The sequence below is a fragment of the Tamandua tetradactyla genome, chromosome 12 (genome assembly GCF_023851605.1).
Source record: "Tamandua tetradactyla isolate mTamTet1 chromosome 12, mTamTet1.pri, whole genome shotgun sequence".
Taxonomy (NCBI): domain Eukaryota; kingdom Metazoa; phylum Chordata; class Mammalia; order Pilosa; family Myrmecophagidae; genus Tamandua; species Tamandua tetradactyla.
In genome coordinates, this window is record NC_135338.1 from 27,376,320 (window position 1) to 27,447,399 (window position 71,080).

At 46.7% G+C, this 71,080-nt stretch overlaps 1 protein-coding gene and 1 long non-coding RNA gene across 5 annotated transcripts; one reads left to right on the forward strand and one right to left on the reverse strand.

The window, feature by feature from the left end:
* Positions 1-26,334: 26,334 nt before the first annotated feature.
* PLEKHD1 (pleckstrin homology and coiled-coil domain containing D1) lies at positions 26,335-56,309 on the forward strand. 4 transcript variants are annotated; one of them, XM_077122838.1, is made up of 14 exons: positions 26,335-26,533; positions 38,482-38,575; positions 38,941-39,030; positions 39,235-39,311; positions 40,113-40,204; positions 41,201-41,253; positions 49,422-49,516; positions 50,958-51,051; positions 52,564-52,742; positions 53,257-53,389; positions 53,721-53,865; positions 54,305-54,454; positions 54,728-54,900; positions 55,244-56,309. In XM_077122838.1, the coding sequence occupies exons 1-13, from the start codon at positions 26,385-26,387 to the stop codon at positions 54,895-54,897; spliced, it is 1,521 nt and encodes a 506-aa protein (XP_076978953.1). In that variant the 5' UTR covers positions 26,335-26,384; the 3' UTR covers positions 54,898-54,900; positions 55,244-56,309. The 4 variants fall into 4 exon arrangements, with proteins under 4 accessions (XP_076978953.1, XP_076978952.1, XP_076978954.1 ...); XM_077122837.1 differs by having other exon boundaries at positions 54,728-56,309; XM_077122839.1 differs by lacking the exon at positions 26,335-26,533 and adding an exon at positions 33,187-37,796 and having other exon boundaries at positions 54,728-56,309.
* On the reverse strand, positions 44,069-56,158 carry LOC143651923 (uncharacterized). The gene is made up of 3 exons (XR_013160332.1): positions 55,990-56,158; positions 49,241-49,487; positions 44,069-44,219 (listed from the first exon to the last, which is right to left on the reverse strand). It is a non-coding gene; the product is annotated as an uncharacterized LOC143651923 (long non-coding RNA).
* Positions 56,310-71,080: the final 14,771 nt, after the last annotated feature.

Consider the following 71,080-nt stretch of genomic DNA (forward strand, 5'->3'; position numbering starts at 1 on the left):
CTGGCTTTATATATGTATCATACGTGTTTCATCCGTGAGTTAGAAAGATTGAATTGAGTATTAACATGTTTCCTAGAAATCTCTCCTCATGAAGAAAACAATAGACAAAAAGGACATGGTATTATTCTGGCCATCTCTACAGAAACTTCAGAGGGAAGTGCCTGCATCCATCCTTTGCCTTGTCAGGACTGAAATTTTAGGATTGTCAGGACTTGAACAGGATTTGGAAATTTTAGGAAGTTACCATTATTTAGAAAATAGCCCCTTCACCTGCTGCCCTAAGATCAAACGTACATGTGTATGTGTATACATCTATCTCTATCTATTTTTAACCAAAATAGCCAGGAAGTTTAATTTTTAAAAGCTAGAGCTGCGTCCCGCAGTGTAGTATTATAACATAAGAAATAAGAGGCTCTGTGTCTATATTTTCCCTTTGTCTGGAATGCTTTTACTCTACATTCCTCACCTCCTTCAGCTCTTGATCCAGTGTCTGCTTTGATTAAGCCTATTTAAAATTGTAACCTGCCCCACCCCCACCTCAGTTTTTTCTTTTTCTGTAGCTCTGATCACTTTTTTTCTGATAAACTTTTAAGGTAGTATACAATGTATATCTTTATTTTTTGCCCCTTCCCCCACACAGAAATACAAGCACCAAGAAGATAGGTTCTCAAGAAATATCTGTTGTTTGCTAATGAATTGGTCTACCTTGAAGAGGCACTTTTTTAGTTTGCCGAGTGGTGCCTTCCCCAGCTGCTGCCCTGATCCCTCTGCAGAACCAGCCGCTGCTCTTTGGTGTTGCTCAGCCTTTGTCTCACCCTGGGTTGAGGGTTGCTTGGAAGTTAATGAGAAAGTTGGGAGTCAGAAAGGGCATTGAACTAACTGTTCAGGTGGGAAATTAACAGGGTTCAGGTTATTAATTGTGTACTAATTAATATTTCTAAGGTATCATATGGCCGATTTAGGGGATCTGAAAACCTGGATCCCATTATGGTTCAGCTCCTGATTTGTGCTGCAGTGTTAGTCACTGCCCAGTTTTATGGTTTTTAGATGGGATGTGAGTGAGTATTGGTGACCATCAGAGGAGAGAGGCCTGTGGAGAGGGAGGGGATGGGCATTTGAGGAAGTAAGGAAGGCACTTGATTGTTTCCCTATGTGTGCAGTACTCTTGGGAACAGAACTTGGTAACTGTCTTCAGATACTTAAAGGGTTGTCAGGTACAGGAGTGGACAGGCTTCTTTCATATGCTCGAGGGTAGAAGGGGAAGTGGGCTGAGCCCTCCTCTCTACCTCAGTTACTTCTTCATTCATCGGTGTTAACTGCATCTCTGCTTTGGACCAGGCACTGCTGCTAAGTGCTGAGTGTACAAAAGGGAATGAAGTCAGTCCAGCCCTTAAAGAGTTCGCAGTTCAGTGAGGTATTCATGAAAGAAAACTGACAATTATGTATAGTGAGATAAACACTAGGAGACAAGCATGGGGTGCTAGGTGAACATAGTGGGACAAGGTGCCCAGAGTGAGGGTTTCAGGGAGAACATCCAGAGGGAGATGAAGCCCGAGCTGAATTTAAAAGCTGAGCAGAACGAGCTAGGTTAAGAAGTCAGAGAAAGGGTGCGCAGGAGACCTATCCTGGTGGCACCTAAGAAAATGGGCTTTACATGGAAGGTGCCACTTTGGCTGGAGGAAAGGATGCAAGGAGAGGGGAAGGAAGAGTTTGGTGTACAAGGGATGTTGGTTCCCTCAGATGACCTATAAGTTTCTTCCATGTTTAATTGGGTCTAGCCAGGTTATTTGTAGCCGCTGCTTCAATTTCAGCTGGAGTTCATCCCCCCACCCCAAGTGCAGTCCTGACTAGTTCCTGTCACCTGAGAGATGACTCACAGAGGTAGGACCCAGCAATTTCCAGATCCTTACATTCCAGTGGCTCCTCTGACCTCAAGGTGGAGCTTTGTGACTTTCCCTCCCTCGTCCCTGTGTGTTTCTCCTCCCTGGCTAAAAGCCAAGGACTTCCCTCATTCTGCTTCCAGACATTTGTGTTATAGTTATGTACAGAGGATCTGACCTGGGGAGAGGGAGGTGCTCATTCTGCCTTGTATCAATTTGGTTCTCTCCCCAGCACTCCTGTACTCTCTGTTCCCTGAGAACATACCCTAGGACTGAAAATGTCCCCTGCCTCTCTGTCTTACCAGAGCCTCCCCTCCCACTTCTTATTTCCTTCTAACCTTCTGGCCCGCATTTGAATTAGGTCTTTCCCTAGGCTGGGTTGAAGGGAAGGGAGTGGAGGGAGAGGAGTAGAACCCTATGCTATATTCTCTTCTGTCCCTGCCTTTGCCCTGTGTGGTACTTTGAGAAACCTTAAAAGAACCTGCTATTATATCTGGAAAAAACATTCCAGGGAAATGTGATGCTGAGAGTTGGAAGGGCCGCCTTCTGATATATGAAGCCATAGGGTTTCAAAGTAATTTGCCCAAGGTCTTTCCATTGATTAAAGATGGAGCTAACATTGATACCCAAGCCTCTGGTACCTGGTCTGATGAATTGCTAATTCTATTCTAGATGAAGGACCAGCACCCTGGCTCTCCTTTAGATGTTCTGGGAGGGAAAGTGAGATTATACCAATAAATGGCTATGCACTTATTGGCCAAACTGACACCCCCTCAATAAAATTTTATACCTGCTCTAAAAAGGCAAGTCAATGTATATATTTTAATCCACATAATCACCCATGAAAGGGAGTACCAAATACCATCAGTGATTCTGACCAGTGTGCTGCCGACAGCAAAGCCCTTAGATGTCAGGAGTCCGTGTTAGTGCTGGGAAGCGGTGGATAGGCTGACAGGGCAGCACATTCCTCAGACCACCCCCAGAAATACTGCCTTGGCAGCCTTGAATGTGAGCAATTGCTGGACAATAAAACGGCAGAAATCTAGCATAAGGTCAACCTACTGAGAGGAGGGAACAGAGCCCATCTAGTACAAGAGAGTCCAAGTATAGGGAGATCTTGAATGGGGGGACTGCTGGTGTGGCTTCAGGCTGGGCCTCCCCAACAGGCAGGTGTGCCTGCTTGAGATCCTGCTGCTAAGTATGCTCAGATATAGGGCAGATGGTCTTCTGTACCCACACACTCTCCTTTGGCTCTGCCACCCCCCTTTAGTCCTTTGGCTTACTGGTTTGGAACCTCTTGTGGTGCCCTCTGACCCACCTCCCCTCCCATCTTTGGTTCCTCATGAGGGGCAGCCATGCCCTGAGCATGTAAAGGAGCCTAAATCCCATCCCTGGCCTTAGGAAATGCAGCCAAAAAATTAGTAATACAACTTAATAAAAAGGTATGTGAGTGCACAGGTGGTTCAGTGGTAGAATGCTTGCCTTCCATGCGGGAGACCTGGGTTTGATTCCCAGACCATGCACCCAAAAAAAAAGAGAGATGTGTTTTAATTCCCACAAAGAGGAAGGAAGTGGCACCAGAAAAAAACTTCACAAAAGAAGAGTAATTTGAGGTGAATCTTGAAGTAGGACTTGGGGCAAATAAGAAGAAAAGCATTCTAGACTGAGGCAACACAAAAGGAGAAATGATGGAGCAAAATGGCTTCTCAAAATATTACAAGCAACATGGCTGGAGCAGATATTTTGGGGAAGACGATGGGTGAGTCAGAACCATAGGTTGGGGCCAGAATGTGGAGGGTGTGATAGTTCAAGTTGGGAGACAGAGTCAAAGGCATGGAGAGCCAGCAAAGGAAACTAGCATGATCAGCTTTGGGCCTTGAAAAGTTCTCCTGAGTGATATTAGTGAGCATGTATTAGTTGGAGAATCCTACTGCAGGTGGGGCGAGTCATTTGAAAAGGGCCATTGTGGTAGTCCAAGTGAAAGGATTAGATGAAGTAGCTGGGAGTAGAGAAAGGGGCTCGGGCAAGAGAATACTGAGAAGTCCAGTGATTCCACACAGCTAATGGCAAAACCTGAACTTAGATACATCTTAACACTAAAAAGCAAGTAAAATTTGGCCATTTAAAGATTGCTTTCATGTCCATTCTATTTTATAGATGAAAGGAAGCTGAGGGCCTGAGAGGTCAGTCTCCATATAATTGGCTAACCAAAATAGACTGACCCAGGTACTGGGGTAGTGTAGTGAAGCCTGAGTACAGCCTTCTGGGTTCTTCACTTGGGGAATTATCAGGGACAGAGGGGAGGGAGCTGAAGAGCTGATCATGGTACTACGGGAAGAATCACTTTTGTCCAGGTTGCTTTTGTGACTGTCAGGATGTGACTCTAGGAAGATCCTTGTCATCATTTCCTCTCAGGGAATGTTTTCCCACCTATTCCTGGGTTGAGTCAGTTAAGTAAGACCCTTCAGCCTGGCTCACTTTGACTACAGTGCAATATCAGAAAACTGATCCCAGTCAGTCCTCACACATTTCCTTACCATGGACTGGTCAAGTAAAATGGCCATGCTAATATCTGCTTCAAGAAGAAATGGTGGGCGGGCCACGGTGGCTCAGCAGGCAAGAATGCTCGTCTACCATGCCAGAGGACCCGGGTTTGATTCCCGGTGCCTGCCCACATAAAAAAAAAAAGAAGAAGAAATGGTGACTAAGATTGATAAAAGCAACATCATGAACGTGTCTGCTCACTGTTATGAATCTATCACTGAGCACAATTAAGAGGCTGGAATTTTATGGTGCAAGTGCCTCTTTCACAGGAACTTTGAGTCCTATGTAAATGAGAGAAATTACTGGAAAAGGGGAAAGACTAAAAGGTAGGTATAGCATTTTCCTAGACTCCACTTCACATGACAGCATGCTGGAGTGCAGACTCTGGGTTTAGGATTCAGATAATCAAATATCTTGATCCTGCTGCTTTCCTTCATTCAACACACATTACAGAGTCTATTATGTCCCAGGAATTTACTAGACGTGTGACCCTGGGTGGACAACTTTGTTGAAGCTTGTTTTTCCCATCTGGAAAATTATAAAAATAATATGTACCTCATGGTGTTGTTGTAAAAATGAAATGGACTAGTTGTAAATAACATCCTGACAGTATCAGCTCTCCGTCTGAACAAAGCTGAGTACTCGGGAACACTGACCTCTCAGTTCCTGATAAGATTGGGCAGTCCTCCTCTCCACTTGGTCTGGGGAACTGAGTTGGCACCCATCTTATTTTGTCTTCCACAGAACTCTCAGCCAGGCATTCAACACTCCTACCAGCTGGGGCAGAGAACACAATGGAAGCAGAAACAGCTTCTTTCAAGGATGACCTGGCATGATCTGGGTTGGTTAGTTGACCAGGAAGCCACTGAAGTATCTAGCGTTTGTCTCAGGGCAGCCTTTGCACCCAGCCTTAACCACTGCTAGGCTAAGATCTCTTAAAGTCCACTCAGGTCCGGGAGGCAGAGGAAATGGGCAAAGATTTTTCTTTTTTCTATTGGGATCTTCTAAAGGGAGAGAAGCAGAAAGTAACTTATGCTTTGGAGAGACTTGGAACTGAAGCTTTCCCAGGAACTGGGCTCATTCAGCCCTTCTCCTCGAGAAAGACTTCCTTAAGAATAATTCCAGGTATCCTGCCTTTCTCCCTCCTATGGCTCATGAGATCATCACTAGTCCTTCATTGCAAGCATCCAAGCTGGTGCTGACCTGATTAAGCAGAAAAGGAAATAATTTGTTAATTAATAGTGTAAGGTATTGGGAGGTCTAGGAACCAGACCTGAGGAGAAGCTTCCAGGAATGATATCCAAAATCATGTTGCAAAAGTGACATGAAGAAGCTGCTCCTGCCAGAGTGCTTAATGCTGCTGTTTTTGCAGCTGCCAGGAACCCACCTCCCTGTAACTTCACTGCAGCCAGCTCCAGTGCTGCTGTTACATGAGGAACTCAACCTCACACCCACCACTGACCGCGAAAGCAAACCAGATGCCTTTGCCACAACCTTCCACTGAAAAACAGATGCCTATGCTTTCATTCTGCTTCTGCAGTCACTTGCAACTCAAAATCCTGTCCTGGTGTCTCTTACTGGTGAACTCCACACCATAGGCCTATGTCCTAACTCTAAAGTAAGTTTTCTAGCTTCCATCTTGGAAAAGCAGGACCCACAAAGTGAGAAGTTTTCCAAGCATTAGAACATGTGTTTAAAAATGGCTACTTTGCACGCACCCATCTCATCATCTCTCTAGTCTTGTCTTCTTCCACCCAGACACAAGGCTGAGCTCTGGGCCTTGTGTCAGGGCTCAGGCTGAGCTGTTCTGCAGGGGCACATGAGCCATGAAAGAAGCACAAGGACTTTCAGGTGGTCCCTCCAGAAACTCAGCGACACAGTGATGCTGTCAGGGCTCAGAAACCCAAGAGTTGGTTAGGAGAAGGGTGCCAAAGTGGAGAGTAACCATGCCCCTCAGAATCATAAAATGTTAGAACTGGGAAGGCCTTGAGGGGCATCTAGTTGGAGCCACAAACTCAAAAACCTACAGGGAGAAGCCAGGCAGGTAATAAACAAGCAAAGCAGGCTGAGCAAAGGATAATAGAGCATGGTGAGGTCTGTGGAGAATGCTCCTTTAGGCATTAAAATTCAAATTTAAAAAATGGAGATAAAAGTTAGAAAATAGTTGCCTATGAGTGGGGTCAGAGTATGGAATTGACTAGAAAGGGGAATGAGGAACTTTCCTGGGTGATGGAAATGTGCTGTATCTTGCTTTGGGTGGTGGTTCCATGGTGTATACAATTGTATTAGGGTTCTCTAGAGAAACAGAACCAACAGGACGTATCTGTAAATATGAGTTTTATGAAGGTGTCTCACTCACCTGTGGGAAGAGAAGAGTCCAAAATTCATAGGGCAGACTGTGAGGCTGGCAGCTCCACTGAACGGTCTGAATGAGCTCCACAGAAGAGTTTCACTGGCTGAGGAAGCAGTGAAAACGTCTCTCTTCTCCCTTAAACATCTTCAACTGATTGAATTATCTTGTTGGTGAGAGACACACCTTAGTTAATCACAGATGTAATCAGCCACAGGTGCAATCAACAGTCTTCCAGTTTAACAACCAGCCACGAAATATCCTTGCAGCAGTGATCAAGCCAGTGCTTGCCTGACCAGATAACTGGGCATCATCACTCGGCCAAGTTGACATGAGAATCTAACCATCACAGTCCACCCCTTGTAACCTTGGCAGCTATACACATCACCTTGAAACACTTAATTTCCAAATAGAACATGATAACAAACATATGTTTTGCCTAACAATAGTGTGCTTGCACACAACTGGAAATGTACTAAATCTTTCCAGAATAGAGTGCAAGCCCTTAGGAAACATTCATTCATTTTTTTGTTGTTGTTTTTGACATTAGACAGTTGTTTTATATTAAGAAACCATAGCAGAGGTTTTGTTCTATTTCACTTTTATACATTTACCAGAGTTATGTTATTTAACGGATAAAATATAACATACATATTTGTCCAGCCTTTCTTTTAAAGTTTTCCCTTGTTTCAGATGGAGCTTTGACCTATAACTGACCACATATTCTTTTAGAGACGTACATAGGAAAACAGTGCAACTGACAATTTGGCTGTTTGTATTATCTGTAGCCTTTTTTCTTTTTAACTTTTTTTTTTTTAATTTTTTTTATTAATCAAAGAAAAGAAAAGAAATTAACACAACATTTAGAAATCATTCCATTCTACACATGCACTCAGTAATTCTTAGTATCATCACATAGATGTATGATCATCATTTCTTAGTACATTTGCATCGATTTAGGAAAAGAACTAGCAAAACAGCAGAAAAAGATATAGAATGTTAATACAGAGAAGAGAATTAAAATAATAATACTAATAAAAAATATATATAAAAAGGAAAAAGAAAAAAAATAAAAACAAAAGATACAAACACACAAACAAACAAAAAACCATATTTCAGGTGCAGCTTCATTCAGTGTTCCAACCTAGTTACATTACACTTAGGTATTATTGTGCTGTCCATTTTTGAGTTTTTGTATCTAGTCCTGTTGCACAGTCTGTATCCCTTCAGCTCCAATTACCCATTATCTTACCCTGTTTCTAACTCCTGCTGGTCTCTGTTACCAATGATATATTCCAAGCTGATTCTCGAATGTCGGTTCACATCAGTGGGACCATACAGTATTTGTCCTTTAGTTTTGGGCTAAACTCACTCAGCATAATGTTCTCTAGGTCCATCCATGTTGTTACATGCTTCATAAGTTTAGTCTGTCTTAAAGCTGCATAATATTCCATTGTAGGTGTATGCCACAGTTTGTTTAGCCACTCGTCTGTTGATGGACATTTTGGCTGTTTCCATCTCTTTGCAATTGTAGATAATGCTGCTATAAACACTGGTGTGCAAATGTCCGTCTGTGTCTTTGCCCTTAAGTCCTTTGAGTAGATACCTAGCAGTGGTATTGCTGGGTCGTAATCCATTCTGCCATTCTATGTCTTTTGATTGGGAAATTCAGTCCATTAACTTTTAGTGTTATTACTGTTAGGATAATATTTTCCTCTACCATTTTGGCTTTTGTATTATATATATCATATCTGATTTTCCTTCTTTCTACACTTTACTCCATACCTCTCTCTTCTGTCTTTTCGTATCTGGCTCTAGAGCTCCCTTTAGTATTTCTTGCAGAGCTGGTCTCTTGGTCACAAATTCTCTCAGTGACTTTTTGTCTATAAATGTTTTAATTTCTCCTTCATTTTTGAGGGACAATTTTGCTGGATATAGGAGTCTTGGTTGGCAGTTTTTCTCTTTTAGTAATTTAAATATATCATCCCACTGTCTTCTAGCTTCCATGGTTTCTGCTGAGAAATCTACACATAGTCTTATTGGGTTTCCCTTGTATGTGACAGATTGTTTTTCTCTTGCTGCTTTCAAGATCCTCTCTTTCTCTTTGACCTCTGACATTCTAACTAGTAAATGTCTTGGAGAACGCCTATTTGGGTCTATTCTCTTTGGGGTGCGCTGCACTTCTTGGATCTGTAATTTTAGGTCTTTCATAAGAGTTGGGAAATTTTCAGTGATAATTTCTTCCATTAGTTTTTCTCCTCCTTTTCCCTTCTCTTCTCCTTCTGGGACACCCACAACACGTATATTTGTGCACTTCATATTGTCATTCAGTTCCCTGATTCCCTGCTCAAGTTTTTCCATTCTTTTCCCTATAGTTTCTGTTTCTTTTTGGAATTCAGATGTTCCATCCTCCAGTTCACTAATTGTAGCTTCTGTCTCTTTAGATCTACCATTGTAGATATCCATTGTTTTTTCCATTCTTTCTTCTTTGTCCTTCACTCCCATAAGTTCTGTGATTTGTTTTTTCAGATTTTCTATTTCTTCTTTTTGTTCAGCCCATGTCTTCTTCATGTCCTCCCTCAATTTATTGATTTGGTTTTTGAAGAGTTTTTCCATTTCTGTTCGTATATTCAGCATTAGTTGTCTCAGCTCCTGTATCTCATTTGAACTATTGGTTTGTTCCTTTGACTGGGCCATATCTTCAATTTTCCGAGCATCATCCATTATTTTCTGCTGGTGTCTGGGCATTTGATCAGATTTCCCTGGGTGTGGGACCCAGCTGGTTGAAAGGTTTTTCTGTGGAATCTCTGGGCTCTGTTTTTCTTTTCCTGCCCAGTAGGTGGTGCTCGTGGCGGTCGTCTGTCTGCGGAGCAGTCGGCCCGGAAAACCGCGCGTGGAGGCGGGGGTCGCTGGCCGCCGCGGCTTGGGGGAGTGCCGGTCCAAATTGCCCAGCTGGCCCGAGATGCCAAGCGTGACGGGAGGGCCCCGCTATCCAACGTTCCCAGTCAGACCGGGGAGCCACATGCGTGGAGGGGACCCCAGTCGCCAGCCACCCCGGCCAGGAAAACGTGCGCCCCTCGGGTATCTCACCGCAGTGGATTCTCCCTGCCCGTTCAGCCGTTCCAGAATGGGGTACGCTGTCTTTTTGGTCTCTGTCGTGACTCCGGGAGCTGTTTCGTATTGTTTCTCTTTCTTTAGTTGCTTTTCTGGAGGAGGAACTAAGACCCGCGCGTCTTACTAAGCTGCCATCTTCTCCGGAAGTCTCTTTTTAACTTTTATTGTATAATATAGCATATATACAAAGCAAAGTAAGAAAAAAGTAATAGTTTTCAAAACACTCTTCAACAAGTAAAGGACAGATCCCAAAGTCTGTCATGGGCTGCAAGACCATTATCTCAGATTTTTCCTTCTAGCTGCTCCAGAACATAGGAGGCTAAAAGGAATAAATATTTTTTTATCATCACAATCAACTTTTTTCTTTTTTGTGAAAAATAATACATATACAAAAAAGCAATAAATTTCAAAGCATAGCACAACAATTAGTTGTAAATCAGATTTCACAGTCTGGTATGGGCAACAATTCCACAATTTTAGGTTTTTACTTCTAGCTACTCTAAGATACTGGAGACTAAAAGAAATATCAATTTAATGATTCATCATTCATATTTGTTTCTTAAACCCTACCTTCTCTGTATAACTCCACCATCACCTGTGAGCTTTCTTTTCCACTTTTTAGGTGTATTTGGGCTATGGCCATTCTAACTTTTCCATGTTGGAAGGGGCTATCAATAATATGGGGTAAGGAGATGGAACTAGCTGATATTCTGGAGAGGTTGGCCTCTCTAGGTTTCAGGACTTATCTGGTTCAGGGATCCATATAGAGGTTGTAAGTTTCTCAAACGTTACCCTACTGCATGGAAACTTTGTAGAATCTTATATATTCCCCTAGGTGTTCTTTAGCTGGAATGGTTTTGGTTGGGGTTTGGTAAGTTATGATAGGTAGCAATGTCTAATTGAATTGCATAAAAGTGATCTCCAGAGTAGCCTCTCAACTCTATTTGAACTCTTTCAGCCACTGATACCTTATTTGTTATACTTATTTCCCCCTTTTGGTCAGGATGGCATTGTTGATCCCAGATTCCAAAGCTGGACTCATCCCTGGGAGTCATCTCCCACGCCACTAGGGAGACTTTCACCCCTGGATGTCATGTCCCACATAAAAGGAAGGGCAATGATTTCACTTGCAGAGTTGGGATTAGAGAGAGTGAGGCCACATCTGAGCAACAGAAGAGGTCCTCCAGAAGTAACTCTTAGGCATATCTATAGGTAGGCTAAGCTTCTCCGCTACCTACATAAGCTTCACAAGAGTAAGCTTCAAGATCAAGGGTTTGGCCTTTTTGATTTGGATGCCCCTAATGTTTGATGCAGTATCAGGGATTTTCCTGGTGGTAAAGTTTAATAGTTTCGTATTTTCCCTCCCATCCCTCATTTACCAATACTTTTTGATTATCTGCTTAATATCTTCTAGGATGTGTCCAGGATTACATTAAAATATACAGGATTAAAAGCCCTTATTCTTATTCTGGGCTTCCTGTGTTTTGATTGTTCAAATGAGCTATCCAGACAGGTTGAGTTAGATTACGTGCTATAGAAAATTTAGGTTCTGGACAAAATAAACCTTTCTTCCTTTAGTCTCAAAGAGTTAGGGAGGTTCTAAAATAGAGACAATGTCTTCCTTACCCTGGTGTCTGAATTATCTTAATCCTGACCTGCTCAGCTTTGTTCTTAACTCTAAATACCAGGTTATAGATGTATAAAACAGCCTCTCAAAATCCAGAAATAATAATTACCACTCTGGACTAAATGTGTCTACTATAAGAGCTTACAGTCTAGGCCGCTATTTGCTTGTAAGCATTTTCTAAAGGAGACCATACAATAATTATGCTTTCATTTCTGGCTTATTTTGCCTCACCAAATGTCCCATAGGTTCTTTCACATTGTTGCATGCCTCACGACTTCTCTCCTTTTTGTAGCCACACAATATTTGATCATAAGTATACAGCATCATTAGCCAATCTATTTCTCAGTCAGTGCATTCATTAGGTAATGTGTATAATGCCCAAAGTCCACAGTCATGAGCACTCTCAATTTTAAATAATTTCATTGTTCCCAAGAGAAAAATAACAAATAAACACACCCTCACCAAACAGGAAATCTAAACCACCCCTTAACTCTTGTCCCTTCCCCCCATTATTTACCCCTGGTGTTGCTGTGGTACTGCTGCTGTATTCCTGCTAAACATAGCCCATAGCATGCAATAGCAGTTTTACCCCTGTACCCTGGACTTAAACATTCTTTGTACATGAATCATACCTTTGAAGTAGTTCTTGAAAGAACTTATTTATATTTCTAATGTTAATCAGTGGGACATATAGGTCTATATAACCCCTTTCAATCATGTTCACCTTCAATATGGTAATATTGAATATAGACCCACTAGAGAATCGCCTTCACTTCTATCCCCTTACATTTGAGTTCAACCTCATTAGCTAATCGTTCACTCTAGCTTCTATGTATCTCTAAGACCCCTACATTCTGTACTCCGATTTTACCTTTACCATGGTCATAAAAGTAGAGTCATACATTTTCTATAGTTTTGTGTCTGGCTTATTTCACTCAGTATTATGTTCTTAAGGCTCATCCATCTTGTCACGTACTTCAGACGTCATTTCGTCTTATCTGCTTGGGCAATTGTGAATAATGCTGCTATGGATATTGGTGTGAAAATGTCTGTTTATGTCACTACTTTCAGCTCTACTGGGTATATACCAAGTAGTGCTATTGTTGGGTCAAGGGGCAACTCAATATTTCGTTTCCTAAGAACCACCAAACTGTCTTCCATAGTGGCTGTACCATTTATACATTCCCACCAGTAGTGCATAAGTGTCCCAGTTCCTCCACATCCCTCCAACATTTGTAGTTTTCTATTTGTTGAATAGCAGCTATTCTTATAGGTGTGAGGTGGTATCTCATTGTAGTCTTGATCTGCATTTCCCTTATAGCCAACGAAAATGAACATCTCTTCATGTGCTTTTGAGACATCCATATTTGCATTTCAGAAATATGCCTATTCATATCTTTAGCCCATTTTATAGTTGGATTGTTTGTTCTTTTGTTGTTGAGTTGTATGATTTCTTTATGTATACAGGATATCAGACCTTTGTCTGATGTGTGATTTCCAAATATTTTCTCCCATTGAGTTGCCGCCTCTTCGCCTTTTTGACAAAGTCTTTCAAGGTACAGAAGCATTTGATTTTGAGTAGTTCCCATTTATCTATTTTTTCTTTTGTTGCTCGTGCTTTGGGTATAAAGTTTAGGAAGCTACTTCCTATTACTAGGTCTTGAAAATGTTTCCCTACATTTTTTTCTAGAAGCTTTATGGTACTAGTTCTTATATTTAGGTGTTTGATTCACTGTGAGTTAATTTTTGTATAGGGTAAGGTAAGGGTCCTCTTTCATTTTTTGGCTATTGATATCCAGTTCTCCCATGTCCATTTATTAAAAAGATATTTTGTCCCAGTCCAGTGGATTTGGAGGGCTTCTTAAAAAATCTGTTGACCATGGATTTGATGGTCTATTTCTGCACTATCGATTTGATTCCATTGGTCAATACTTCTATCTTTGTGCCAGTACCATGCTGTTTTGACCACTGTAGCTTTATAATAAGTTTTAAAGTCAGGAAATGTTAATCCTCCCACTTTGTTCCTCTGTTTTAGGATAGTTTTAGCTATTCTGGGTCTCTTTCCCTTCCAGATGAATTTGGTGCGTAGTTTTTCCAAGTCTTCAAAGTAGGTTGTTGGAATGTTAATTGGTACTGCATTGCATCTGTAAATCAATTTGGGTAGACTTGACATCTTAACTATTTTTTTTTTTTTTTTTTTTTTTTTTTTTTTTTTTAAAGGAAAGACAGAGAGAAGGAAGGAAGGATAGAAGGAAGGAAGGAAGGAAGAAAGGGAAACATTTTTAAACATTTTCTTGTTTTATTGTATTCTGTTTCTCCGTTTTTGTTACATGGGCTGGGGCCGGGAATCGAACCGAGGTCCTCCGGCATAGCAGGCAAGCACTTTGCCCGCTGAGCCACCGCGGCCCGCCCTTAACTATTTTTAACCTTCCTGTCCATGAGCAGGGAATGTCTTTCCACCTATTTAGATTTTCTTTGATTTCTTTTAGTAATGTTATGTAGTTTTCTGTATACAAGTCCTTTACATCCCTAGTTAATTTCATTCCTAGGTATTTGATTATTTTAGTTGCTGTTTTGAATGGATTTTTTTCCTTAACTGATTCCTCAGTTAGGTAATTGTTTGTGGATAGAAATGTTACTGATTTTTGCACATTAAATTCATATCCCACCACCTTGCTGAATTTGTTTATTAGCTCAAGTAACTTTGTTGTCGATTTCTCAGGATTTTCTGAGTACAGTATCATATCATCTGAAAATAATGAAAGTTTTACTTCTTCCTTTCTTATTTGGATGCATTTTGTTTCTTTTACTTGCCTGATTGCCCTAGCTAGAACTTTGATTACAATGTTGAATAATAGTGGTGATAGAGGGCATCCTTATCTCGTTCCTGATCTTAGGAGGAAAGCTTTCAGTCTCTCTCCATTGAGTATGATGCTGGCTATCAGTTTTTCATATATGCCCTTTATCATATTGAGGAAGTGAACTAGTTTGCTAGCTGCTGGAATGCAATATACCAGAACTGGAATGGCCTTTAAAAGGGGGAATTTAATAAGTTACTAGTTTACAGTTCTAAAGCTGAGAAAATGTCCCAATTAAAGCAAGTCTATAGAAATGTCCAATCAAAGGCATCCAGGGAGAGATACCTTGGTTCAAGAAGGCCAATGAAGTTCAGGGTTCCTTTCTCAAGTAGAAGGCATATGGCAAACACAGTCAGGGCTTCTCTCTCAGCTGGAAGGGCACATGGTGAGCATGGTGTCATCTGCTAGCTTTCTCTCCTGGCTTCCTGTTTCATGAAGCTCCTTGGGAGGTGTTTTCCTTCTTCATCTCCAAAGCGCTGGCTAGTGGACTCTCTGCTTCATGGTGCTGCAGCATTCTCTGCTCTCTCTGAATCTCCTTCACTCTCCAAAATGTTCCCTCTTTTATAGGACTCCAAAAACTTCTCAAGACCCACCCAAATGAGTGGAGACATGTCATCACCTAATCCAGCTTAACAACCACTCTTGATTAAATCACACCTCCAGGGAGATGATATGATTACAGTTTCAAACATACCACATTGAATAGGGATTATTCTGCCTTTACAGAATGGGATTTTGATTAAAACATGGCTTTTCTAGGGTCCATACATCCTTTCAAACCAGCACAGGAAGTTACCTTTGATTCTGATCTTTTGCAGTATTTTATCAGAAAAGGATGTTGAATTTTGTCCAGTGCTTTTTCAGTATCAATCAAGATGATCGTGTGATTTTTCCCTTTCAGTCTGCTGATGTGCTATATTACATTAATTGATTTTCTTCTGTTGAACCATCCTTGCATTCCTGGTATAAACCCCACTTGGTCATGGTGTATAATTCTTTTAATGTGTTACTGGATTCGATTTGCTAGTATTTTGTTGAAAATTTTTGCATCTATGCGCATTAGGGAGATTGACCTGTAGTTTTCCTTTCTTATAGCATCTTTACCCGGTTTTGGTATTAGAATGATATTAGCTTCATAAAATGAGTTAGGTAGTGTTCCTTTTTCCTCAAATTTTTTGGAAAAGTTTGTGCAGGTTTGGTGTTAGTTCTTTTTGAAATGTTTGATAACATTCCCCTGTGAAGCCATCTGGCCCTGGGCTTTTCTTTGAGGGAGATTTTTGATGGCTGATTGAATCGCTTTACTTGTGATTGGTTTGTTGAGATCTTCTGTTTCTTCCTGAGTCAGTGTAGCTTGTTTTTGCCTCCAGGAATTTGTCCATTTCATTAAGTTGTCTAGGTTGTTGGCATATAGTTGTTCGTAGTATCATCTTATGATTTCTTTTATTTCTTCCAGATCTGGGGTAATGCACCCCTTCTCATATCTGATTTTGGTTATTTGCATACTCTCTCTTTTTGTTCTTTGTCAGCCTTGCTAGTGGCCCATCAATTTTATTGATTTTCTCAAAGAACCAGCTTTTGGTTTTATTAATTCTTTCTATTGTTCTTTTGTTCTCCCATTCATTTAATTCTGCTTTAATCTTTGTTATTTCCCTTCTGTTTGCTTTTGGGTTAGTCTGCTGTTCTTTCTCAAATTCCTCCAAGTGAGCACTTAAGTCCTCGAATTTTGCCCTGTCTTGTTTTTTAATACAGGCATTTAGGGCAATAAATTTCCCTCTCAGCACAGCCTTTGCCACATCCCGTATGTTCTGATATGTCGTATTCTCATTTTCATTCATTTCTAGATAGCTACTGATTTCTCTAGCAATTTCTTCTTTGACCCACTGGTTGTTTAAGAGTGTGTTATTTAATCTCCGTGTATTTGTGAAAGTTCTCATTCTTTGTGGTTATTGATATCCAGCTTCATTCCATTGTGATCAGAGAAAGTGCTTTGAATAATTTCAATACTTTCAAATTTAGAGAGACCTGTTTTCTGTCCCAGCATATGATCTATCCTGGAGAATGTTCCATGAGCACCAGAGAAGAATGTATATCCTGGTATTTTGGGGTGTAATAACTCAAATTACACCCCAAATACACCCAAATTACACCCCAAGGCATATCCTTGCCTGGATATGTCTGTTAGGTCTAATTTATTTATCAAGTTGTTTAACTTCTCTGTTTCCTTATTGATCTTCTGTCTGGTTGTTCTGTCTATAGAGGAGAGTGCTGTATTGATGTCTCCTACTATTATCGTTGAAACATCTTATCACTCCCTTCAGTTTTGCCAATGTCTGTCTCATGTACTTTGGAGTTCCTTGATTGGAAGGATAAACATTTATGATTGTTATTTCTTCTTGGTGAATTGTCCCTTTTATTAATATATATAGTGTCCTTTTTTTTTGTCTCTTATGATGTCTTTACATTTAAAGTCTATTTTGTCCAATATTATTATAGCTACTCCTGCCCTCTTTTGGTTACAACTTATGTGGAACATCTTTTTCCATTATTTTACTTTCAAACTATTTGTATCCTTGTGTCTAAGATGAGTCTCTTGCAAGCAGCATATAGCTGGATTATATTTCTTAATCCATTCTGCCAATCTGTATCTTTTAATTGGCAAGTTTAGTCCGTTGACATTCAAAGTTATTACTGATGAGGCATTTTCTTGAGTCCACCTCTTATCTTTTGGATTTTATTTGTCAGGTTTATATATTATTTTCCCTCTTTCTCTTTTTATCCTTAAATTATACTTTCTGGTACTCTTCAATTCTGTGCCTCCTCCAGGCCTCCCTCTCCTGTCTTTTTTTTTTTTCCAACTGGCAGAAATCCCTTTAGTATTTCTTGTTCAGACAGTCTCTTGTTGACAGATTCTTTCAGGATTTGTTTGTGAAAATTTTAATCTCTTCCTCAGTTTTGAAGGATATTTGGCTGGGTACAGAATTCTTGGCTGGAGGTCTTTCTCTTTCAGGATCTTAAATATATCATATCAGTGCATTCTTGCCTCCAAAGTGCCAGATGAGTCATCTGAACTCATCTTATGTGGTTACCCTTGTATGTAGTAGATTGTTTTTCCCTTGCCATTTTCAGGATTTTCTGCTTCTTATCAATGTTGGACAGACGATAAGTACGTGTCTTGGGGAAGGCCTATTTGGATTTAATCTGTTTGGAGTTCACTGAGCTTCTTTGACTTGCATATTTATGTCCTGTATAAGGGTTGGGAAAATTTCCCCCATTATATCCTCAATTAATCTTTCTAGCCCTTTCCTCTTCTCTTCTCCTCCTGGGACACTGATGATTCTGCTCTTTGTTTTGTTCATCATTTCCCTGAGATACAATTCAGATTTTTCCATCTTCTTTGCAATTTGCTTTTTTGAGTGTTCAAAATCAGTTGTTCTGTCCTCTAGTTCACTTATTCTTTCTTCTGCCCCTTCAAATCAGCTGCTGTATGTACATTCACTCTTAAACTTCGTATTCTATGACAAATAGTAAAACAGAAACAATATAACTTATGTCTCATGATAAGAGGAAAACCAGATATTTGCTAATGTACGAATGCAAATATACTCATAACAAAACAGGGAGGAAATAGTCATACAATCACAGTCCTTGTTTTCTGTAACTGGTCACATGGTCATAGTTCATATTTACCACTGCCTTCTTCTACTACCCATTCCATGTTCTCTTTACCTGCAGCAAGCACTTCAGCTGGCCATCATTCTTTGCCAGGCAGGGTGACCCAGACCTTCATGCCTGAAGTTTCTGGACCATTGGTAGTCTTGCCTGGATTGGATTGTTGCAGTTTTCCATTGGCTTTAATCCCAGGGCATGGTAGTACTAAGAGATGCCCTAGGGGATCTCTGTGTTCTGGGAAAACTCTTCTTTACCTACATTGTGTAGTTGAAGTCCTATTTCCCTTGATAGTCAGGATCAATCATCCCAGACAGAACAATAATCCCCTTTCCTACCTGTTGATTCAGTGGCATGAGAAGCCCAAAGTGGCCAGGTGTCAGACTCAACTTCTAGTTCAGTGGAATTATTGTTGTATCTCTTGGTAGGAGCACTCCTCCTTTTGGAACTAAGACCTGTAGACCAGCAGAGCTTAAGGTTTCAGGGAAAGGAAGCAAAATTTTCCTAGTGGATTACTAAGGGTGATAATGAGTGGTGCCACTCCCATTTCCATCCCTTGATTTCTGGACCTGTGAATCCTGGCTGTCAGAGAAATAGCACCATACAGTGGACACTGATTCAGAGCAAACACAGCCTCCTGGAGAACTCTGCCCCACCCTGCAAGATATTGCCACCTAGTTGGCACCGTAATTGGGTCTTCAAAAGGCCATTCCACTGTTCTATCAACCCATATGCTTCTGGATGATGGGGAACATGGTAAGACCAGAGAATTACATGAGATGTTCCCATTCCCACACTTCATTTTCTGTGAAGTGGATTCCTTGATCAGAAGCAATGCTATGTGGAATACCATGATGATGATTAAGGCATTCTATAAGTCCACAGATTATAGTGTTTGCAGAAGCATTGCATGCAGGGAAGGCAAACCCATATCCAGAGTATGTGTCTATTCCAGTTAGAACAAATCTCCAACCCTTCCATGATGGAAGTGGTCCCATATAATAAACCTGCCACCATGTAGCTTGCTGATCACCTTGGGGAATGGTGCCATATCGGGGGGCTGACTGTGAGGCACTCAGCAGTGGCTGTAGCCAGGACGGCCTTGGTGAATAGAAGTCCATGTTGCTGAGCTCATGCATAACCTCCATCCCTACCACCATCCCACTTTGTTCATGAACCCGTTGGGCAATGGCAGGAGTGGCTGAGGAAAGAGGATGATTTGTATCCATGGGACAGGTCATCTTATCCACTTGATTATTAAAACCTTCCTCTGCTAAGTTACCCTCTAGTGAGCATTCACATGGAACACAAATATCTTGATGTTCTTTGTTCACTCAGAAAGGCCTATCTACATACCTCTTCCCCAGACTTCTTTGTCACCAGTTTTCCAATCATGCTCCTTCTAAGTCCCTGACCATCCAGCCAAACCATTAGCAACAGCCCATGCGTCAGTATACAAACGCACCTCTGGCCAGTTCTCCTTCCAAACAAAATGAACAACCAGGTTCACTGCTTGAAGTTCTGCCCACTGGGAGGATTTCTCCTCACCACTGTCCTTTAAGGACACCCAGAAAGGGGTCATAGTACTGCAGCTGTCCACTTCCGGATGATCCCTCATATCGTGCAGAACCATCTATAAACCAGACCCAAGTCTTCTCTTCTTCAGTCAACTGACTGAAGGAACTCCCCAAAAGGCCATAGCTCTGGTCTGGGAAAGAGAAGGTAATGTGGCAGGAGTGTATTTGGGCCACTTCCTCATATAACTTACTTGTGCCTTCAGGACCTGCTTGAGCCCTATCTCTTATATACCATTTCCATTTTATGATGGAGTGCTGCTGTGCATGCCCAACTTTATGGCTTGGTGGGTCAGACAATACCCAGCTCATGATAGGCAACGCCGGTCTCATGGTTACTTGGTGGCCATGGTTAAGCATTCAGTCTCTATTGAGGTCCAGTAACAGGCTAAAAGCTGTTTCTCAAAGTGAGAGTAGTTATCTGTAGCAGATGGTAAGGCTTTGCTCCAAAATCCTAAGGGTCTGTGTTGTGATTCTCCTATAGGAGCCTGCCAAAGGCTCCAGACAGCATCCCTATTTGCCACTGACACTTCCAGCACCATTAGATCTGCTGGATCATATGGCCCAAGTGGCAGAGCAGCTTGCACAGTAACCTGGAAACTGTCGCAGAGCCTCCTCTTGTTCTGGCCCCCACTCAAAACTAGCAGCTTTTCTGGTCACTCGGTAAATGGGCAGGAGTAGCACACCCAAATAGGGAATATGTTGTCTCCAAAATCCAAAGAGGCCAACAAAAAATTGTGCCTCTTTTTTGGTCATAGAAGGGGCCAGATGCAACAGCTTATCCCTTAGAAAGGATATCATGACATGTGCCACACCACTGGACACCTAGAAATTTCACTGAGGTGGCAGTCTCCTGTATTTTTGTTGGATTTGGGATATCATGATGTCAAATATAATGGACCAGGGTGATGTCTTGTGTGAGGGAGAAATGAGGAAAGTCCCTGTAGACAAGATTGTGACATAGGGCTTGTGTTAGTTAGATTCAGTTGTCAACTTGGCCAGGTGAGCATACCTAGTTTTGTTGCTGCAGACATAAGCCAATGGTACGTGAACCTCATCTCTTGCTAATTACATCTGCAGTCAGCTAGGAGGCATGTCTGCTGCAATGAGTGATATTTGACTTAATTGGTTGGTGCTTAAATGAGAGAACACAAGGTAGCACAGCCTAAGCAGCTTGGCATTCCTCATCTCAGCACTTGCAGCTCAGCCCAGGCCTTTGGAGATGCAGAAAGAAGTCACCCCGGGGAAAGTTGTTGGAACCCAGGGGCCTGGAGTGAAGACCAGCAGAGACCATCCTGTGCCTTCCACGTAAGAAAGAACCTCAGTTGAAAGTTAGCTGCCTTTCCTCTGAAGAACTAACAAAATAAATCCCCTTTTATTAAAAGCCAATCCATCTCTGGTGTGTTGCATTATGGCAGCTAGAAAACTAGAACAGGGCTGGAGAGTTTAAATACCCCTGAGGTAGGACACTAAAGGTACACAACCAGCCTTGCCAGTTGAATGCAAACTGTTTCTGATGGTCCTTACTGACAGCTATTGAGAAAAACGTATTTGCCAGATCAATGCATACCAGGTACCAGGCGATGTGTTGATTTGCTCAAGCAATGATGCCACATCTGGAACAGCAGCTGTAATTGGAGTCACCACATGGTTAAGTTTACGATAATCCACTGTCATCCTCCAAATCCCATCTACGTTTTGCACAGGACAAATAGAAGAGTTGAATGAAGCTATGATAGGAATCACTACCCCTGCATCCTTCAAGTCCTTAAGAGAAGCACTAATCTCTGCAACCTCCCCCTCTCCCCCAAGAATTGCTTCTGATTCACTATTTTGCTAGGTAGGGGCAGTTCTAGTGCCTCCCACTTGGCCTTTCCTACTATAATAGCCCTCACTCCACAAGTCAGAGAACCAATGTAGGGATTCTGCCAGCTGCTGAGTATGCAGATTACAATTATGCATTCTGGAACTGGGGAAATGACCACAGAATGGGTCCCAGGACCCATTGTGAGACGGACCTGAGCTAAAACTCCAACCATCACCTGACCTCCATAAGCCCCTACTATGACTGGTGGACCAGAGTGACATTTTGGGTCTCCTGAAATTAGTGTTACTTCTGAGCCAGTATCTAATAATCCCCAAAATATCATTTCCTTTTCCCCAGTGCACAGTCACCCTGGTGGCTTGGGGAAGGCTGGGAGGAGGGTTAACAGTGTAAATTCTGGGCAGTGTAAAGGGTCCTTTCCCAAAGATACCCGGCCCTCCCCTCACTCAAGGGCTCTGTCTGTAAACTGTCTCAGGTCTGGGAATTAAGGGGCCATGATTCTCTGTTTTTGCAATTCAAGTTAGACTTCTGTTCACTTGACCTAGAATTCTTCTGCTTATACAGCTCAAACAAGAATTTAGTAGACTGCCCATCTATTTTACTTCTGGGTACACCATGATCTACTAGCCAACACACAGTCTCTGCGAGTCAGGTTATTTTGACTGCTGCTTTGTGTCTGCTGTTCTTTATGGTGACCACGCCCACCTTGTCCGTGATGATTAACTGTTGCCACATGGCTTCTGCCAACTCGGGATCCAATCATCCCCATTCTGTTTAAGAATTCCAGCTCTTGAGACTCAGCATCAAGGGATTGAGAAAAACTTCTCGACCAAAAGGGGGAAGAGAGAAATGAGACAAAATAAAGTGTCAGTGGCTGAGAGATTCCAAACAGAGTCAAGAGGCAATCCTGGCGTTTATTGTTACGCATTATATAGATATCCCTTTTTAGTTAAGGTATATTGGAGAGGCTGGAGGGAACTGCCTGAAAATGTAGAGCTGTGTTCCAGTAGCCATGTTTCTTGAAGATGATTGTATAATGATATAGCTTTCACAATGTGACTATGTGATTGTGAAAACCTTGTGTCTGATGCTCCTTTTATCTACGGTATGGACAGATGAATAAAACATATGTATTAAACATAAATAAATAATAGGGGGAACAAATGTTAAAATTGAGTAGATTGAAATGCTAGTGATCAGTGAAAGGGAGATGTATAGGAAAAAAATAGGGGAAACAAAGGCTAAAATACATTGGGTAGATGGAAATACTAGCAGTCAGTAAGAGAGAGGGATAAGGGGTATGGTTATGTATGATCTTTTTTCTTTTTCTTTCTTTTTCTGAATTGATGCAAATGTTCTAAGAAATGATCATGGTGATGAATATACAACTATGTGATGATATTGTAAGTTATTGATTATATACCAAGAATGGAATGATCATATGGTAAGAATGTTCATATTTGTATGTTATGTTTGAAAAAAATTAAAAAATTAAAAAAATAAAAGACTGACAGCTCAATGACAGCAGTTTCCACAGTAATATCTGACCTACAGAGAAGGATGACTACTGAACTCTTCAAGGATGATGGAGCTAGTTTCATCATTTATTTCTCAAGGTTCTGGTGAAAAATGTGTCCTCTGAACATTCTCTGGTTGTGTGAGCAGGTCTTCCTTGATAAATCCACTCTAACATTCCAGTTTCTCTAAGCCTCTGGCTCCCCTCATCTCCATTATACCAGGACAGTTCTGGGATTTTGACCTCAGGTTATATCGGCTGCCTTTTGATCTGTGTTTCAGCCAACCATCCAAACAAACTGTTAGTACCCTTCCTAACCCCTCGAGCTACAACACTGAATGCAGAATCTCTGCTTACTGGGCCCATTTCAATAAATTCAGCTTGATGGAACTTTATATTCCTTCCATCATTATCACACACCCTTAATATCCATTCCCACACATAATTCCCTGATTTCTGTCTATACAGATTGGAAAACTCACGCAGTTCTTTCGGAGTATAGTGTACCGCCTCATGGGTCACACTTTATACCTCACCTTTTGGGGCCTGATAGGACTTTAGTCTAGTTACAGTCTTTGAAGAAAAGAAGGGTGGTAGGAGTGGGTCATGGAAAGAACCAGAAGTGTTTTCAAGCCAGTTACCTCCGGGCTTTCCACTGCAGTTTCAGCTGGTGAAACAGGAATAGTCACTCCAGACAGAAGAGTGAGGGCTATTTCCCCAGGGGAGGTGGTTACAGGGTTAGCAAGCACTGAAGCGTTAATCTTGTTAGGTGGAGGTTGGATGGCAGACTTCTCTGGGGAGACTGGAGGCCAGGAAGCTCTTTCCTCAGGGCAGTCCATTACAGGTCTGTCTAGCAAAAACTCAGCAGATTCCAGGGTGTCCATCTCCCCATCGACGTCATTATCAAGCCATGTATCCCCATCCCAACGCTCTGGATCCCATTGTTTGCGAGTCAAAGCCCTTTGACAACAGATACCCTGCAAGACTGAGATTTTAGTTTAAGTTATAAATCTGCTACTGGCATAGTGAGGCTCTGTGTCTGGTCTTCAGACATCTCAAGTCTGATCACAAGAAGTAAGATTTTCCTTCATGGCAAATGTGGAGACTTTTACATTGTTCATACAGTGCTTAAGTTGCAAATTTGAAACTTTCAGCTCATCCCTTTCCCTCATCAGTATATCCTGCATATCTAACAGCAACCAGCTAACATCTTTATACCTCTTAATTTGACCTGTCCATCAAGATGTCAAAAACACTCTCATCCAGAGCCTTGCATCGTATTAGCATACACCATTAGAATCTAATGGTGATATTTTGCATATCTCTCTTACCAACTCACCCTATGGACTGTCAATGCCATCTTGATTTTTGGAAACAGAGTCATTAGTGCCTCTAAGTCTAATTAGAGGAGAAAACCAATTATAAAAACCCATTTTTAAAATTCTGTTTCTCAAGAACCACCCCACTTTCATTACAAGGCTGTATTAGTCAGGGTTCTCTAGAGAAAACAGAACCAACAGGAGGTGTCTGTAAATATGAATTTTATAAAGGTGTCTCATGCAACCGTGGGAATGGAAGAATCCAAAATCTGTATGGCAGGGCTAATAGCTCCAATGAAGGGTCTGGACAAATGCCACAGGAGAGACTCAAAGACTGAAGAAGCAGTGAAAAAGTCTCTGTTCTCCCTTAAAAGTCTTCAGCTGATTGGATTATCTCATTGGTGGGAGACACGTCTTAGTTGACTGCAGATATAATCAGCCATAGATACAATCAACTGATTGATGATTTAATACTCCAGCCTTCCAGTTTAGCAATCAGCCAGGAATTTTCCTTGCCACAATGGTCAAGCCAGTGCTTGCCTGACCAGACAACTGGGCCTCATTACTAGGCCAAGTTGACACCAGAACCTAACCATCACAACACTCAATAAATATACTTCATTAAAAACACATTAAGATTTGTGCATATTACTGTTAAATTGTTACACTTTTTTTTTTTTTTTTAACTTGAGCAAGTTAAAATATATCTATAAATTGATCTGGCTTTCAAGCACTCATTTGCAAGCTTCTGTTCCAATCTTTCTTGTGTCAAATGTGAGGAATCAGGGACCCTAAAAGAAGTGGTTTTCCCAAGGGCACATGTGAGTTAGGACTGCCCAGAGGTGTGCCTGCCGCTCTCCAGACTGGGGAAAGTGCTGCGCGGTCTCGTGGCCTGGGCATCCATCCTACTGCGCAAACCCAAGTCCTTGCCTTTGGCATGGTGCCCGGCAGCCGTGCTAATTTAGCATTTTCACTTTCACTCGCCGGAAGTGAGGAAGTCCCCTGGGACCGGGAACACGCAAAAGTGAGACAGTTCCCAAGCCCCGACCCGGAGGTGGGGGCCGGGAGTGCATGGAGCAGCCGGCCCCAGGGAGAACGGGCCGGGCGCGCAGATGAATCACATACACTGACTTCACTGACCTTCTGGGATTTGCGCTGACTGCCAAATGGCGACGCAGACAGCTTACAGGCAACGAAATCCGAGCAGGAAGAGGCACGGCGGTGAAAAGTGAAAACTACCTGAGGGACTGGGAGGGGCAGGCAGCGGCCGCCCAGTGATTGAGCCTCCCTGGGAGGACGCTTCAGACACTGATCTAATTCTTACTTGGCAACCTGTCTTGCCCTCTGAGGTACAAGCTCCATTTTACAGGTGAGAAAACCAAGGCTCGCCGCAGTTTCACCGAGCTGCGTAAGGACTGGTTGTCCGTCAACAATCCCTTGCTCCTTACTCTCCCCCGCCCAGAGACGAGTAGGCATCCGCGGGAGTGATTAAAAGCACACATTACAGAGCAGGTGTGTTCACAGTTTCGCTGTAGGCAGTGCACGCGAGAGGGAAACACGGGGGAGGGTTTGGCGCGCGGGGTAAGAGCTGGGAAACGCCGCGGCGGCATCCCCCCGGGGCAGAGCGAGCCGCCGGGCCAGCGGGACGCAGAGAGCCCTGCCCTCCCGTCGGCGCCCGCTCTGATTGGCGCTCCCGGCCGGCCTCCAGCCCGGCTCGCCGGCCCCTCCCAGCCAATCGGGGGCACCAGAATTGGGGCTGCCGCGGGAGGGGGTTGCGTGCGGCCCGCCGGAGGCTGAGCCGCCCTCCCCCCCCTAGATCCCGCCGGGCCCTGCTACCAGCCGGACCCGGGAGCCGTAGGCTGCGTGCCGCGGGACCACTCCCGCGCCCCTCTGGCGCCGCGCTCTTATCGCCGCGCGCCTTAACGCAGCGCCTCCCGGCAGGGGCCGCTCCTTGTCTCGGCTCGCTGAGAACACCCCTCGACGGAGCCCGAGCCGCCCCGGGACGCGCGGCCTCCCCGCAGCCTGCGCGCCGCCGGCCAGCGCTCTCCCGGAGTCCCGCGTCCTGTCCCGGGAGTGGGTGGGTCGGGCCGGGACAGCCTGGCTGAGGCAGAATGTTCACGTCCAAGTCCAATTCAGTGTCGCCCTCGCCGTCCTTGGAGCAGGCCGACTCGGACGCCCTGGACATCAGCACCAAAGTGCAGCTCTATGGGGTGCTGTGGAAGCGGCCCTTCGGGAGGCCATCAGCCAAGTGGTCCCGGCGGTGAGTGCACGCCCCGCGCCCCGAGAGGACCGCCGGGGGAGGGAGCCCGGGCCTAAGGACTCCCTCCTACACCCTTCGGTCTCCGTTCTGCCTCTGCCTTCCTTAGTGACCTTGACCTCGCCCCGTTTCACTTTTGCTGGCTCCTCCCGGCAGACGTGGATCCCCCAGCCTTGGGTGGGGTGGGACCGCAGGCCTGGGAGGGACAGTGTCTGTGTGCGTGTGTGTGAATTCTCTATGGAATGGACCTCCCAAATGGGGAGGTTGGGCTGGTTGGCCTTGGGAGGAGCGCGACTGGGTCAGGTTGGGGCAGACTCCGCCACCGAGGAAGAAGCCCCATCTCTAGGCAAATGTATCCTCTTGGGACCTCCACTGCCAGTTTCTTAGTCTTCACTCCCTCCCCCACCTGCCCCCAGGCCGCGGGTCACCAGAGGACACACTCTAGCTGGGGAGCAGGCTTAGGTTTGGGGTGTCTTACCTAACCCCCTCTGCCCACCCCCTCCCCCAAGACAGCTGAAGGAGCTGGCCCCTGACCCTTCTGAGAAGCTCTGGCCAGGGCAGCAAGGGAGTTCATTAAGGGTCCATGCTTTCTCTTGGGGGAGTGATAATTTGCAACCCCTCCAGCTGTCTCCCGAAATAATAAATAATAATAATCTGGGCCTGAGGGAAAGAGATTCCAGTGCTTCAAGCGGAGGAGCCGGAGCCGCAAAGAGGGGGCAGGGACTGAGGAAGGTGGAGGAGGGGACAGATGGGTCTGGCCAGGAAGGATGGATACTTTTGAGGGGCGGAGGGGAGTGTCAGAGCAGCCCAGAGGCTGTCTTTCAACTCCAGCTTCTCAGCCCCCAACTCAAAGAAGGCTCCCCAGATTTCTTTTGCCACTTTGTGCTTGTACATGAGCCAGGATATATATTGTGCCCTTATACATGGGGGTGGGGGGTGGGGATTCACAGCCTCAAGTCTCCAGGAAGCTTCCAATGCTGGCTTCAGGTAGTGTGGGCCTTTTTCTAGGCAGTTTTTCCCCAAAACCTATCTTAGTTCTGGGGTTTGCCTCCTGGGATGGCCTTGAGAAGGAAGACCTTATCGGTCCCTCCCTAGAGGTGTAGCCCTGCCGGAAAACAAGGGATGGGCCCAGATGAGCTTGGGGCCTCTTCCCACACCGTGTCTTTCTCTTGACAGAAGGGGGCTCAGATGTTCCCAGGACCACAGATCATGTGGATGTGGATGCGGTTGTTCCTAATGTCCTATTTTTGATGAATAATTTAGTATTTCTACAAGATCACAAATCAGATGGAGCTGTGGATAGTGGTGTTTCACATTTACTTAGCTGGTTCTTGTACTATCTTAGTTCCGCTAGGTTTATCTCTGGGATTTGATGAGAAGCAGGGTTCCTGAGTTCCTCCAAAGTGAAGCTTATGTTTGACCCCTCAATGGGCTTGGTTCAGGGTAAAGAGCATGTAGTGAGGAGTTCCCAGTGTTGAGGTATCTGAGCTTCAGCCCCTGACGGCCTGGAGCTGCCCTGTCTCTACTTTGGCCCTTAAGTAGGGATGGTGAGGCTGCTTGCAGATTCAAGTACCATCAGCAGGAATATCCCCACCCACACCCCCTATTTCTCTTCTTCTCAGCTGCTCCAGCACTCCTCCATCAGGTCTGGCAACTGTCCCTGCTATTGCCTCTGGGCTCTGTCATCCAATACTTCACTTACCAGGCATTTTCAAATTATTGGATCTCTAGTAAAAGCTGGGGGTCTGTGACCCCCAGGGTATATCCCCTAGGCCTGCACGCCCTTTGCCGGTACAGTGGAGGTCTGACTTCTCCACCCACAATTGGGTCCAGGGTTGGGAACTGTCCAGAGTGAAAACTACCAGCTAAGAGCACAATGGTGGTGGTGGGGGGGGGGCGAGCCTTAGAGGGCTTTAGCACCCCCAAACACATCCCTTGAGTCTCTATCAATATCCTCAAAGCCACCCAAATAATCATTCGTTTTAAGTCAGAATGGTGTGCATGCTCTGCAAATACAGTGTCAAGCCTCCAAGCAGATTGTCACCCCTATTCTTCTTCCTATATAAGAATTCTGAAGCTGCTACTGTGCACTCTCTCCCTTCCTGGGGCTCAGGAAATAACTAACATCCCATCTACCCACTCTAGGTCTCTGTTCATGTTTCTAGTTCTAGAGACACAACACACACATCCACACACACATACACGTGATTTGAGAGCCAACAAAAGAGGGTCTGAGGGTGGGGAAGATTCTTAAGATGCTAAGCTCAGCCCCTTCTCGCTTCCTGGTAGGTCCCAGTTCCCCATTTGCAAAAGTGGAGTCTCTGGCCTCAGCTAATTATTAGCCATAGGAAGCGACCTGCCACTGCAAAGCCTTGCCATTAGAGCGATCGATGCCCTGGCTGGGACTGCTAAGGGGGATGGCGGGGCAGGGAGGTTGGGGGTGGGGGGGATGCCTGGAAAGGCTCTGGCTCCGTGCTGCATAAATAACGAATGGGCAGGATGGAAGCGGCTGTGGCCGGCTGGGTACTGTATGTACAACCTCTTCGGATCAAGGTGAATGTGCCTCCCCGCCCCAAATCATGCCAGGGTTCTTCTGCTACTGCCCAAGCAGCCCTGCCTTCCTGGTGTGAGAAGATGCCCTCGAACCGAAGGGTCAGCTTATTTTCCCAAAGACAACAAAATGGAAGAGAATTTGTCAAACACATTAAGTAGCATAGGTAAGAGCATCTGGGAGAGATGTCGGGGATGTAAGGTTTACGGCTCTGTCTTGCCCTTAGTCCACGAGCAGTGAGAACGCAGGTGTTGTCGGGGAAGGGCCAAGCAGCTAGAGCCAAGGCGGAAAGGACTGGGCAAGAGCTGAAGTCTCAGCCCTGACCTGTGGCAGCAGTGCGATGGGTCTTGTTGGGCCACCAGGCTCTTTCCTAGTTAATACTTTCTCCAGCTCTCTAGCCCTCCCCAAGCCCCTTCTGAAGATCTGCTCCCCAGGCAGAGCCCTCGCTGAGAAAGACCCAACCAATGCCTTCCTGCACCACAGGCCTCTGTATTCCTTCCTGACCCTCCTGCTCCCAGATGCTCCCAGCCAAAGACCAGCCCAGAGGCAGTTTACTTTTGAGTGACACTGTGGCTAGAGAAAAGGCAGCCTTCTGCTTCAGTGGGCTAAAACTCATGATATCCACTGAGTGCCAAGGGTGCCACGGAGACCATGGCCACATTTCCCAAATCTCAAGCCACATGATCAGATAGGTACCTGTACAGGAGTGGACAGACCAGAGAGAGTCAGGGAGGCTTTCTTCCCAGGAGGTTTGCAGCCCGGGAATTTCCTCTTCAGCTCTGAGCGCCACTTCCCAGAGGTCACCCTGCAACCCTGAGCCTCCCCAAAGGGCCAAGGGGAAGAGCTCAGCATGCCACCTCCACGGCCCCAGGCTCTGCCTCACTCCGGTGACACACTCCTGGTTTTGGTCTCAGTTTCTGGTTCGGATGGCATTCCCTGTAGCTGGCTGTGCGAGGCACCCCTTGAGCACAGCTATAACACTTCTGCTTTTTTCTAGCTGTGGAGGGCATCTGAAGGCCCCTTTTAAAAAACAACTCACCTGTGTCCTTCAGACTGCAGTGCAAGTGGCAGCGTGGGCGGGAGGGTGGGGAGAGTGGCCAGGTGGGAGCCAAGGGGCAGAGATCTCCTGCTAATGTATTTGGGAAGGTGGGGGCGGGCGATAAAGCAGGGAGGCCGTTTCAGCAGGGATGAAGGGCTGGGATTTGGGGGGCCATGTCTCTCCCCTCAGGAAAAAAAGTAATGACCACCATAATTTATTCTGAAAGTTTCATGGTGCCCTTCACACACTGGCTCCCACCTTCCTCTTGTTCCAGAGTTGTGCTCCCAAGCCCACTGATAGGAAGACCCACTGACAGGAAAATGAGGGCACAGAGGAGGGTGGCAGTGCCCGATCTGAACCTCCCCAGGTCATCGCTCTGACCACCACTCCCGCCCCCTCCTGAAGTGGTGGCACTGAGGATACTCTGAGTCCCTGGGCTGAGGAGATGGGCACACAGTCTCTGGATCACACCATCATAACGTACAAATAAAGTAAAATAATAAAATAAAATAATGAAGTAAATTATATAAAATAAAATAAAATATAAAAATAAATTAAGTTACATTAAAAGCATTCATTCCCCGCTTCTCATCCCTGAAGAAGCTGCACTTAGCATGTTTTTGATGTTCTTATTGAAAATGAATCTCACCTGTGTGCTCTGCCCGCCCCCCACCCCCACCCCCAAACAAAAACACTTGCAGCAGTTCAGCTTTCTTATGTCCAGGACTTGAAAAGAATAATTTCTCTGGGGACCAACTGTGGCTGTGGAAAGCGGATTTCGGCTTAGAGGCAGGGGCTCCGAGTTCCAGTCCCAGCTCTGCCAATGCCTGGCTGCATGGCCCAGGCTGAACCACGTCCCCTCGCTGGCCTGCGGTGTGGTGGTGGCTCAAATCTGTGGTTTTAAAACTGCGTGCCATGGGTGGTTCTAGAGGTGCCATGCATCCACCCCGAGGGAGGGGGAAGCAAGTGATGGGGCTCCAAGGCATGATTCCCACCCCCCACTTGGTGCTACTGCATTAATAGCTGTTTTACAGGGCATCTTGGTTTGTCCCGGCTGCTGTGACAAATACCACAGACTGGTTGGCTTAAGCAATGGTCATTTACTGTCTCAGTTCTGGAGGCTGGAAGTCCAAAGTCAGGGTGTCAGCAGGCCACGCTTCCTCTGAAGTCCACAGCATCATGGTGACTTGCCAGTGATCCATAACTCAACCTCTGCCTCCGTTATGTGGCCAGCTGTCTCCTTCTGTCTCCTACTGGCTATGTCCGAATTTCCTCTGCGTATAAATACCCCAGTCATTTTGGATTAAGACCTACTCTGATTCACTTTGGCCTCATCCTACCTACTAACATTTTCAGAGCTCTTATTTACAACTGAGTTCATTCATAGACCCCATGGTTAGGAGTTGAACATGACTTTGTGGAGGACGTAATTCAATAAATAACACATGTTAAGCTTGCCCTTATGATATTAGATGGAGAATTCCCTGGACTTGATGATGTCTCCATGAACTCAAGCACTTCCCAGGTGGGATTCTTGCTGTCCTACCTCCTCAAACCTGATGCCAAAATAGGGAGCATAGACCAAGAAGGGCATTCACTGAGCACACCAGGCCACCCAGAATGGCCAAGAAGGGAGACAGGCTGGAGGCTGTGTCTGCCACTTCAGAAAAGGATGCTTCTGAAAAGCTGTCCTCTAGTGTTACCTGCCCTCAACTCCTCTCCTTCTTCTACCTACCCATTTTCAGTGTCTGAGTGGCTTAGGGATCAGGGAGACTGTGTGCCAAGGCTGCGTGAAGCTCCTGGGAGCTGGTCTTATTCTGGATGCTGGTGCCTGGGGAGGCGAGCCTGCCAGGCTGGATGTTCCGTCTTCCTGCAAGATATAGCCCATGAGTAACTCATGTGTCTGCTGGGCTTTCCTTGGCCCCTTGAGAGGCATGAGATTGATTCCAAGATCTAATCTTGCCTCCAAAGGAAGTTTAAAACCTGTGCCAGAGTTTCTGTTGATCTCAAGAGGCTCTAAACTCTTGTTCCTTTGGTTTATGGACTGATTTGTTGTTCGTGTACACAGTCCTTGTTGCACAATCAGATATGGAACTCAGATCTTTCCTCAGTTTCCCCCAGCTTCTCCTCCCCACCACCACATGCGTACACCAACCACTCACACAAGTTATTTGTGGGTACAGTAGACTGTGCTGAAGGTTTGGGTGGGAGGAGAATTGGAAGAGGGATTTGAATCACAGCAGTGCAAACGACTTCAAATTGTGGGTTAGCTTCCGGTTCCTAAAACCTTCCGGGCACCGTGCCACCCCACTGGGGATGCTGCCTTTTGACCCTGTAGAACCCAGACTCTAGCATCTTCCCTGGATCCTCTTTCCTCTGCTCTCTTCCACTACTTCTCTTCCCCGTGGTCCTCCAAGATTTTCTTAGAATTCCAAATTTCTCACTGTTATGCAAAGCCCCTTCCAGCCCCTACTCCCACACTTGGCCAGGTACTGACAGAGCTCAGCAGAGTGGACCCACCCAGCGTTGAAGGTGGCTGTGGGTCTAAGTAGCATTTTTCCTGTACTCTGCTGGTTCCACTGTGGGGTCAGTATGGAAGTCAAGCTCTGGCTGAACTCTTGTTGCCTTCAGAGTACTGAGGAAGGGAGATGAAGTGAGCGCAGAACTCAGGAAAACCCCTCCTAGGTTCTCTAACTCAATTGGTAGCACCTCTGTCTACCCTGACACCCAAGCTACAGTCCATATCATTGTGTCATCCCAGACTCTTGCTCTTCCTTTTCTTACCTTTGTGTGATTATTCAATCACACCCAGACACCCAAGCTGGAACCCACCTCATGTTTGCCTCCCGATAACTCTAATGTGCTCCTTTGCTTAGCTATGACCCCACTCAGGGCCCCTTCCCTGTGTATAAAACTAGTCTGACCTCACAGGTGCCCTCCTTGAAACCTCCCTGCTCTGGTGTATGCTTCTCTTTCTGATCTTAATCCACCCTCTTCCCTACCCAGCATTGCCCGCCCGTTTTGCACTTATCTGCCAGTAATACCAGACGTTTTGATGACTTTGAACTCACTGTTCTTTGCATTTGCTATTCCCTCTGCCTGGAATGCATCTCCCTCTTCCTCCCATGTCTCTAAGGTAGGGAGTGAACTCCTATTCATTCCTCAAAACCCTGCTCTCTTGTCACCTCCTCTCCAAGAACTCTCTTGGCCAGACCCCTAAACCATTCATTTCTCCCTCCTCTGCACTCTTCCTGTACGTCATGCAAACCTTCAGTGTTGCCGTGTATCCTGGTGCTTGTCAGTTTTCCCTGCTCATCCGCTGACCAGCTGCTGTTATCTGGGGCATATTATTTAATCTCTCTGTGCTCCAGTTTCCTCATCTACCTCATGTGAAGAGTGAATGAGTTAACACACATAATGTTTTTAGAACAGTGCCTGGCACAAGGCAGGAGCTCAATAAATATTATTTATTTTCATTTTTTACATTATTGATTTCTACATTCTGTCTCCTGCCTTAGACTAAAAGCTTTATGAGGTCATAGAATCATCAATACCCAGGGCCCAGCATAGAAGCTGGGCTCTCCTGCCTGTGCTTCCCACGAGCTTGCAATCACTTTGCAGAGATAAGCTCTAGGTAGACAAACAATTCCGGGCCATACGTGATGAAGAGGACCAGGCATTGCAGGGCACAGCAATTGGGAACATGGAATTTGTCAGCAGAGAGAGCTGAGTTTGGGTTCCAACTCTGCCACTTACCAGTTGATTAACCTCTTGGTGCCTCAGTTTTCTCACCAGTGAAACAGAAGAGTCAAACCTTCACCTCTTGGAGTTGTTGTGAGAGATTTAAATAAGATAATGCCAATTAAACACTTACCAAAATGAGTGCCTGGGCCCCTTGTAAATGCTCCTTAATCTAGAATCCTTCAAGGCCAGAGAGAGGAGGCAGCCAGGGGGTCACAGATTCCGTCCCTGACTCATACACTGTCCCGCCCAGTGGGGCAGGCCAGCTGGGTCCTAAAGGCTAGGGCAGGCGAACAAAGCTCCCAGGACTGAGGGTGGACCTGGAAGGAAGTGTGAGCTTCAGACAGGAGGGAGAGGTAGACATAGGAATGCATCGTGTGTTTGGAGGGCAGGGAGCTGGCCAGCTGGGCTGGAGCCAAGAGCTCCCTCCTCCAGGAGCTGTGCGAGCACAAATGGGAAGGAGATCAAGCAAAGCTGCAGCAGACAGGGAACCTCGTAAATAACAACAAGAAGAGTAAAATTATTTACCATGCGTCAGACCATGTTCTAAGCCTTTATGTGAACCAACTCATTTAAGTATCCCTATAGGTACTATGTGAGATCTGGGTACTGTTATTATCCTTAAGTTTCATATGGGGGACCCCAGGCTTAAAGAGATTAGGTGACATGCCCAGGTCACACGGCTGGTAAGGGCAGCATCCTCTAACCCGTGGTTACTTCAGCCTTTATACCTACGGCTCTGCCCATCTGTTTCCCACCCTGGCACTGGCACAAAGAAGGGAGCACACCTCAGGCAGTGTGGCACAGTGAATAGGAGCAGGGACTTTTGTCTGTGCTTCCCAAACCAGCTCTACATCTGTCCTAGCTCTATGGCATTGCACACATTACTAAACTTCTAAGCGTCAGTGTTCTCTGTAAAATGGGGCTTAAGAGCCCTATGCCTCATCACCCAGGGATGTTACATGGATTGGATACTCTGATGCATGTAGAGCACTTAGCTCAGTGGCTAGGAACAGCTCAATACATGGTGATTCTCTCCAGCCCTGGTACCGTTCAGCCAGACTCTGCAGGGCACAGAAGAAGGTTTGTGGTCAGAATGAGAGTCTGGTGATAAATGCACTTTGGAGGATGGGGCAGGAAGAGGAAGGATCCTTCTGCACGGGGATCTTGGGTCCACACCTGCTGAGAGGAAAACAGAATTGTCATTTGGGAGCAGTGAACCATCACTGAGACAATTATAAGCGAAGTCAGTGCTTTGGGGCCCGGAAGTGTGCTTCCCAAACATGCCATTTGATGGATAGTATCCAGCCAAGCAGTGGCCCTCCTCCTCCAGGCCCATGCCAGTTCCCCTCTCCCACTGCCCACAACCGCCCACAGCAGGCCAAGAGCAGCTGGCTCCGGGCCAGGCTCCGCATATAGGACTTGCAAACCTTTCATGATCCTGAAGCCCACAGAGCCCCTCAGCCCCGTGAGGTTTGACCAGCACAGAGCAAAGGCTGTCCTGGACGTGCATCTCCCCTGCCTCTCTCTGAGTTTCCCTTCTGAGGGCAAGAGGGGAAGGAAAGACATGACACTTGGGGACCTCTTCTATATGCCAGGTAAGTGCCAAGGACGTAATTTACACGCCTTCATCCACCTCGTTCTCTTTTGCCCCCTTCTGTGACCATAGCCCCTACTGGACAATCTTTTTTCGACTCAGCAGCCAGGAGGAGCCTTTGGCAATGGAAGTCAAACCTCATCGCTCCTGTTCTAACTCCCGTCAGAGGCTGTCTGTCTTATTTAAAGAAAAAGCCAGCCTATATTCATTAGCCACAAGACTTTCAGCAACTCGCCTCACTTCTCTGCTCTGTTTCTGCAAATGCAGAAAATTCAGGGAGCACGTGCATTGGCGAGTGTTTAAATGCATTAACAGAGGTAGCTGCTTAGAGGCTCCTCGTAAGTGCTAAATAAGCATTAGCTGTATCATTAGAATTGCAGTCACCCCCAGGGCTGCCCTCTGCTCGCTCACTCTCTGCAGCCACTGGCATGCCTTTCTCACCTCAGGCCCTTTGTACCTCTGGCTACTCTGTCTAGAACGTGCACCCCGGCCCTCCCCCCTCCAAATGTCAACTTCCTAACGAGGCCCTCCTTGACTGTCCTCTCCCTAAGCCCCTCCCTCCCTGCTGTGGTTTCCTCCATAGCATTTATCAGCATCTGGCCCATGACTTCTCTCCTTTATTTACTATTCGCCTCCCACGTAAGCTCTAAGGGGACAAGGACTTTCATCTCTCTTGTTCCCAGCCATATCCCCCACACCTAGAGCAGTGCCCGGCCCAGAATGGGAGTTCAGTAATTGTCGAATCAATGAATGAACAATGAATGAATCCTCACAGCAGCCACGAGTTAGTTACACTCCCATTTTACAGAGGTGGACAGGGATACTCCACAACGCTGGGTGTTGCTCCAGGCTGTAGCTTGCGGGAGGATCATCCAACTCTAGAGCCTCTGGCCTCTCCCTGCTCATGTGTCCAGCTGTCAGGTGCCTCCTCCCCTCGGTACCAGGCACAGTGCTTTGCCCTGAGGGGAAGGGGCTTCAGACGGGGCAGGAGGACCGGAAAGTATTTCAGAAGGCATGGAAGCGGAAGAGGGAGGCCCAGAGAGGCAGCCCTGTGTGGCTTGTCTCTTTGCCACTCCCTGTGGGGGATGCTCTCAACCGTGAACATGAATCACTCAGTTTCTCCTGGGTCCTCTGAGAATTGGCAGAGTGGTGAGCACTTTGACTCCCAGTCTCATTTGATCTTTGTAATGACCAGGTAAGGTCGGCGTTATTGCCCCCATTCTACAGGTACAGAGACCTAGGCCCAGCCAGGTCAGGTCCCTTGCCCAAGGCCTCCCAGCTAAGCAATGGCAAGTTCATCAGATGACAAAGCCCGTGCGCGCTTATCTATCCTGTGAAGTTCCTCAGGGGCAGGCAGGGAATGTCTACTGCAGCCCACAGGACTGAGAGGGCATGGCCCCTGCCCTCCAAGAGCCCAGCACCCTCCTATGAGCCAAGATGAGCACACGGGTGTGGCAGTGTGCTATCGGTGCACAGGCAGCAAGTGCAGGAGGAGCTCAGCCATCCGCGTGGACTGGGCTGGTCACCAAGGTGCAAAGTGTTCAGCCAGATTAAGGGTAAGCGGGGAAGGCATTACAGGTAGAAAAACACCATCTATGTTTGCAGAATCTTGCAAAACCTAGTGAGGTGGGAGAGAGCGAGCTTGGTGATTTGCCTGGAGCCCAGAGATGTCCAGGGGTGGAACTGGTGGGAGAGCTAAGAAGGTGGACAGGGGCCTTGGGAAGAGTGGGCAATACCAGGGTGTCGCCTCTGAGAGGAGTCCACATGGCTGCATTTGCCACCAGGCTGGGAAGAGAGAGTCAGTGGAAATAAAGAAAATGGGTTGGCGTGAGGCTTAGAGCGCAGCCGAGGTTCACTTTGTTGGAGGAGGATGGTGGCAGCTGTCAGCAGACCTGAGACTCTCAGCAGCTATGACCTCAAGAATGAGCCTGTGGCTGGTAGAACCTTCCCAGAGCCTCACGGATTTGATAATTTCCGCCAGACACTTTAAGCCCCACACAAAAGGGTGCTGCCAACCAGTGGTGTGCAGATAAAGTTTAACAACCGGCTCATCCTGGGAGGGTGATGAGGGGGGGCAGGAACACAATTTTGTAGCATTTGGTGATTTTCATGATGTAAATTCTCCCACCATGGCTGATACCAAGCTACCAACATGATGTCACAACACCGAGTAGGGAAGAGTCACACTGTTGGCTCTCATGAACCCATCTGAGCCAGCTTCAACAAACCACTGTCTTCAATTCCCCTGTGTACACACACACACACACACACACACACACACACTCAGCTTTCAGAATCTCCAACACATTCTACTTGTATCCCATCACTATAGCAGTGGGTGAGTGGGAGCCCTAGGAGGGAGGAGCTGGCCACCCTGTGTCCCTCAGCCACTGGGCTTGAGGACCATCAGATCCTCCTCTGGGAAAACCTTGGTGTTTTGTCATCGTCAGCCTCATTCATTAGTCCTGGGAGAGTCCAAGTGCTCCACCTGTTGGCATCAAGGATGCCACCTCCCCAACAGCCAGAAAGCACCGCGGTCACAGAAATCCTGAGCCCCAGAAGGAGTCTCTGGGCAGTCTGGGACAAAAGGGAATGCAGGTATCACCGTGTGGGCTGCAGACCTGGCCTGACCCACCTGGTACCCCAATTCCACCTGACTTTCAGCCTTCATGCTTACTTGTGACGAGACCTGTTTTTGAGATCTTGTGTCTTCTTTCCCCCCTTCTACCTCTTGTGGGGCAGACCCTAAGTGACTGGAGGTGGTGGCTCAAGGGGCCAAGGTGCTGGCGGTTCATGGAGGATGGAAGCAGCCACACCTGGAAGCCAGTTGTGACCCTTGCACCTGTGCTGCTGCTGGGGTCAGGGGCAGGGGCGGGTAGGGCTGCTGCAGAGAGAGGCCTTTACCAAGAGTGGTAAAAATGAGTTCCCCATGTGAGCCCAGGGCCCGCAAGCATGGTTATTGAGTTGAGAAACCTCATGCCTTCTCTCTCCTGGTTGCCTCTTCTTCCCCATTCCCCCTGTAGGTTTTTCATCATCAAAGAGAGCTTTCTGCTTTACTACTCTGAGAGTGAGAAAAAGAGCTTTGAAACCAATAAATACTTCAATATACACCCTAAGGTGAGGTGACCCCGCTGCCCCCAGAGCCTCAGGGTGGGTGAGCCCAGTGAGGACAAGGGAAGATGGTACCAGGGGAGGGGAGGGGAGGGTGTGTTGCCTTGCTCTGGTTTAACAGAGTCTGGAGAGGAAATTCTTCTGGGGGTGAAATCCCCTGTCCCCCCATCGTGGGTTGGGCCCCCACTCTCTGTGCCCCAAAGCCTGTCCCTCCTACCAACTCCTCTCCTCTAGGGGTCAGTTCTGACCTCTGCCCATTGGCCCCAGACCTGGCTTCCAGCTTGGGGCCCTTGGCAGAACCTGGCTTCGGCCAGAGGCCCTGAGTGACCTGGACTGGGTGGTTGGGGGTTTCCTGTTTCGGTTCCTCCCAGGGTGTCATCCCCCTGGGGGGCTGCCTGGTGGAGGCCCGGGAAGAGCCCAGCATGCCCTATGCCATGAAGATCTCCCACCAGGACTTCCACGTGAGTAGAGCTCTCTCCTCAGCCTGGGATCCCAGGAATCCCAAAATTCATGGGGGCAACCCCTCCAGGGACCTGGGCGCAAAAGGCTAGGGATGTGGGGCGGGGACAGATGACAGAGCTGGGACTGCGGAGGCGTGGCTGCGGCCCCCATCCTGCAGCGTGGTCCCTGCCTCTCAGGGACGCTTGGGCTCCTCTTTCTGACAGGGGAACATCCTGCTGGCTGCCGAGTCCGAGTTTGAACAGACCCAGTGGCTGGAGATGCTGCAGGAGTCTGGGAAGGTGTAAGTGTTCATGGGCAGGACAGGTCAGCCTGAGGCCTGGAAGGGGGAAGTGGCCCGGGCTGGGCCGACCCTGAACTCCCTGACACTCTGGTGGGATCCTGAGCACCCCAGGAGAAGGCAAGATGGGAAGGGAAATGTCTGGGCCTTCTTGAAGACAGGGCTGTGGGAATGGGCTCGTGTGGGTAAGAGGAGCCAGGCCAGGTTTTTGAGTACCTGCGAGGGTCTTCTAAATGAGATTTGAAAGCCACTGCTTGTCACAGCCGCAGGTGGGAAATAGCACCATTTAAGTCTGACTCCTGGGAGCAAATCCAGCATCACTAGTCAGATTTGGCCATCTCCCCATATCCATCGCACCTCCCCAGGCCTGTAATTAATCCCAGAGAGGACTGAGGCTGGTGCTTTGTAAATTAGAGTCCATGTCTTAGATACCCCTAGCCAAGCACAGCCCATTGGCACAGACCTGCCTATTTGAGCTGGGTCATGCCGTGTGCTAAGTGGTGGAATTGGGTGGTACAGAAAGCAGCCTGGGAAGCGGTCTCTGCCCTGCTCTGAAACGCTGTTGGCCCAGCCTGCAGTAACCCCCTTTGTAGCTCAGCCAGCCTCTCCTTACTATAACTGAGAGAGTGCTGGTGGCAAAGTCAGAGCCGTGGGTGCCAGAATGAATAATGCATCTAGATTCTGGAGGACAAAGGGTGCACAAACACAGAGCATGCACATTTTCTTTCTCCCTTACCCTCCTGTTTTAACGAATTTGTGTTTCTTCCTCTTCTCTCCTCTTTCCCATCTGCTCTCCATCCCTAGGACCTGGAAGAACGCCCAGCTGGGAGAAGCCATGATCAAAAGCCTGGAGGCGCAGGGCCTGCAGTTGGCCAAGGAAAAGCAGGAGTATTTAGGTTGGCTGGAAGGATGGACCGGACGCTGAAGTTCCCTGGTGATAGCACTTCAGGGCCTAGAGGAAACCTGGGCGTGCCTTAGCAGGTTATGAGGAGTCAGAGACCAGCTTGGAGCCTGGAGGGCTTTATGATGCAATTAAATGTCCTTTTGGCCGACATGACAAGAGGCAGGAGAACCTGGTGGTTAAGATCCTGGGTTCTGGACCCAGCTTGTCATTTGTTTGTTAGTTCTGTGTGTCTTTAGGCAGCTCAGTCTCTCTAAGTTTCAATTTCCTCATCCTTAAAACAGAGTAAAAATGGTCTCTATGTCTTAGAGGGGGCATGGGGATTAGGTTAAATGCACATGAGCACTTGTGTCTGGCACGTAAATGGACTTGTTATTGTCCTGCCCTGGGCCTCCGGGCCCCAGACTTGCCCCCTACCAACTCCTCAGCCCACTGTGGACCTGACTACAGGGTCCCAGGCCCCTGTGCCCCTGACTGGCTGGTAAACACACCCTGTTTTGGAGAGAAGAAGGTGAGCCTGAGGTTTGGGCCTGAGCCTGGGGTCCCTAGGCCCCGGCACCTCCTCTCTTCCCCCGCCTCAGATACTTGGGGCCCCAGCATGGTTCTCCTCTCCCCCCAGGGCCCCTCCCTCTCTCACCACCCAGCCAGCAGTGCAGGCAGAAGGTGGGCCAGGCACAAATCCGGAGTAAGAGCAGCCCTGGGGGTGGGGTCGGGTGCAGAGACCCACTTGAGCTCCTAAGGACGAGGCCCAGCCATTGCCCCATGAATGCACAAAGCAGAGATGATGGCGGGAAAGGACGGCACAGCTCAGGGCAGTGCGACAGCTCGTCACCAGGAGCCGGATCCGCCTCTGCCTGGCATGGCTGTGGCAGTGTTGACCTCTGCCTTGGGAAGTGCCGGGGGAGATGGAGGACCCTGCAGGCACCTGACCCACTCAGGACCTTGGCTTTGGAGCCGCTTTTTGTGAGAGTGTGTGTGCTTGCTTTGGCAGACAAACTGATGGAAGAGACTGAAGAACTCTGCCTTCAGAGGGAGCAGAGAGAGGTAGGTGCACTTGAGGCCACCCAGCATTGCTGCCCCTCCCCACCCACCGCCTCCCTGGTTGGACCCTTAACAGCCAAGGTGTACTGGCTTGGGTTTCTAGCATTAGGGAATGATGTAGAGGAGTTGGGCATCCACAGAACTCACTAGAAAATCAGTCAGGGCAGAGTGGGGAAGCCAAGTGAGATACAGTGCTTGGGACATGCTACAGCTTCTTGGCGAAAAGTGTATTTCTCCTTACCAAACTGCACCGCCGTCCCCCCACCCCACCCCACCCAGAGGAAAGTAAAAAGTATGGGCAACAAACTTAAAGAGTAGAAGCCATCCACAGCTTGTATAAGCTGTGTGAGTAGGTAGTGAGCCGCTTGTCAATGGTGGCATTCACAGAGAGGGAATGGATGGCTTCCGTAATCTGGCAGAGGGGCTCTGGCACCGTAAGGGTGATCACAGAATTTCCTTCATTCCCTAAATGTGGACAATACAGGTCCCCAGGGGACCAGGCACTGGCCTGAGGTACCCTGTGGGGTAAAGGAAACCCTTCCCTTCTTGAGGGTGGGGAGCAGGTGAAGTGCACTTCATTTGGAAACTCCGTGCAGCCTTGGGCCCCACCTGTTCTAGGGAATCATCCACCCTGGAGGGCAGAGAAATTAGGGGGATTTCTGAAAAGTGGGGATAATAATAGCACTCATCTTATTAGGGATGTTGTGAAATTTAAGTGAGATGGTACATATGAAGTTCTCGGCATGTAGCGTGTGCTTAATAAATATCTGTGGCTGTCAGTATTACGGTCATGTCATTATTAATGACTATTAATTATGGGCCTGTCCTGCACATGAGCTACCTGGGACCTGAAGCTGCAGGGTGGATTAGCCAAAGGAGCCTACAGAGGGAGGACCTGAAACACTCCACTTTTCTTTGCCCAGTAGCTTTTCCTTGTCCTCTCTTGGGCAAGTCACAGGGCTGGGGCCATCCTTGGCTCAGCCTCAGCTCAGTGCCTCTGATTTATCTCTTGATAACTCCTCATCCCTCCCAGCTCATCCCCAAATCCCCTTTGCACCTAGACATCCCAAGTGCCTGGCACTGCACATGGTGCAGGACGAGTGTTAGGTGCATGTTTGTGGAATGAATCAAGGAAGGAACACTTTTGATTTTTTACAATTTTACATTTTAACTTTAATCCAGTGGGACCACTCTCTCTCATTTTCCTTCTCCAAAATTTTTACCAGATATCCTTGCCCATTTATTCTTCCAGTTGGATTTCAGTCATTTTGTCATTTACTGAAAAAAAAAAAATCTATCGAGCTTGCTTTGGAGTTGCCTGGCTTTAAGGAGCCTTGGCATCCAGGCAGCACCGAGTCTTCTTTCAGGCCAGCAGTTTTGGGTCTCGAGGTCTCATCTAGGTCCTGTAATAGAGTTTTGGCATTTTCCTCATAGAGTTCTTTACATTTTAAGAAGCGAGACTTCTGATGAGCTGTCAGAAGTTAAAGACAAGTAATTCGGACAGCCCGGGAAATGGAGTGACAGACCCAGCCACCTGCGGGGAGAGAGACAGGCGTATCCATCAGAGAGGCTAAATCTGGGGCAGCAGGCGGCTGGAGGAAAATTTAGACACTCTATCTAGGTCTTTAGCCACAAAATGAGGACAGCGGAGAGCCACTGCACACCAGCCCCACTTAAAGCCACAGCACGTGGAAGGAGGGAGGTCTGTGTGCAGGGAACTCCTGGGTTTGGGGTACAAAATATGAGTGCAGCCGGTATCCGCAATGAAGGCTGCTCTGCACAGGCAGGATGGAGAGAGAGTGGTGCCCAGCCCCGCATTCCCTTGTCAGCTGCATGCTGTAGAACTCAGGTTCTACTCCTGGCTTTGCCACTGAGCCATCCTGGCAAGGCTTTTCCTTCCTTAACTTTGCTCATCCATAATATGGTTCCGCCTGCCCCCTCCTGGTCCCAGAAATTGTCTGAGTGTGCCTTGGGTCACATTCAGGCATTTGGTACGCGGCCCAGTGATAAGATGAAGATTCTTCTGATCATCTGATTGGTCCTGAGAGGCCTAAAGGAAGACTCAGGGTCTGGAACCAGTGGACCCCAAGAGTCTCATCTCTCTCACTAACTGTGATGCTTTCTCTATCTGTGATGCTCCAGTAAGAATAAGGCCTGCTGCTCCCGCCTGTCTCCTGGGTTGTAGGTCGGTGAAATAAAAGGCAGGGAGTGCTCCATGGACTGGAAAGCACATGCAGGTGTGGGCTGTGCAATGCACCACCCTGGCTTCCTCCCTAAGGCAGAAGGGCCCTGGATTCTGGGGGCGTGAGCAGGGAGTTCAGGAGGAACAATTCCAGGAGCCAGGTGAACATGCTCTTCCTTGGGCGCAGGTCCCCAGGGCGTCCCTGGCCCCCTGTGGCCTCATCTCCATCAGCCCCGTGGGGAGGACAGCCTCCTGTCTCCTTTCCTTTTCTGGCTCAGTTGTGAGGGCTCAGCCTTGCACGTGAGCACACAGCAAGAAATCAGGAATGCCCAGGGCCACCCTCACAGGGTTCTTGCCACCCAGGCTGCTCCTGGTCAGAACACTCTCTGACTGGGAAAGAATCTCCTGCTTTGGGTGGGAGGCTCTTTGCCTACTTCCCTGATGGGTGTTGGTCCTGACCTGTGATTGGGCAACTCATTACCTCCGGCGGTATCCTTTACATTACTGCTCAGCTGTTTGAAAGCTCTTCCTTTCATTGAGCTGCAATTTGCCTCCCCGTAATTTCCTTCCCTCCTTAAACATTCCTGCAACAAGTCAGGTCCATGAGTCAATTAGAACAAATACGATAGGGTAGAGAAAGGCTTTAGTAGCAACAGTTGTTAACTGGAAACTCAGTCTGTAACGAAGTTCCCGAAAATACTTGTACCTGCTTGGGCGGCACAAACAGGAGATTCTGGCTGCTCCAGCTTCACAAGCTGTGAGTCCACATTCCCAGGTTTCGCCTGGACTTCAGTTCACATCGGAGTCATACCGGTGGAATGAAAGATGGAACAGAAGTGAGCAACCAGGCAACCAGGAAGGGAGTTCTCTCTCTCTCTCTTTTTTCCCTCTTTTAAATATAACTGTTTTTCTCCTATTGATAGAGAACATGCTTTGTAGAAAACTTGGAAAACATGAAGTCTACAAAATTTATCCTTTTTCACAATTGGCGGACAACTACTCTCAACTTTTAGGTGTTTTTCAGTCTTTTTTTCCTTCTGTGTATTGTTATATATTAAATATTTTAATAGGACTCAGTTAGGATCATATCAAGTATTTTATGTCTTGCTTTGTCATTTTATCTTCCTTAACAGTATACCTGCAGCAGGTGTCCATGTCATTCAGCATTCTTCGAAAACATCAGTTTCAGGACTGATGGAATCAGCAATGGCTATGTACTGATTAAGCACATGCAATGTTTTCATTTAATCTTTGATTTTTGCAGGTCTGTATTGTTTCCATTTTTTCACTATCATAAAGTATGCCACTTGTACATACATCTTTGTCTACACTTCTATTTCTTTAGAATATATCCCTATAGATAGAATTCCTGGGTAAAAGGGCAAGAACTTTTAAGACTCCTGATGCCAGATTATATACCAATTTACATTCCCACCAGCACCGTGTGGACATTTCCATGTTTATCCCACTGTCTATATGTGAGTTCCTTTTTTATTTACTAGCTGTGTGACTTTGAGCAAGTTATGTGACCTCTCTGTGTCTCTACTTTTCCCATCTGTAAAATGAAGGGAAAAATAGTACCTACTCTTAGAGTTTTATGAGGATTAAGTGAGTTATATATGTAAAGTGCTTAGAACAGTAAACTCACAGTAAATGTTAGCTAATATTGTCATCATTATCATATACCAAGATCTGTTCCAGAATTTTCTATTCTATTGAGTTGCTGGCCATTCTCAAATAGATACTACACAGTTTTAATTTATAATGCCAGCTAGCATTTACTAGTTTCTAGTAGCCCTCCCAATAACCCCAGGAGGTAGTACTGCCACAATTCAGAGATTTGCCCACAGCCTCTTCTCTCTCAGCACTCCAAATGCTGTTGCTTGAAAGATAGTCAACCTCCCTCCCAACTCTCCTTCATTTACCATTTATATCCAAATGACCCCCAAGCTGATACCTCTAGATCCTTTTATCCTCAGAGCTCCAGCACTTTATATCCAACTGCTGACTTCATATCTCCAGATCTGATGTCTCAAAGATGCCTCAAACTCAACTTGTCTAACACCCAGCTCATGATCTTCCCAGCAGAACTGTTTGTCCTCTTCTAGTACTCCCTATCTTAGGGTACGCAACACCATCCACTGTCTGTGCAGGTCAGAAACCTGGGACTCATGCCTCACCTTTCCTTCCCCCCACCACCCTTTTCCACCCCACCCCACCTCTTGTCGGTATTTGTCCCCCAGGGCTCTAGAGCCTGCTTATTCACTTCGCTCCATTTCACTGCCCTGCTCTGGTTCACACTTCCCTTAGGTGGCTTCCCACCTGAACTCCCTGCATTCCTTCTGTCTCCTTTGCATCCTTTTTCTCCACATTGCAGACAGAATCATTGTTCAAAATGGAAATTGGATCACATTACCCACCCTCTTTCCCTACTTCCTTCTGAAAACCTTCATTGCTTTCTCTTGCTCAGGGATAAAGGCTGAAATCTTTAACATGGTCCAAGGCCTGGCGAAGCATGGTCTCTGCTGCCTGCCTTTCCCCACCCCCCTTCCCCCGCCCCCTCTCCTATAACTCTCACACTAGCTCTGGGCCCAGCCACAAGGGCCTATCTCAGTTCTTACAGGAAATTAGATTAGCACAGGGCCTTTGCACATACTGCTCCTTCTTCCTGGAGTGCTCTTTCCTCTTCCCCCATTCATCTTAGCTCAAGAAATCTCTTCCCGCCCCTGGGGCAGCTTTATATAGAAGCGTGTCCATGCCGGTTTGTAATGATATCGGTTATCAGTTATCTCAGTTTGTAATGATTCTCTAATGTGTGTGAATGTTTTGTTAATATCTGATTACCACGCTAGACTGTAAGCACCGCAAAAGCACAGACATGTTTATTTTTGTTCATCTTCATATTCTCAGTGCATGGCCTGATGGGTGCTTGACATACATTAAGCACTCAATAAATACACGTGGCATATACGAATGGAATTCTAAGATCTCATTGAGGTTCCTATGGGAATTGCACCCGGCATGTGAATTAATTGGGAAGAATCTTTACTATATTGAATCTTCCCAGTTAGGAGCTTAAGTTTCTGCATTTTTTTTTTTGAAGAATATAATTGTTTGTGGAGGATTAGAAATCATGTCCTGTGAAGTATGGTGAATGGAATGGTTTGGCTTGGAGGAGAGGGGACTTGGGAACATAACAGTGGTTTCAAATATTTGCAGGGAAAAGGGATCGGTCTTGTTCTTTGGCCCCAAGGAGAGATGTCAGACCCAATGATGGCAGTCATGAGGAGTCAGAGTCTGGCTTAGATGGACCTGGTGGGATGAAATGGGCTGCCGCCTCCCTTGATGCGCCTCCGGAGCTCAGAGTGGCCAGGAGTTGGCTGCTGTCCCAGGCTTTGCCGTTCCGTTTGGCTAAGAGCGAGGCACCACCTTTCATTTTGGTGACTGGGACATAAAAGCTTCCTGGCTGAGGCGAGGGCTGGGGTGGAGGGTGTGACTGAGGAGGGCAGGAACAGCGGGAGAATGAGGCAGCTGCCGGAGTGAGAGATACTTTGGGCAAAGGACAGAGATGGCTAAAGGGCTTTTGGAGAGACGTTTGACCCGTAAATGAGATGCAGCCCTCCCCTTTGAGCCCCACAAAACGTTCTGAAAAATCTACATCATTCATCAACGCTTTTGTATTTGTAGCTTCCAGAGAGTGACAATGCTGAGCCTGGCAGGGGTTTGAGCTTGCAAGGGAGAATTTTTTTTATCAAGTTAATTCTGGGATAAAATGGGCTGCCTTAAGAGAGGGAGAGGTCCCTGTCTTGAGAGCCATTCAAGACGAGTCTTGGCAGGAAGCCTGAGCAGGGGGTTCGGGCGTCTTCTGAAGACCGAATTATCTTAAAAGTTCCTTGGACCCTAGAAGGCTATGATTTGTGGATTCCCATTCCTCTGATACTTTCTTATAGCAATAAATGCACATTTATTTGTTAGGTAGAAAATAGCATTTTACCTCATAGAGCTGGGACCAGCTGGGGGTGGGGTTGGGGGTGGGTTAGGAATAAGAAAAGCCAAATGCTTGTTTTACCATATGAATTTCAGGTAGATCCGTTTCATTTTCTGGTTCTTGGAGCTGTATTTGGAGCCTGCTGGCATCATGAGATGCCTCAGTATTAAGGAGGGAAGTAATGAGGTTTTTAAATGTTTACTTTCCCTCATTTTTCAATCACAAAAAGATATCCCAGGGCGATAGGAAGTAAAGGGGAATATTTGCAAGGTGAAGTGTTGGTGGACTGGGCTCGCCAGGTACGGAAAAGCCTGAGGGGGATGGTGGGAACCTCTTGCTGGGTTCCGTGAGATCGGTTCTGAAGAGCTGAAGCCTCAGGGCCTGTAAGGGTCAGGCGTCCTTGTGATTTTTAGGTCTAACACCAGGGATGCTTGCAGCCTGCAATTTCCCCAGGCCCTTAAACATCCTTGCCACAGCAGGCAGACACCTCTGGAGACAGGGATTGTACCAGGTTTGTCTCACCTGAGGCCCCAGAGAGATTCATCATCATTGTCAAGATCAAGGGTTACCCACTGAGAATGTGTCCATGTCAGGGTTTTCAAACTTTCTGAAGCTCTGATCTACTCTTTCATTTAAAAGGGGGGTGGGGGAATTATGGGAGTGAAATTTTAATTCCATTTACATGGTGTGTCAGGATAGGCTGGGTGATGCTATCATAACACACACCCCAAAAATCTTAGTGGCTCTTAACAACAAAGGTGCATTTCTCACTCAGCCATACGGATCAGCAGGGGCTCTCATCTCACTCAGGGACCCAGGCACACAGAGCCACCACCATTTACAGCAATGCTGGTTGCCAGGGCAGGGAATAGGGGATATAGTGCACAATGCACTGTCTCTTAAAGGCCCCTGGCTGGAGGTGGCACCACTCTACTCACAGACTAGAGCCCACCCACGGCGGGTGCCAGGAGAATCAGCGCATCGGCAAGCAGCCCTCATGATGACCACACTGGGAAAACTGAGGTTGTTTTGCCACCAGTGAGCCACACTGAAAGGGTTACTAATGATTAGTAAGAAGTTTAGGGATGGAAGTCACGAAGTTTGACATCAGCCTTTCCCCTTTCCTTTGCATTTGATTCCTTTTCTGTACCTCTTCAGAACCCACGGCCGGGTTTCTATCATATTTGAGAACAGAGACGCGCCCCACCCCCACCCCAGGTGAAATGAAAGTGTAATTTGGAGCTAGAAGATGAGAAAGAAAGGGGATCAGGAAATAATACCCTCCCGCAATAAAAAAGGTAGAGGAACAAAGCATTGTGGCTAAAATGCTTCAAGCCGAACTTCATTTGCAAATGTACCCACCAAAACCACCTTCCACTGAACTTCAGGAAAATAGGACCTCTGAAGGCTGGGAACATACTTTGTTTGTGACCAGCACCAGGAAGGGACTGATTTGACCTCCCCCCTCACTTCCCCAGAGCCTGTCCTGGGCTTTCTGGCTCTCCTACACCCTTAGGGCTGAGTATGTGGGAAGTTGCAGCCCCCTGGGCTTCTTAGATATCTGGAGCAAAAAGAGTCCTCATTCCTTGACTTTGGAGGTTGGAATGGCTTTTCTTTGCCACTTCTAGCAAATTTCCCTCCAGGGCTCTTTAATGAAAATACATATTCAGTAGTTTTTCCTCCAGGGTGTTAGTGGTTGGGATTGTCCCCGTGGAGTGGACATCTAGAATTACAGTCACATCCAGCCAGCAGGAAAAGACTTGGGATAATTTCTAAACCTGCCTTCAGCATGCTCAATGTGTTTTAAATGGGTCACGTACCTCATAGTTTGGTTTTGCTAAATTGCGTGTAATTGTGTGGAGCCCGGGTCCTCAGGATTTACTCCCAAATCCAGTCTGGTGTGTGTTAAATTGCAGAGGGTGCCCTGGATTAGATGGGGTCTCCTAATCTCAGGCTCCTTTGCTGCTCCTGACTCTTCTCTCCCTCTCCGATTCTCTTCAGGAGCTCGAGCGCCTTAACCAGGTGCTGGAGGCTGAGAAGCAGCAGTTTGAGGAGGTGGTGCAGGAGCTGAGGATGGAGCAGGAGCAGATCAGGAGGTGGTGGTGGTCTCCCGGGATGGGCGTGGGGAGGAGAGGGTTAGGGGATCCCAGGTTAGGGGATGCACAGCCCATGTTCACTGTCAAGCCTGGAGAGGTCTCCACCCAGGAGACACTACTCCGTGACTTGGTTTGGGGCTACATTCCCAGGGCTCTAGGTCTTGAAATGTATCCAGAAGGAGCTGGAGATCCCCCTCAAATGGGCCACCTCTGTCCCCCTGGAGTATAAGACATGGAGAGCTGTATCCAAGCATCCCTCCAAACAAGCCCCTTCTGCCTCCATGAAAGCCTTTCTTACAGAACCAAGCTGGCCTGGAGGTGTCACTAGCCAAGACCCATAATATTCTCTGTCTTTCCAGCACTGGCCTTTCACATTTTCAGCTAAGGATGATACTTGGGCTCTTTAGTCCAACATACGGTTTGTAAATCTAATTGCACATTAGAATCATCTATTGAATTAGAATCTCTGGAAGGTAGTACTCAGAAATCTACATTTTTAAAAAGCGTCTGATGCACCCCATAGAGCAGTTTGGGAATTACTGCTCTGGGTATCATTAGTGGGCATTACTGTCATTGTCTTCGTCATCATCATCATCATCATCACGATTGATCACCAGAAAGATCTGATGATACCCAGAGAGATTTTTCTTGCAACAACCTTATAAAAGGAAGTCAAATAGACTGTGTTTTGGGAGGGAGAAGTTCGGAGGACCTTACCAAATGAATTCCAGGCACCTCCTCAGCTTCCAGAATTGTGCCGGACACTACAGTCGCAAACAAGTTCCCTTCCCTGAGGCTCTTAGAATGTGGTTGGGAAAAGCAGACTCACACCCGAGAAACATCAGTGCAATAATAGATAACTAGGTGCCAGAAGACACAGTGCAGATTTCCTCTGTTATAGGAATTAAGAAATATGCCCCATCTTTGTGGGGTTGGGTAGAGTTTAAATTGAGCTGTGTCTTAAAGGGTGGGTTGGATTTCTTAAATTGAAGGAAGAAAGGGCATTCCACGCAGGAGAAAGGGAAACATGAATAGGGTCTGAGGGGGCCAAGACTTGTTAAGAAGAGAGGAAGGAGTTTTTCACCCGTGATCGGGGCCTCAGCCAGGTCCCAGTGTCAGAATGCGCATGGGGTCTAGCCCAGGCTGTCCACAGAAGAAAGATGATGTGGCCGGGACCCCTTTGCTTCTCCTCCACCGCTTCCCCCTATCTGTGGGATGGCCCTGGGTTTGTCTCAACTGACAGATACATATGTACCTGGAGCGAGCCACTCCCACCCCACTTTGCTGGGATCTCCTTCTTTCAGAAGGAGCTAGAGCTAGAGCTGCAGTGGGGCCCAGCCATACAGAAGGGCCGCTTTCCAAGGGTCCTTCTGAGCATCTCTGTGTGCAAAGGTGCTTGGGAGGGGTGGACACTTCCATGCCCAGCCTTCTGTCCCTGCAGGGAGCTCGAATTGACAGCAAGATGCCTCAAGGGTGTGGAGCAGGAGAAAAAGGAGCTGAGGCACCTCACAGAGTCCTTGCAGCAGACACTGGAGGTGAGGGGCCACGGGTGGGCTGGTTGACTGGGAGGCCGAGTGGCTGGGCCACATGATACTGTTTTTTCTTTTTTCCAACAGTGTTTCTCCAGGGGGTTATCAGCAAAGAGAATGGGGCACAAAAGAGGAGGAGGGTTGATCTAAATGATCTCTTCTGTGGACCTCTGGGAACTCAAGCCGGCACATGAGACCCAAAGCAGGAACTCGTTGTTCCTGGACGCTGAAAAGCAAAACCAAGTTTGCCCTTAATATAACCATGGCCTTGGGAAATCCACCTTCTTTAGTGTTTATATTTTTATACCAGATAGAGGATTGATTTTATACCAGTGGGGGTCTCTGCCACTTCCTTCTTGTGACTCATTCACTTAGCTACTCCCAGACATAACTGAGCATAAAGGGAAATCGATTGCTAGGTCTATCGATTTCGATTGCCAGGTCACCTCCATATGATACCACAGAAACTGTGAGAGGGAGGAGATGGGTGACAGGTGCCAAGGACGAGGTGCAGACTCCTTACCAGGGCATGTAGGTGCAAATTCTGGCACCAATCTCTCCTTCCTTTCTACTTCACTCTTCCTCTGCTGCCCCTTTACATTCCACACCAAGACACCCCAATCCCTACTGCAAACCACCCTTTCCCAAAGAAGACAGGCTCTTGCATTCCTCCATGCCTTTGTCCATCCTCTTCCTTCTGCACAGAATGCCCTTTCCCTCTGTTCTCTGCCTGAAGGACTCCTATTCAATGACCCCTCAATGACCCAGCTCAAATATCACCTCAGTGAAGCTTCCCTAATTCTTCTAGGCAGTTATTTGCTCTGAACCTTGGCTCCCACAGCACCTGCTGTGGGACTTAACACACCAGGTTATTTTCCAAACTGTGAGCCTCACTTGGCTGTGTCCTAATGCCCTCTCCAAGCCCAGCACCCAGAGTGCACCCGGCACATTGCGGACGATCCATAAATGTTTACTGAATCCATCTTCTCTTGAAGGCTATGAGGGTTTCCTTTCTCTCTTGCCTGGCTGGGGCTTTGTTTGTGGCATCTTTATCTTTTCATTTCAAAGCCTGATGTGTGATTTGCACAGATGTGTTCAACGCTAGAATTTCTGTGTAAAGCAATATTCCAGCCTGATACATGGGAAGAACAGGGGCTGGCTATTATTGGATATTTTTCACATGAGCCCAACACACCCACTCACTGACCCTGGGAGGAACAAGGGCTCCAGAAGGTCATGGTGTCCTTGGGCCTTGGGCTGAGTCCTAGTTGGAGCCACCTCCAATTGGAAGCCACGTTGGGCTGAATCCCTAGATGGACAAGTAATCTTTCCTCCTTGAGAGGAAGGAGATCTTGGACTTTACTTCAAGAGAAAAATGAGGACCTTTAGGGCGTCCCTCACAGAGGACTGAGAGAGGAGGGCATCACACCCTGGAATTGGAAGGCAAGTGAGGGCAGCCATGTTGGAGAACCTCAGTTAGGCTCTTTCTCTACCTTCCCTCCCCTCTGCCCATTCCAGGAACTCTCCATAGAAAAGAAGAAAACCCTGGAGATGCTGGAGGAGAATGAGAACCAGCTGCAGACATTAGCCAGTCAGAGTGAGCAGTCCTCTCCCAATGGGGGTCTCCACAGTAACCTAAGGCAGATCGAGGAGAAGATGCAGCAGCTGTTGGAGGAAAAGCTCCTAGCGGAGAAGCGGTGAGGCCACCCGAGACCCCTGATCCATAATCGGTTTTAGGGTCTGGGAACTTTCCTGAACCTGGACACTTTGGTTTGTGGGTTCTGGTTGCCACTGACTCTATAGGTCACTCATCTCCTTTTGCCCAGGACTCAGTTTTCCCACCAGAAAGAGCGGATGTGATCATCTTTTGCAATGATGTGAACCATATAGATTGTCTTTGGGTTCTTCAAACACAGCTTTGTGGTAGGCTGGGCAGTAATCTCAGCCCCTTTTGATAGGTGAGGGGACTGAGGCTCAGAGGGGTTCTTCTGAAGTCACAGGGCTAGCAAGCCCTAGAGCCAGGACTCTGTCTTCTGACTCTAAACCTGGGACTTTCTCTTTCTCATCACCTGGGCCTCACAAAGTCTGGCTTCAGGGTTTCTCCAGCCTGGTCTCTATGAGGCACCGCCCCCTCTCTGGAAATCCGGGTTGGCTGCCCCTGACTCACTCTCAGGAGGAGTGAGCATTGAATGTTTTCTCCGCCTCCGGCAGGATGAAGGAGAACGAAGAGCGCTCACGGGCGCTGGAGGAGGAGCGAGAGTTCTACTCGAGCCAGTCACAGGCCCTGCAAAACTCACTGCAGGAGCTGACAGCAGAGAAGCAGCAGGCCGAGCGGGAGCTCAAGGTGCTGGCCCAGGCCTCCTGGGGACCCTCCTGGGCTTAGGGACCCTCCCCTCTGCACAGAACCTTCCCATCCCCCCACCCTGCCAGAATGCTCTCCCAATGGAGTCACCGCGAGTGACAGCAGGGAGCCTGCTTTTCAGCGGGGCATCATGGATAGACACCTGCTGGGTCCACAGGGGCTGAGAACAGGCCACGTGGGGGAGGGAAAAGACATGGAGGAAGGAGATGGTAACTTCCATCCCAGTCCAGAGGCGAGAAAGCCCACCTGGGCCAGGGTGGTCAGGGACCCCCCCCACCAGGATCCCGCCTCCCTCTTCCCGCTCTCCGCTCAGGCCGAGGTGAAGGTGCGCATGGACCTGGAGCGGCGTCTGCGGGAGGCGGAGGGGGCCTTGCGCAGCCTGGAACAAGGGCTCAATTCCAAGGTGCGAAACAAGGAGAAGGAGGAGAGGATGCGGGCCGACGTGAGCCATCTGAAAAGTAAGCCCTGCTTCTGGCGCCGCTTCCCCAGTTCTGGAGCTCAGCCCCAGGCCAGGAAGAGCCTGGGCCGGCGCCTGGAGCCCGTGCAGGGCCGGTGCTGCGTTCAGCGTGCGGAAGAATATTGCAGGGGTTTCCTCTCTGAACACTTGCCAGCGGGCCTCTCCCTGGCGCTGCTGCCTCTCGGCTGTTGGCTCTAGAGCGGGGGGTGTGGCGAGAAGGCCCGGAGTCCCTTCCCTCTTTTCAAAGCTCGGAGTTCTTGTCCGAAGCTGCCCTGCCCAGGAGATGGATGCAGGTGGCGTTTTGCGGGTCAAGGCCGCCCCCTTCTGCAGGGGCTCTGGTCTCTGCGGCCAAAGGTGGCCCGCTCGCTGCGCCAGGTTCGGCGGGAGGGGACGGAGCGGGAGGCGGCTGCTGAGCGGCGTCCTTCCCGGCCTGCACGCAGGGTTCTTCGAGGAGTGCATCCGGAACGCGGAACTGGAGGCCAAGATGCCTGTCATCATGAAGAACTCCGTGTACATCCACAAGGCAGCCACGCGCCGCATCAAGAGCTGCCGCTTCCACCGGCGCCGGTCCAGCTCCTCTTGGAATGACGGTGAGTTTGGGGGTCTGCAGGGCACGGTGGGGGGCCCGCGGTGGGGGCTGACCCGGTGCTGAGGCCGGACCGTGTCCCTGGCCTGGGTTTCTTCGGAGCCTCGGGTCTCTCTCGGGGGGCAGGGAGACTGGAAGGGGCTGGGGGGGGGGGGGGGGCGGAGAAGCTCAGTGGCTGAAGCAAGGGAGGAGGGCGCCGAGGGGCTGGGCACTAGGGGCCAAGCCCTGGTGGAGGCGGGGCTGGCTCACCCGGCTGGTCCGCGGCCCTGTCTCCTAGTGAAGCCGTCCCAGTCCTTCATGACGTCCCAGCTGGAAGCCAACAACATGGAGGAGCTCAAGGAAGTGGCCAAGCGGCTCAGCCGAGACCAGCGCTTCCGGGAATCCATCTACCACATCATGGCCACCCAGCCCGGACCCCCCTCGGTGCTTCCCCGGGGCGGAAAGTGATGGGTGCGCCTCCGTGTCTCCCACGTTGTTCCCTGCGGGCCAGGAGAGGGAAGGGTGGCAGAAAGGGGCCTGCTGGGCCTGGGTCCCCTCCGTTTACCCTGGAGCCTACCTCTCCCTGGGCCAGGGCACCACCTGAGGCCTGCCTCACCCTCAAAGGTTAGCCATGGACTCTGGCCTCCTACCCCTGCAGGCCGGAGCTGGGTGGTGCCTGGTCATTATGGTGAGGGCAACAGGAGGTCTTGATATATGTGGAACCTTTTTTCAGTGGAGGAGTGGAGAGGGGACGGATGTGTGAAAACAGCAGTCCTCTCTTGTGCCCACTGTACCTCTCTGCCCCTCTCTGCAGGGCTCTGCTGCCCGGCCCCTGATCCCATACAGAAATAGGTCTCAACACTCGCACTTCTGGGCCAGACACCCCTTTTGTCCCCGGGGCTTCCTAGCCCTCTCTTTGCTTCTGACACTCACTGGACACCCCTCAGCCGAGGCCTCGCACAGCACACCATGGAGCAGGGAAGAAAGGATGTAGGACCCCGCTGACTCCCCTGGCCCTGAAATGAGCACTCCCACAGGCAACTTCAGCACCCTAGGAGGGTGGTATGACCCCACCATGTTCCTTCCATGAAGCCGGGGCCAGCAGAGACACTGAGGGCCAGAGCCCCGGAGCACATGAAGCCTGCCCAAGGAGGGGAAGAAGGTGGCCCTGGCTTCTGCGTTATGTACTTCTGGTCTGCAGAGGGGCAGCTGTTTCTGATCACAGCAGCTACTGGTCCTTGGAATCACCGGGATGTCTCACTCACAGCTGCCCCTGCTCAGTCGCCTTTCTGCCATCTCTCCCTGCAGAGGCTTCACCCAGTGAAGGCAGATGAGGAGCCTGGGCTTGTGACAAGGCCAGTAGCCACTGGTGGGCTCAGACTCATTAGGGATGAGGCCCAAACTCCAGTCTGCAACCTTTGTGGAAGACCACCACCCTCCAGAGCGCTGAGGGCTGGGGGGGGTCACCCATGGATGGAAGAGTCTGCCCTGCTTTTTCTCCTCCAGCCCCAGCCTCCAAAGCTGCCTGTGTCTGTGGGTCTCTCCAGGGAAAGTGTCTACCTGGGATCAGGTGCTAAGACACTCGTGATATCAAAGGTGCTGATGATGGAAGATCCGGGTCTAGAGATGGACAGATGGCTGCAGGACAACTGCCACGGAAGGTGCAGCCTCTGGGAGCCGGCAGCCTATTCTGTAGGAAGAGCAGCATTGCTTCCTGTTGCTCAGACAGCAGGTGCTGGCCTGCTGCTAGGCAACCAAGGCCAGGCCTGCTGCTAGGCAACCACGCCCAGGCCTGCTGCCCTGCTCTGTGCTCTGGGCTGCCTGGGAAACTAATCTCCTTAGTTCCTTCTGGGTGATGGGTGAACTCTGATGGGTTTAGGTAGGGATGAGTTTGGGGGTGGGGGGTGGGAGTGAGGGCACTTTGGAAGTTATGCATCTCAAAGGGCTGAGCCTAAATGTAAAAGCTTTAAACCTTTATAAACCTGCATAAAGCTGGAGCTAATTATGTAATAGGTGTGTGTGTGATGGACTTTAAAATGAGAGGGAAGATTTATAAAACCAAGGTAGCTATTTTATTTTTGTTTTGGGTTTTTAAGGAATTAAATTAATGGCTTGCTTTAAGGGAAAGATTTTGGGGAAATTTTCAAATGCTTTTTTTTTCCTGAGCAAGCTAAGAACCGGAAAAAGAAAAAGTGCTTTTCCATGCACGTTCATGAATGCCTAGTTCCTTTCCCTCTATTTTCACCCTGTACCTTCTATGCCTCATACAAGTCTGGGCTAACCTCAACCAACTGACCAGTCAATAAGTATTTGTTAAAAACTCACTGTCTGTACACACAGAAAGCCTGATAGCTAAAGTGTACCTGTACACACACTCACATACACACACTCATTTCCAGTGACAGACAGACTCTGCTGGGGGAACTGACAAGCTGAGGAGATCAAATGATGTGCTTCCACTTGCTGAACTACTTCACCAAACACATCTTGAGTTCCTAGGACATAAAGGAGTAGAGAAGAAAACAAAACAACCCACTATGTCCCTAGCATTGTAAATAGATAAAGAATAAAATCTCTACATTAACACATGTAGGGGTGGAAATTCCTTACTGGAAATATACTGATCTGATCTTTTTTAAAAATCTTTAAAAACAATACCCTTATTTCCTGACCAATTAAATGGTGTTTCCTGCAGTATTTCTTAAGTGCACGGCCTGGTTATTGCTAGAGAGATGCTGCCCCCTGCAGGCCAAATGTGGACTACAGCGTTGCCTGCTTGTATCACTCTCTGTCCTCCTCAGTCACTTGTGTGCACAAGCACCCATACATTTTTCTGCATATAAAGGGCTCCCCACTGCTGCACCCCCCCCCCTTTGAATGGCTTTTTAATAGTAAGTAACTGAAAAATCTTGTATTCCCACCCCAAGGTTCTGGCTGGCCCCATGTACAAGGGCTGTCAGCTGGATTTTCCTCTGATTTGAAAAAAATCCAAAGACCAAAGGGACAGAGCTGACTCTGCCAGTGGCAATTGCCTCGAAGAGACAACAGACACCTAGTTTCTGTCCTGCTGGTTTCAGTCTCCCCACTGGAAGCTCACAGTTTCACCTGCTCTGATGAGGAGAGGCTTATGCTTTTGTAATCAGATAAGGGAGGGCTAAAATATGAGAAACGGTGATGACCGGATTCTCTCCCTGCTAGCTTTCCTTACTGAGGATGGATGTTCCATTCACCATTGGGTAGGGCAGGACGGACCTCGTTTACACTGTTGTCCCAGGGCATAGTCATTCCTGACCCCTGCTTTCGCTATCCAAGTGTTGCAGTTGGGAAGATAATTCTGTGGCATCCTGGTTGTTTTGCTTTTCCACAGTGAGGTGTTGAAGGATAAGAGATCTCATCCATGTCTGCGGATGTTTTAACAATTAGAACATGTGTTTTAACTCAGGTTCTGACCCCCATCCTCAGCCGCCAGCCCAGGGAAAGATCTATCTGCTGCCTGTGTTTTCTCTCTGGAGGGATGTAGTTCTGTCCCCCAGTCCAGCCCACTCCACCCAGCTCAGCAGAGCATGGGCAGCCTGTGGGTATTCAGGGGCCGCCTGAGACAAGCTGGCATCACTAGTGCATTTGGAGTTCACAATGAATGATGACAGTGGAACCGAAACTTGCTCAAGACTCAGGGGGCCAGCCCAGGATGGTGACAGGTTTGGTACAACTGGTGATCCCATCTAACAAAGTGGTTGCTCTGGAGCCCTCAGTTAAAGGCCAGCAGCCCTTGTGGAAACTGTACTTTTTCCGCAATGTACCAGGATGAAGCTGAAGCAACTTAGCCCCCCCCCCCCAGGCTGCTGCAAGAGCTCCCCGAAGCCAGAAACGCTGTGACTTTGACTCCTGGGGGAAATGATGCTTATTTCCTTTATCTCACCTACTCCTGGGTGAGCGAGGGTGAAGGGGTATCCTTTGCAAGGCTTGGGGACAGATACAGTTGTGCTTGCCTTTTGGAAAGAGAGCCACTCCAGACATCTGATGCAACTGGGAGAAAGTGGCTATTCACACTTCCAGGTGGGGAGGGGGATGGGTGCTGTGTAAACATTCAGGCTCATTTCTCCTGACTATGCACCCCATCTCCTCTTTCTGTCCTTGAACTTGGACTTCCATTTATGGCTTTCAACTCCTCTGATTCAGAAATAAGCCTCATTGCACCATCCGGCTGGCTTTGTGATGTTCAGGGGAAGTTTAGGGGCCACTCTAGTCTAGTTCGCTAGCTGCCCGAAAGCAATACACCAAAAACAGAATGGCTTTTAAAAAGAGGGAATTTAATAAGTTGCAGGTTTACAGTTCTAAGCCCACGAAAATGTCCCAATTAATGCAAGGCTATAAAAATGCCCAAATTAAGGCACCAACAAGAGGTTACCTTCATCAAGAAAGACTCATGAAGTTCAGGGGTTCTCTCTCAACTGGAATGGAACATGGTGACATCTGCTAGCTTTTTTCCCAGGCCTCTTGTTTCATGAAGCTCCCCAGGAACGTTTGCCTTCTTCATCTCCAAAGGTCCCTGGTTGTGAAGGCTCTCGTGGTTCTCGTGGCTCTGTCGTGGCTCTCTCACTTTCTCCAAAATGTTTCCTCTTTTGAAGGATTCCAGTAAACTAATCAAGACCCACCTGGAATGGGTGGAGTCACATCTCTCCCTAATCAAAGGTTAATACCCACAATTGGGTGAGACATATCTCTGTGGAGATAATCTAATCAAGCTTCCAACCTACAGTGCTGAATACGGATTAAAAGAAAAGGCTGCCTCCACAAGATGGGATCAGGATTAAAACATGGCTTTGCTGAGGTGTATAATCCTTTCAAACCAATACACACTCCAAGCCCAAGAATCCTAGGGGTTAGGGGCTTAAAGGAACGAAATATCCTGTGGTCAACTCCACCAACAAATGCCCCGAAATGTTTAAATGCAGTCTACCATTCGCTCTGGCTGTGCCTCTGGGTGAGACGTGACGATCAGTCAGGGAAGTTCGGGTGACACGGGGCTGCTCAAAGGAGGAAGGCTTGGCATTGTGGGCTCAGGAGACCTCCAGGCAGTTGCAGAGCTAGCCAAAGGTGCCTTTTGGGGTTCATGTCCTCTTTGCACTCTGCCTTGCTCCCCTGGGGGCTCTGATGCCTGCCTCTGGGCACGAGAGTCCTGCTGTGAACAGACTCAACCTGCTGGGGCAGTCACAGACACACATTAGTGGCCTCCCAGCCCTCACCTACCCTCCACCTCTTCTCTATTGGGCGATGTTATTTCAGTTCTTTTTTCCATTCCACAACCAGGGGAAATGTTAGATCTAATGAGACCAGACCTTAAACCTAGGAACTGGGTAGTCCCAGATGCTTAGTAGGGCAGGAATCATCAGTGACAGAGCCGCTGCCCCTGGGGTGGATAAATACTTCACACTCAAACAGTACAGGGTCTCTCCCCTCCGACACGATGTGGGACTAACATCCACTGACCCTGACCTTTCCTCCATAGGACACCAGTCACAATGGGCTCTCTTCCCTGCTCCTTGGGACCCTTTGTGCTGTGTAAGTAATAAAGCGGTCATTGGCTGAGAGTTCTGTCGTGCCTGACCCTATGTTCCCACAGTCTACCCTGCAGCAACTTTTCCCACCTAACCTGCCTGCCATGGTGGCCGAAACCGTGGCTGACGGACACTAGCGTGCTCCCGGCCACCAGGAGAACCACTCGCCCTGCGCAGCAGTGACTGCACTGACAAGACGCAGAGGGAGGAATCGCCACACTCTCTACCTGCTGCTACCAAGAGCTGGGAAAGGCTCTAAGGGAGAAAAAGCAGGCCTCTACTCGGCCACTTACTTGCTCTGTGGCTTTCGGCAAGTAACTAATTTAAACATTTTACATTTGCATATGTTTATGAAGTAGGAGCTGTCTCCAATCTCATGCAGCTGTTCGGAGCCCTTGCAGTTCTGCAAGTCTATGGACCGGGAACTTCCAGCCATGGACTAAACAGAATAAACGTGGCCGGCACCACCACCGATCATGAAAATGCAGCTGTCAGGGAGGAGCATCTGTTTGCATGGAAGTCAGTGCCATGGCCGTGGTTTGAAGGGAGGGAGATAGAAAAATTTGGTTTTGAGATCAGAACAGGAGAGGGGATGGCTGATTTATTGCCACAGGAAAAAGGTAATTGTAGCCAATTACAGTCAGATTGGAAGGCGTTTCCATTTGGTAAAGCTGCCAGAATGCAACATACCAGAAATGGGTTGGCTTTTACAATGGAGACTTATTAGGTTACAGTTTATGTTCTAATGCCATGTAAATGTCCCACTCAAGGCATCAACAAGATGATACCTGAACTCTGAAGACAGGCTGCTGGCATCCTGGTCTACTCTGTCACATGGAAAGGCACAAAGCCGGCATCTGCTGCTCCTTCGCCCCTGGATTTCGTTGTTTCCAGCTTCTGAGTTTCCAATGGGTTCCTCTCTCAGCTTCTGCGGGGCCCTCTCTTAGTTTTCCCAAGGCTTTTCTCTGTGAGCTTTTCTTTATTTCATCTTTCAAAGGACTCCAGTAAAAGGATTAAGACCCTTTGAATGCGGTGGATTTCATGTCAACTGAGATAACCTCATCAAAAGGTCCCACCTAGAATAGGTCTACACCCGCAGGAATGGATTAAAAGAACATGGCTTTTTCTGGGGGTACATAACAGCTTCAAACTAGAATGCTTTTCTGGTAACGGAAAGATGCTCATTCTCACATTTACCCTGGTGTCTCAGACCATCTATCAGTATCAGTTCTTACCATTTTCATTCAACAAATATTTATTGTGATTATATGGCATGAAGTCAAGTACCCATCATGAGTTTATAACTATCGCTAACTCTTATGTAGAAGAGCTGATTGAAACCATATTCTTTTGACAAAGTGTGGGCCAAACTCTACCTGTCTTAAGGGACGAGAGAGTCCTAACTGAGGGTGAGTGCGGTCCCTCCCCTTCCTTTTCTCCCCACATAATTGCCTAGTGTTGAGATGTTAGGGCACACACTTCTTCCTTCTTCCCAGCAGGGGGCAGCATGCTCTGAGCTAGGCCAGCAAATTCTGGTAAGAAAGTGAGCTGAGGCTCCCGGAGAAAGAGGAGGGCTCTGTGATACCGCAGAGGTTCTGCATTACCGCTACTGAATCTACCAGTTGTTCTCCCCTTAAAGATACGAAACAGAAGATTCTGCTTCTAACATCATTTATTCAAAGTTTTATATACCAGGCACTTTCATATCGATTTTCTCTTTTATGTCCTCTCAACATCACCGTCCTTGATTTACAGCAAAGCAAAACAACAGAGGTTGAGGGACTTCCCCAGGGTCACAAAGCTTGTAATTGATAGTTCAGGTATTTGGGTTCAAGGCCAGCGTTCTTTCTAGTATCTTCTCAAAAAATACTTTTTTCTTTTTTCTGTGGGTTTCCTCCTTGCCTGCCTGCCTGCACCAAATATATTGAGCTTCTGTATGTTCCCGGCCCCAGGAACCCCCACTCAGATCGTTTCTGTCACGGTTCTTCAAAAATTGACTACTCTGTTTGGAGACTGGATGCCTCTGAGAATTCTTCCTTTCTGGAAGTCTGCCTGGTCCAGTGCAGCAGGACCAGAATGCTGGAGCTTCTCATCCTAAGAACTTTGCAAAGCAGCCAGGGCTTTTCTCATTGCCTGCGGTTGCTTCCAGGCTTAAGCTCCCTTAACGCCCTCCCTTCCCCCACACTCCCCAACTTCCAGCACTCTCTGTCCTCTCAGGGACAGAAATCCACAAGGCCTGTGGCCACAAGGCTTGGGGCCTCAGGCTAGAAAGGAGAAGGCAACAAATGAGAAGATCCAGGAGTGGGAATCAGGAGGCCTGAATTAAACCTGAAACGAGGATAACAAGGTGGTCTCAAAATGCTCCTTTAATTGTGATATAAATTATAGCACTTTTCACCCTGGATAGGTTTTTCTGGGAAAAAAAGTCCCCTTCTTAGGTAATGAATGGCAGCATTTTTTCATCATTATTGCTTTTTAGAATTAGTAACACTTACACCTTGGTATTCTACTAAATGCCTTCCCCATGTCACCTCTGTAACCACAGACCCCAGCCCTCCCCCAAGGCAGCTTCCTGCACATGGCCATCTGGAGCAGGAATCTGCCTGTCTAGGTAACTGGAGCAGACACTGGGAGTGGTAACCTCCAGGTCTCCAAGAGGGGCACACACGATGACCCACTGGGAGCACAGGGAAGAAACTTTTAGAAGTTATTCTTGAATGTATCGTGTTCTCTAAAAAAAGAAGTTGAGTTCTCCTTATTTCAATGTAAGGATTGATATTGTCACCCTCACTTAGTCCAGATGCCAGGGTGTCATGTCACTGTTATCGAATGAGAGACTTCCAATTCCACAGCTTGGAGGAGGAGGTGACAATGCCACCCTCACTTGTCCATCACCTTCAGTGCATTGTGATGGATTGCAGTTTGCATCTTCTGTAGTTGGCACAGATTGCATGATCTAGCGTTAAGCAAATGAACTCTCCAGAATGCATACATGGCTCTACAAAAGTTCTCACAAAGAAACTGCAGATGAAAAATCATACTATTAAGGCAAGCACAAGCATACAAGAAGAAAAAGGAAGCACTGACACTTCTCCAACTCCTAGTAGGAGCCACGTGGGCCCAATTACCCAAAGGAGGAAAAAAGGTGATCAAATGGGATCTAACAAAAAATCTGTCCAAAATGATCAAGAAGACTCAGATGGGATAGCACTCAGCTACAAGTAACATAAAGCTCAACTCATAGTGGCTTATGCAAATAGAGGCTTATCTTTCTTACATAACCAGAGGCCTGAGGCCAGCAGCTGATGATATTGGTCCAGCATTTAAAGAAGTTAGAACTGGGGTGCAAGGGTAATTCAGTAGTAGGATTCTTGCCTGCCATGTCAGACACCTGGTCCCTACACTTCCCCACAAACAAACAAACAAACAAAACAAACAAATTTAACTAATGGTGCTGCAATAACGAGATACTCACAAGGCAAAAGAATGAAATGGGACTCCCACCATTTACTGCATACCAAAAAAAAAGAAGGTAGAACCACCCTTTCTGTCATTTGTTGGCTTTTTTCTCATGCGTGCAAGATGTCCAGCCAACACATCAGCATTCAAGGTAGGTAGAAGTTGGGAGGGAGAAAAACGGGGGAAGTGCCAGTACCTCTGACCCATTTTTTCAGGAATAGCTACCCGAAAGCGCTTGGAAGAACTTTGCTTTTATGCTATTGGCCATAACTGTATCACATGGTCACCCCAACTGCAAAAGAGGCTGGGCAAGTGACCATTTGACTTTCTAGTCCCTTTAGTGCTATTAGCAAGAAAGAAAGATATTGGGAGCCAGCCAATTGGATCTGCCATAAAACTGTTTTAAATTGGAATTTACATCCACTAGTCATCAATGAGGCATTTTGTACCAAGCTCAGTAATGCACTTCATACTGATACTATACCTTGAAATGTTTGCACTGATACTATAATACATGTATAAGGGGAATGATGCCTCTCAAAATTTTACTATAAAAACAAATAGCAGAGAACTACTCTATCCTTTGCCATTCACTCCCTCTTCCTTGCTTACAGAATACTGATTTATTTTCAGATATCCATCCCTGTCCCTAGCTCCAGAGTAAATCCATACTAGTCAATCCAATCATGGCAGTGACATTTCTCTGCCAGAGATAGCTTTAGAGGTGGACATATAACCCAGACTGGTCAATGAGATGAGAATTCTGCTGGTGAACTTCTGGGACAGGGTTTTTCACCTTTAAAAAGAGTCACAGGGAAGAGAAAGTCCCTTCACCACCACTGCATATTTCATGATCAGAAGGGGAGCTGGCCTGAGGACAAGCAGATAAATGAAGAGGGCCAAGCAGAAAAATGGCAAGAAATGCTGGCCCTTACTGAGTTGTCGAGTCACTGAATTAACCAAAACTGGAGCTGCCATATTTCAAGATTTCTTGTTATATGAGCTAATAACTTTTCCATATTATTTAGTCCATTTTTAATAGGTTTTCAGTTATTTGCAAACAAAAGCATCTTAATGGATCAGGAGCAAGACAAGGATGCCCACTATCACCACTGTTATTCAACATTGTTTTGGAAGTTCTAGCCAGAGCGATTAGACAAGAAAAAGAAATAAAAGGCATCCAAATTGGAAAGGAGGAAGTAAAACTCTCACTGTCTGCAGATGACATGATACTATACATTGAAAATCTACAAACATCTACAGCAAAGCTACTAGAGCTAACAGATGAGTACAACAAAGTGGCATGATACAAGCTCAACACTCAAAAACCAGTAGTGTTTCTGTATACAAGTAATGAACTATCTGAGGAAGAAATCAAGAAAAAACTTCCGTTTACAATAGCAACTAAAAGATTCAAATATTTGGGGATAAATTTAACTAAGGACATAAAAAACATATACACAGAGAACTACAGGAAATTGTTAAATAAATCACAGAAGTCCTAAATAAATGGAAGGGTATACCGTATTCACGGATTGGAAGACCAAATATAGTTGAAATGTCAGTTCTACCCACATTGATTTATAGATTCAAAGCAATACCAATTAAAATCCCAACAACTTACTTTGCAGAGTTGAAAAGTAACTAATAGAAAAACCAATAACCAAATTTATTTGGAAGGGCAGGGTGCTGCAAATAGCTAAAATTTTTGTCTTGGAAAAGAAAAATGAAATGGGAGATCTCACACTACCTGACTTTAAAGCATATTACAAAGCTACAGTGGTCAAAACATCATGGTACTGGCATAAGGATAGATATATTGACCATTGGAATTGAATTGAGTTCAGAAATAGACCCTCTCATCTATGGACGATTGATTTTTAATAAGATACTCAAGCCAACCCAACTAGGACAGAGCAGCCTCTTCAATAAATGGTTATTGGAAGAACATAATATCCATATGCAAGAGAATGAAAGAGAGCCCATATCTCATACCTGTACAAAAATTAACTCAAAGGGGGTCAACTACCTAAATGTTAGCCCTAAGACCAAAAAAATTTTTAGAAGAAAATATAGGGAAATATCTTATATTTCATATCAATTCATTATATGATAGGAGGTGGTTTCCTAGACCTTGCACCGAAAGCATGAGCAATGAAAAAATAAATAAATGGATCTCATCAAAGGACTTTGTAAGAAAAATTAAAAGGCAGCCTACACAATGGGAGACAGTATTTGGAAACCATATATCAGATAAAGGTTTAATATCCAGAATATATAAAGATATTCTACAACTTAACAACAAAAAGAGAAACAGCCCAATTAAAAAATGGACAAAAGACATGAACAGACACTTTTCAGAAGAGAAAATATAAATGGCTAAAAAGTATTTGAAAAGATGTTCAACTTCACTGGCTATTGGGGAAATGCAAATCAAAATCACAATGAGATATCATCTCACATGCACCAGAATGGCTATTACAAAATAAATAAAACAGAAAATGACAGTGCTGGAGAGGATGTGGAAAAAGAGGCACACTTATTCACTGTTGGTGGGAATGTGGAATGGTGCAACAGCTCTGGAAGACAGTTTGGCAGATCCTCAGGAAACTGAGTATAGAATTGCCATATGATCCAGCAATACCATTACTAGGTATATATTCAGAGGACATGAGAGCAAGGACACAAACAAACATTTACAAACTAGTGTTTATAGCAGCATTATTTATGATTGGCAAGAGATAGAAACAGCCCAAATGTCCGTCAACAGACAAATGGTTAAACAAGCTGTGGTATATACATATGATGGAATATTATATAGGTGTAAGACAGAATAAAGTCATGAAGCATGTAACAACGTGGATGAACCTTGAGGACATTACGCTGAATGAAATTAGCCAGAAACAAAAGGACAAATACTGTATGGTCTCACTAATATGAACTAACATTAATGAGCAAACTTTGAGAGTTAAAGTTAAGAACACAGGTTATGAGGAGATAGAAAGAGTAAAGAGATTGGGCATTTGGTGCTGAAGGAATACAGATTGTGCAACAGGACTGAGTGTAAAGATTCAGAAATGGATAGCACAAGGCTATCTGATGGTAATATAAGTACACTGAATAAAGCTGAATGTGAGTACGGCTGAGAGAGAAGGGCTGGAGGCATGTATGACACTAGAAGGAAAGATAGAGGATAAAGACTGAGATGGTATAACTTAGGAATGCCTAGAGTGTACAATGATGGTGATTAAATGTACAGATACAACAGTAATTTTGCACGAGGGAGAACAAATGAATGTCAACATTGTAAGATGTTGAAAGTGGGACAATAACGGGGGGAAAATGCAATCAATGCAATTCATATGCTTTGCATTGATATGCTTCCATTGAATGTGACAAAGGCACTATGCCAAATTAAAACGGATGTGGGATTCTTTGCGGAAGGAAAGACAATGTCCTTTTAGAGATTGTGGTGCTGAAGGCATGGCTATGTGATTATACTGCGAACCACTGATTTCTTACTTAGGTTGGATTGTATTATGTACGAATAAAACTCTTTAAAAGTGAACAGAGAGATACAAGTGCTGGAGAAAATTTGGAGAAAGATGTGTATGTACCTTTCTCCAAATTTCACTGTTGGTAGGGAAGCTGAGAGGTGCAGCCCTTTGGAGGGCGGTGTGGTGGTTTCATCGGAGGCTAGAGGTGGGGTTGCCATATGATCCTGCAACCTCACTGCTACTATATACTTGGATGAACTGAGAGTGGGGGCACGAATGGACATTTTCACACTGGTATCTATGATGGCAGTGTTCTTGATTTGCAATGTCAACTTGCCTTCACCTGGCCAAGTTGACAACTAAATCTAACTACCACAACCTTGAAGGCAGTATGTTGAATGAAATATCAGAAATAAAAAGACAGATATTATCATGCCTCACTCGTGTGGATTAACTATAATCTACAAATTTGGAGAAGTGAATACGAGAATATAGGTTATCAGGTTAGGGCCTATTGGAGAGGTTCCTAGATTGTAAATTCTTACAGCAGTCACATCACATTCTGAGATGCTGAGCTATTTGTATATAACCTTGTAATTCCCTGGAACTTTGGATATTTGTGTGACACCTGCAACTCAGAGTTAGAGCTCTGAAGCTATGAAAGTCAGCTTGACCCCATACAGCAAGTTTTTAAAAAAAGTTGAAAAAGTGATCAAATTTTGACTAGAGATATGAATGAAGCTGATCTGGATAGGACAAGGTAAATCATAATACAGGGTAAAGGATGATGTTCTAGTTTGCTAGCTGCCAGAACGCAACACACCACAGATGGATTAGCTTTTAATAAAAGGGGATTTATTTAGTTAACATATAGTTCTTCAGAGGAAAGGCAGATAACTTTCAACTGAGGTTCTTTCTTACATGGGAAGGCACAGGGTGATCTCTGCTGGCCTTCTCTCCAGGCCTCTTGATTCCAACAACTTCCCCCTGGGTGATTCCTTTCTGCATCTCCAAAGGCCTGAGCTGAGCTGCAAGCGCTGAGATTAGGCATGCTGAGCTGCTTGGACTGTGCTACATTGAGCTCTCCATTTAAACACAGTCAATTAAATCAAACATCATTCATTGCAGCAGGCACACCTCCTAGACAACTGCAGATGTAATCAGGAACAGATGAGGTTCACATGCCATTGGCTCATGTCCACAGCAATAGAACGAGGCACCTTCACCTCGCCAAGCTGACACCTGAATCTAACTACTACAGATGATATGGTCTAATTTTAAAACTTCAACTTCTGTGTGAGATCAAAGGAAGAGATGTTTATTTGATGCAAAATTTGTATTTTTGGTAACACATTACCTAATTTAATTTGTATGCTTAGTTTATTCAAACACCATAATTACACAGAATCTTGAATAGAGAGTGAGGTCTTGTTGGTTTCTACAGGTTAGTACGATGCCCTGATATATCCCAGAGAAATTTGGGCAGAGAATAAAAAAGTATTTGCAAAGTCCCTTTGAGGGACTTGGGAGAAAAAAGGAAATAGTAAACTTTCCCATCTGGGGAATTCCTGGTATTCCTGCAAGTAGTGTGGACAACCAATTTAATAGGCTGAGCCCTCAATCTTGGGGTTTGACTGTATGAAACTTATTCCTGCAAAGGAGAAGCTAAGCCTATTTATAATTATGCTTAAGAGTGACCCCCAGAGAACCTCTTTTGTTGCTCAGATGTGGCCTCTCCCTCTCTAAGCCAGCTCAGCAGGTGAACTCACTGACCTCCCCGTACATGGGACATGGCTCCCAGGGGTGTAAACGTCCCTGGCAACATGGGACAGAACTCCCTGGATGAGTTGGAACCAGCATCAAGGGATTGAGAAAGCCTTCTTGACCAAAAGGGCGAAGGGAGAAATTAGACAAAATAAAGTTTCAATGGCTGAGAGGTTTCAAACAGTCAAGAGGTCATCCTTGAGGTTATTCTTATGCATTACATAAATATCCCTTTTTAGTTTGTGGTGTATTGGAGTGGCTAGAGAGAAGCACCTGAAATTGTTGAGCTGTGTTCCAGCTGCCTTGATTCTTGAAGATGATTATATAACTCTATAGCTTTTACAATGTGACCGTGTGGTTGTGAAAATATTGTGGCTGATGCTCCCTTTGTTCAGGGTATGGACAGATGAATAATAAAGTGAGGACAATAAATAAATAAATAATGGGTGTGGGATAAGGGATAAAAAAATTGGGTAGATTACAATACTAGTGGTTAATGAAAGGGTGGGGTAAGGGGTATGGGATATATAGGTTTTTTCTTTTTCCTTTTTATTTCTTTTTCTGGAATGATGCAAATGTTCTGAAGAGTGATCATGGTAATGAATACACAACTATGTGATGATATTGTGAGCCACTGATTGTGTACTTTGGATGTACTGTATGGTGTGTAAAGATATTTCACTAAAAATATATATATATCTTTAAAGCAGCCTAGTTGCTGCAGTTACCTTACCTTTATTAGAGTTATTAAAGGCCTTTTGCTAAAGAATTCAGAGCATTTTTCAAAGACTGGAAACTGAATTCACCTCTTCATTTATTCAGTAAATATTTATTGAGAACATACAACCATATTTTCAACAATTCTATGGCACCCACATTTCCCCCTGCAACTTAAGATCCCTGAAATTGAGATGAATTTTAAATTAATGGCATCTTGCAATTACTTTGGGCTAAGTGGTAGTATTGAAGAATTTGTCATTGCCTGCGCATGTGCAATCATCAAAAGTGCCAGCATCAAAACCTGCAGACTAAGTGTCAACAGCTTAGGAAAAAACAATCCCAGGAAAGTTATGTAGCATGCTCTTAAGCCATAAGAATCAAGTGGTTTGGAGGAGATGCTGAATCAGACATGTTGGCAGCATTTGTGATATAGGAGTCAAGAGTTAGCTAGTGTGGTAGTTAGATTCAGTTGTCAGCTTGGTCAGGTGAAGGCACCTAGTTCTATTGCTGTGGACATGAGCCAATAGTACGTGAACATCTGTTGCTGATTACATCTGCAGTCAGCTAGGAGGTGTGCCTGCTGCAATGAATGATGTTTGACTTAATTGGCTGGTGCTTAAATGAGAGACTCAACATAGCACAGCCCAAGAAGCTCGGCATACCTCATCTCAGTACTCGCAGTTCAGCCCAGGCCTTTGGAGATGCAGAAAGGAATCACCCCAGGGAAAGTTGTTGGAACCCAGACGTCTGGAGAGAAGGCCAGCAGAGACCATCCTGAGCCTTCCCATGTAAGAAAGAACCTCGGTGGAAAGTTAGCTGCCTTTCCTCTGAAGAACTAACAAAATAAATCCCCTTTTATTAAAAGCTAATCCATCTCTGCTGTGTTGCATTCCGGCAACTAGCAAACAAGAACAGATTTTGTACCAGGAGTGGGGTGCTGCTGCAGTTTGCGAATACCAGATATGCTGGAACAGTTTTTTTGATGGCTAAGGGGAAGATTTTGGAGGAACTGTGAAGAGAATGATGGAGAAGTCCTGGAGTGCTTGAAGAGACTGTTGGTGTAAACAGAACCACTGCCAATCTGGACAAAGAGGGACACAAAAGGACAAATTGGAGTTTGCAAAGTGAGAACCATGGAAGCTCGGATCTGAAGCCAAGAAACCTCAGCCAGGAGAGTGGACCCACCCATATACATGGACAGGGTGAGTTTACCCTGAGGGCAGAGGATGAATCTCCCACCGTGTTGCAGTGGAAGAGTCATGCCTTGGAGAAGGTAGAGCATGCTCCTTGGGGGACTGGGGAGAGCCTGGCTGCCACCACATGGAGGGGTTGAGTGTGTGCCCCGGAAATGGCAGAGTGCCCAGGGGTGGCCCCAAAGCCTGGAGATAGTGGAGCTGAGAAAAAGGTGGTCTCCTCAATGTTCCCCGAGGTTGACTTGGAAAGAGGCAGCCACTGCATAGGCCCTTGGAAAGGGTGGGACTGCCACTTTCTAAAGCTAAAAGATAAATGACTTTCAGACTTTGAAATCCAATGGTGTTTGCCCTGCAGGTTTTCCTTCCAATTTCTCCCTGTGGATCTTGTGACTGCCCCTGCTTTGCATATTGGCACCAGACAACTTGTTTTGAGATTCACAGGTCCACAGCCAGAAGAGAA

Bases quoted from the DNA above. Each gene is read 5' to 3' on its own strand.
- PLEKHD1 (XM_077122837.1), top strand. From the start codon at position 26,385: ATGTTCACGTCCAAGTCCAATTCAGTGTCGCCCTCGCCGTCCTTGGAG. The intron at 26,534-38,481 runs GTGAGTGCACGC...TTCCCCCTGTAG, and splicing joins TCAGCCAAGTGGTCCCGGCG to GTTTTTCATCATCAAAGAGA. The intron at 49,517-50,957 runs GTGGTGGTGGTC...CTGTCCCTGCAG, and splicing joins GAGCAGGAGCAGATCAGGAG to GGAGCTCGAATTGACAGCAA.